The sequence below is a fragment of the Azolla caroliniana genome, unplaced genomic scaffold, assembly GCF_043228905.1.
Source record: "Azolla caroliniana isolate FFs.n. ecotype wild unplaced genomic scaffold, voAzoCaro1.0.p SCAF_7, whole genome shotgun sequence".
Classification (NCBI taxonomy): domain Eukaryota; kingdom Viridiplantae; phylum Streptophyta; class Polypodiopsida; order Salviniales; family Salviniaceae; genus Azolla; species Azolla caroliniana.
Window position 1 is genome coordinate 2,311,645 of NW_028230442.1, and position 72,089 is coordinate 2,383,733.

Sequence of the window (72,089 nt, forward strand, 5' to 3'; positions counted from 1 at the left end):
CTTAATATTTTTTCACTTGTTGGTGCACTTTCTAGACACATGGACCCTTGGCTTGGAAATGTGTACGGATGACAGATGGCTGATGTTGACAGACCACGAAGCATAAATACAATAAACTAAAGCTATATATGCTTGCATAGGTCTTATATATAATTTCTCATTTCCTTTTCAAGTGTAGTAGAAGCTAAACTTTCATTTTTATGTTCATCAGTGCAAATAGTCATCACCTACATACTTAAATGATAACCTATTGTACATAAAATGTCTGGTAAAGAATGGCCAATATGTACATCATATGCATAAGGTATGAGTACATGTGGGAACACATCAACATTTTTTTGGTAATAGAAGCAAACTACGTTCAGAGTCATCATGTGTGTGTGCGTGTAGTTATCACGAGCATGTATGTTGTACATATCGTGCTTTTGTGATGGTGGATAGAATGGATACACTAGACATGACCGACATTTTTTATGTTCACTTTAGATGCACAATGATGCTCCTCTAATCAAGGAATATTACTTCACAAATGACTAACGAGTTAATATCCTTCTATTCATTGATGCCATGGATGCATGTCTGAACGAATAGGCCAAAGACAATAGTGTAAATGAAAGTTACGAACAAGTGGTGACAGGTTGGTTAAGAAAGACGTGAAGGAGTAAGAATGCATGGTCAAGTGACGAGTCGAACAAAGAGAACACTAGATATGTACGTACACAACATGGTGTATATTAAAAGAAGCATAACAATGAATTATGTTGGTTAAGAAAGACGTGAAGGAGTAAGAATGCATGGTCAAGTGACGAGTCGAACAAAGAGAACACTAGATATGTACGTACACAACATGGTGTATATTAAAAGAAGCATAACAATGAATTATGTTGGAGACTACGGTCTAAGATGATGAGTATTCACAAAGGAGTAGGAAGAAAAAAAAGTATTGATATTGAAGGTTTTTTCAATTGCTAGTTATTGTGCTAGGAGAGACAATGAATCAACAACAATTCTCTATGCAGTATATTATGCATTGGGAAAATACGTACCCTCTATATTAAAGATGATGGCAAAGCTACCCATGTTAAATTTGGTAATAGTAAATATTCCATCCCAATTGAAGTAAAAAAAGAGAGGCATATGTATGCATTTATGAGACACGTGCATACATATATACATACTTATCTAGCAGTAAACACATATTTATGTTTGCATAAACTTCCTGTGTGATGTATGCCATGCATTCTTGAATATGTATTCCTAGAGACATGGGTGTATGTCATGTTTATGTATAGCTAGAGACAACATTCATGTATGCTATGTGATAATTTATAGATAGATAAAGGGTCGATAAAAGCATGCCATGGATGTATCATGATGTTTACCCATGCACTTATCATGCATGATAACTTTCACCTTTTTACACATGACACACTTTACCCAATGTTAGAAAGAGTCCCACCGACAATCATGAAATCAAATCGTATTATCGTGTGAGTTCTAATCTGAATGTTGAGACCCTTCTCATTTAGCTTTCTTTAAAAGCTCCCACTTGCTTTTCTTTGTTCTTTTACACATTTATTTAAGCCATGGCGTTGGCTTTGGCTTTTCATACATTTATTTATGGGAGTGATTGTTGAAACAAAAAAAATTAATGGGGTTACTCTAGTAAAGGCCACCTTTTTGTCACTCTGCACATTCTAAGGCTTGTACCTTTATTTTTTATTGTACCATTATCCCCCAAATGTGGACGGTAAGATGTCGTAATTTGTATGATAAGATCATGCACAATGCCTTACTTTGCACTTCTTGCTCTCCACTCCTCCTCCATTAACCCCACAATGCTTCTTACTTTGTTGCCTCCTTGAAGTGGATGCTTCACTCAACAACAAAATGTTTCTAAAGATGTCATCATCTCCTATCGTATGTTACCATCGCTTAAATTGATTTCATCCAAGTTTTGCCCTTTGTTTATGCATAAAATCGTAATGTAGTTGTGTGCTATGTGAGCTTTCTTCCTTGTGATGCATACACACGACAAGACTTTGTCCCACAGTGTGTATTGGTGAATCGTGATTAAACTTTAGCACAAAAACTGATTCCATCCTTGCACAAAGAGAAACTAACTAAATTTAATTTCGAAATTATTTCAGAATCAAGTCCATGCAATTGTGGATACAATGTCACTTCAATGTGCCTAAAAGGAGTACATCATATGTGTATTTGCATATGCATATACACACATTCATGTGTTTATCTTGTGAAGGAAATCTCTCACATTTCCATTGATTTAAAATCCTTGTTAGGTCAATACACGACGCTTTGATTGTAAAATCTATGTGCATTTCGTTTTGTGGTTGCTTCCAAGTAGAAATGTTCCATTGGTATAGAGATTGCAAAACATAATTTGTTAAACCAACTAATAGTTTTTAAAACAAAATTAATAAAAATAAAACAAGCACAACTTATTGTGTACACGTTTCTACACATTCCATAATGTAATACACGTCTTGTATCATGATAAGAATGGACACACAATTCAATATCCTTAAAAGTAACTTAGTAAGGATCATTCCCGAGAATCGGAAAATGATAAAATCCAAATTTCACTTCGTATGCGGGGTTAACAAAATCTCATACATTGCTTGTAAGACTACGATGGTTGTTTGGTTCAATGTCGAAAGGCAAGTTCTAAATAACAATGGGACCAACCTCATATGAAGCCAAAACGTAAATGACTGAAAGATGAGGAAAACTTGTGCGATCTTGTGCATGTATGGAATGGGGCAACTCTTTTTACTTGCTTAGTTACACGTTTTTAACCCTCTATACTATTATTCATGGTAGCATGATAGGGGGTTGGGAACCCAAACTGCGCAAGTTTTGTTTTCTTGTAAACTTACGCCTCACATTTAAGAAGGCGAAACTTGCATTAAATACTGCATGAAAAAAGCTTTGCAAATTACCCATGTGTGCCAATTATAGCTTTATGTCAATTGCCCCAAAGTTTAGGCCGTATTATAAAAAGATTGTTTCTAGTTGTATGAGGGTCAATCATATTATATTAATGTGAAATCTTATGTTATTAGTGCTTTATTGCCATTTTGGTCATGCCTTGCGGTATAATGTATGCACAAATCTTCTTACAAATTTGTTTCTCATTAAGTCGCACACACAACTTGCATGCATGCATTCCACAACATTGCATAACTAAAAGAAAACTATGTTAGCCCTGTATCCCGCTCAAAGATGACTTTTTCTCATTTCCCCTAGTATCCACTTACATTTGGTGTAATACTTCAATAACCATGTTTCCCGAGGTTGGATTGAGTGCTCGATTTTAGAACCTTCTAGAGGGCAACCATCGTACTTCAATGATTTCAATTTCATGCTTAATAATGACATTCTTCATTTTTAATATATTCCATTTTCAAAGGTCGCATGTTTGGGGAAACATACATATGACTTACTATACGAACCATCAGAATAAACCTTAATTAAGTTGTTTGTAGCTTCTTAAAAGGTGTGCCACCACTACTTCATAGCGCAACACTTAAACTTGTGAAATCACTCTCTTATAATGATCAACAACTTTGACATTACTATACACTCTACATTAGAAGCTTTACGATGACGAAACTTAATAAAAAAAACTATAATGATTCATTGTAACTTGCAATTAGAATTGTTCGAGAATGGAAACATGCTTAGAAACCTCATTCATTTTGAATGCATCTCTACTTTCGTTGCAATGAGAAGAATATGATAACAACAACCTCCGCCCTCTATATACATATATATCTCAACCTATTGTCATGTCACTTTAGCAAATTTTTATATTGCTATTGTGACATTGTACTAATGACATTTCCCTTCATGCCCTAATTGTATATTTTTGACCCAAATCCTTGCGCATGTTTGATTGTCATATTGGAACTATCGTTGTCCTCACAACTAGGTTCTATTTTCTCCTTTAAATGCATATATTTATGTTGCCCGCCTATGATGTACTAAACGAAAATGACCTTGAGCATATGTTCGTTGTTACTTTCACAAATTTGAGAAAAAGTATTAAAATAATAACTTGGGGTACTCATACACTTATCGGCCTAGCTCGTCCATGAAATTAATACATATGATATGTTTAACCTTATACATCCTCCATTGTATTCATTTTCAGACTCTAAACAATTTTAAGGTTTTTTGTTGATCTATACCTCCTATCATTCAATCCAACATTCTTTATTCATGTAAGGTTATTGGTTGGAGAAATAGCAAAAGTAATAGGACGAGCAACATCATGGGAGCATGCATGTAAAGTGTTGTATGATTTTTCATCAAGGGTCACAATATTGCCAATAGTTAAAAAATTGTAATGTATGAAATTGGCCTAGCAGTGCTTATGGAATTTGCCTCTTCAAATCTCGTACATCATAATCAAGTATCATAATATATGCTTTTGCTAGGACTTTATTGTGAAGTCCATCTTAAGTATGGTTGTTTTCGATTCATTTAAGAGACAATGATAGGAGGGGCATGTAAACTTTCATTTGAAGGACTTCACATGTTTTCCTTAGGGTTACAAATCATGATAATGTTAATACCTTATTGGCATCTTAATCAAAAGTAGACTTACTAGAAGAACTTATTCTCATATAAACAACCTAAGGACACATCAAAACAGTATATATCTTCTAGTATTCATGCTCATGTCTAACATATCTTCATGTTTTTGGTACATCCTAATCCAACGCCAATAATGTAGACACATTTCGAAAACCTCCTCGTTCATTTGTGTCTATTTAGAAGCATGATGCTAGTTGGATACCATGCTCCATAAAATAAGACTTGGATTATATGTGAAGAGGATGTTGTAGCATCCTCAACTCATTTGGCTATGAAATGAATAGTTCCTCCCTCACAGAGCATAACTACTTTGCAAAATTACGTAATTGCTCTAAGTCTATAATTTCAAGCGTTTTACGTACATTTGATCAAGATCGAGTTCACCAACCTTCAAACTTATGCAAAATCCCAAGCTTCTTAGACCTCCTACTTAATTTTTTTAATGTTAGTAAACCAACTAGTAATATGAGACTTGGGATACAAACACCCTACTTGTGGTCCCCAATCCAAGTGTGTTAGCCAACGTACAATGCTCTTAGCATGTGAAACAAGTTGTTGGATTGCATTTTAAAGGGGTATACATTAATGCCACATTGTAAAGCCATTAATGTGGGAGTAAATTCAAAGTGCTTATCCATAATCATAAAGAGTCCTAGGGATGACCATAACGTCAAACCCATTGTTCAAAGTTTGAACCCATAGTTTTTATGTTGCAAAGAAGAATATTTACTATAAAAGCAATGTCTATGTAATTTGGACTTCATTAAAGCCAAATTCCTAGCTCATTTTAGATGACAAATTTAACTCAAATCTAGACTCTAGACTCTAGACACCCATACAATGCTTGATACTTTATTACCTAGTGTTAGTTATCTTCCCATTTTGTCTGATGTCAAAATTAAGCTCACATTCTTATGGGACACACAAATATACCATATTTCTTCCCCATTCATTTAGTGTCATGCACACACACACGCACGCACACACACCATTTTTTAACTGATTCTTAAGTATGTGATTATGGTGCCATTCTTCCTAGTTGATTTGATGTCATAAATTGACATGTATCCTTTATGGGGATTGCTCATGAATTGACTTGAATCCTTGATGGGGACCACTCACAAATTGACATGGATCCTTCATGGGAGTGCACATATGCTACAAGTTATTGAAGTGACCCCCTTATGTATATGATTGTAAAGCTTATCGTCCAAGTCGATTTGATGCATTGAATTCCCTACGAGGTGGACACAATACCTACTATTTAATTGGGCTACATGTTCGTGACAGTAGTGGCACATGCAATAGTCAAGATTTGAGTTATCTCCTTATGTGCACAACCATAGTTCTGAGTTCGTTTGCTATTGAAATACACATAAGACTTGTTATTGAGCTATCATATCAACTATGATTCTCTTTTTTTATGTTTAAACTTTAGAGTATGCAACTATGGATGACATTGACTTTCAGTGAACAAACGTATCCTTCATTTTCTTTTCTCTCTTGTAAAAGTAGTACATATATATACAACTACTTGGCTATACAAACAACCCCTTGTTGACCCTACTCAATATAAGATCTTATGACAAGGTAAACCCTTTTGGGCAACTCCTCTAAGGACAATGTGCCCAAAGAACTTAGTTGTGTAACTAGGAAAGCAAATTCCTTTTGAAGCTACTTAGCTCGCTCTCTCTCTCCAAAAGAAACCTTTGTTGGGTGGGATCTTACAAAGCTCATCAAGATTTACACCATTTGTGTATGGCAATGTAAATCCTCTAAGGTGTTGTAAGACTTGTTGATACAAAAGCAAAAACTTTAAGGACAAAGTGCTTGCAAAACTCTTTTTTTTTGCAATCTTATGACAATGTAAACACTCTATGATGTTGTAAGATTTAACCAATATAAGCACAAATCTTTCTAGGACAAAGTGTCCATAAAAGCTCAATTGCAAAAACTACCAAATCAAATTTCCTTAAAGCTTACACACACACACACACACACACCTCTCTCTCTCTCTCCCCCCCCCCCCCCCCCTTCCAATAGGCTTCAAATAACAATAGGTTAAAACTTGCCAAATGTTTGATAAATACTTCCAAATGATACATGATGCTATAGGACATTTAATGAACCTATGTGTATTGTCCTCCACTGGAATGGTGCAAAAGAAGCACTTACTCTTTTTTTTTCTTTTTTCTTTTTTTTCCAAAAAAGAATATACTCCATTAGTTAAAATATACATGAACACGATCCCTTTCTCAGGTAGGCCGTGCCAAGATTATCCTAGCCTACATACAAGATCTCACTTATTTATCTTACACTTTTACATATGACTCAAGCCATCCTTTCAGATACATCACCTACCTTCACTATCCCACTTGCCATGTCTTTCACGCCCCTCGTTCAACTAATGGGAGGGGGAAACAACCATCTGGGTACATCATACTTCCATAGTATATCCATTCCATTTGCTGCGGCCATCGGTGTCGTACACCATCTTTTTCGAAAATTCAGCCTCATTAGGTCTGCAACATCATTAGTACCATTAATCCGCTCATATTGAGCTCTTAGTGTAGTTATGAGTGTGTGCCAAATTAGCTTAATCGATTCAGTTGGAGGGCGTTTGTGTGCGGAAAAAATACCCTGGTACACCTTGCTGTCCATATATGCCATATAGTAATGGGGGCAAGCAACATCCAAAGATCTTCAAGTTTTTTATTCTATACACAAGTTGTAGGTACCCCGTTGTCAGGGATCAGCCGAACAATGCCATTCTCCCCTCTGTACTTAGCATTGCATGTGCTATCGTATGTCGCCACATCAACGTCAAGACACATCCAACAAGCATGTCCCCAGTTGAGGGTGAACGAACTAGAGGCATGGCAAAGCAAACGAAGTGCCCTTCCCCATACAACCATTGCATCACGACATTCCCATAAACAATGGGAGATGCTTTCTATCTGTCCACATGCAGTACATCTAGGGTCTACATTGGGGCCTTTACCCCACGTCCCTACCGGCAAGGCTCTATGTGCAATAAGCCATAAACACATCATTATCTTGCGGTCATATTTGTCATGCCATATCATTTTCCAGAATTTATCTAGTCTCCTTTCACTTATGCCCTCCTGCATCCAAAATTTCCTTGCCGCAACCTTGTCATGTTTTTGTTCTAGAAGAATTTGCCTCCCAATCTTCGTGTTATACCTGAAAAATTGAACCAGCTTTTCCCCATCAGTTTGTCCTTGAGTTCTCCAAAAATACCTGGCTGGGTCCCATGATAACTGATCCAAATGCCCTTCTATAGGCCAACACACTGTCGCCGGTGTGATCTCCCTTGGCTTAGGGTCAATAATCATATTCTTGCCAGTTTTTACGATCAGCCTAATCGGCTTTTCTCTTTGAAAGACTGGTTGCTCACCTCTTGCCCTTCCGTGCTCTAGTTTGTAGTAGCATACCTCGTTCGATTCTACTTTCATTCCCTTAATGCCAATTAAACAGTTTTCAGCAACTATAAGACCTGTCCATGCAATTTCAGAGGTTGTTACTTCTTCCTCTTCCAATGTATTCTTGTAGCATGCAATGGCATCTGTAATTCTCTTGAGCATGCCTTTACCCCTGCTTATTCTCCATATTCTAGCCTTTTGAGTGCCCACCTCATTGGATAAAAACCTCTCCCACTCCACTAATGCATTCCCTTGGGCATTGATTAACTCAGCCCATTTGAAACCAGTTTTTTGGCCTATCATCAGCCCATCCACATCTCTAATCAATGGATTCCACACAATTGGCATGTATATCCGCGCATATGCATCATTTCTCCACTTACATATGATCCCCTTTCTGATTTCTTGCCATGCTTTCATAATCCCGATAACACAAAGACTCTGCATACTTCCCCAATATTTGGGCCTCATTTCTGGCACAAAGCCCTAAAATGGGCTGCTAGGCCAACATCCACATTGTCTTGGCAGCCACATCTTCCATCTACGCCGCCATAGAACTTTCCAAGGTGCCTCAAGAGGTTGTAGGCTCCGGACCACTAGTTTGCCTAGCAAGGCCTTCGTTTGCATCACGGGATCTATCAATCCCACCCCCCCTTCACTTTTCCTTTTTATAAGTGTGGTCCAAGCAATCTTTGCAACGGCTTGTTTTTCCTCTGTGCCCCCCCATAAGAAATTTCTAATGATCTTTTTTATCAATTTCATCAACTTGGGCACGATTATCCAGCATGCAGCAGTGTGCCATATAGTGGCCATTAGAATCTGATTTGCAATCACAATCTTTCCCGCAAAGGATAGTTTTCTTGCATTCCACCATATTAGCTTCATTTTTATTTTATCCACTAGTAGATTGTAGTGTTCTGCCCGATCAATGTCCATACCAATTTTGAAGCCCAAGTATCTAGTAGCTTCTCCTTTCCTCAACCATCTAAAATTGGGGTCGGGGACCCAGTTTAACATGGGTTTATTACTGATCCAAATGCCCACAGATTTATTCCAATTTATTTTAGCATTGGATCCCCTACAAAACTCATCAATTGCATTTTGCAATCTGCCCAAGTTGTGTGCATCACCTTTGACATAGGTCATTGTGTCATCAGCATATGCCGTATCAAGCACCATAACTTCAGCATCGGGTAAGGTAAGGCCTTGTATTTGCCAAGATCTATCAGCAATTTGATAATGCAAAGCTTCTGCTGCAATTATGTATAAATACGGGGCTAATGGGCATCCTTGGCGTACCGAACGTAGCATCTTAAAGCTCTTCCCCATACTTCCAGCCATTAACAGTTGGCTAGATGCACCTCTGTAGAAGGCACCCATTCCACGGATCCATTGTTGTTCAAAACCTAGGGCTACCATCACTGCTTCTAGGAAATCCCATGAAATCCTGTCATATGCTTTTTCGAAATCAAGTAGCATTACTGCTAGGTCCACTTCTTGCTCCTCAGCCCATGCTGAGTATTCCCAGAATGTTATCACATTGTCCACAATACTCCGGTTTTCCAAGAAACCAGTTTGCGTTGTATGTATAATGTCCCTAAGTACCATTTTCAATCTCTTACTTACGACTTTGGCCATTATCTTATATGCATTGGTGAGGATCATCAGTGGTCGCCAATTATCAAGCGTTGCTAGGTCTTTACCAGCCTTGGGTATTAAATAAATCATGCCTCTACACATTGTTGTGGGCATTAGTCCTTCTACCATAATGTGTTGCATCCCTGCCAACATGTCATCCTTAATTAGATCCCAATACTGGATGTAAAAGTATAGAGGAAGTCCATCAATTCCTGCACAACTTTGTTTGTTCATATCCCCAATAGCATCCCACAATTCATGCATACCTATAGGGGTATTTAGTTGGTCCATCATTTGAGCCGTAACTTTCCTTGGTATCCTCTTTATTATATTTCTAAAGGCAACCTGATGAATCAGATCCTTATTGCATACATTTAGTAGTTGACCCTAGTCTTAGTCTCTTTAAGGTTAAACCTAATGGGAGCCCACAAATCATGTTGTGATGATACATGAACCCTTCATATGAATACCTTTGCACCAAATGGCAAATCGCAATGCCATCACATTGTAATAATTGCCAACACCTTGCGATCGAATTACATACATTCCACGGACCACACCTTTTCTACTTTAGGAGATAGCCAAGATAATGATGTCATTGCATGATGATACAATATATTTGTAGTGATCTACAATAAGCTTGTACCATCATGTAACCTCCAATCCACCAAGGTGCAACATTTGTTTTCAATAGTAAAGATCCATGTAGCAATGGTAGATGTTGTAATTTCTCTAAAATAAATCCATAATTTGGGGGATTTCATAATCATCGTTTGACATTTTCAAATTTTGACGAGCTTTGAGATTCATTATCAATCACATCTCACAAATGTACAACCCCCAATTGAAATAAACCAATTGAATTGAGATCTCAACTTCTCTTGCCCATGCCAATACAAAACTCGAAAAAAAAACAAGCAATTTATTTTATAATGAATTACAAAATTCTCAATCACTTGATGGTGCCTACTCAAAAAAAGATAATGCATCTTGCCATGACCTAACCAACCGTTGTTCGCATACAAAATGTTGAAACTTTAGAGGAAAACATTCGTTGAATAATGGCCACCACGATGCTTGAACCTTTGTTTTCCCATGCATCAATCCTTCATGTTCAATAATTTATTGCTTCATAAATACCCATGGTTGATTTGGTTGACACATGTCTCATAATCTCCCAGCCATCAAATGCATTTCCAAATCTAATATTATTGCACCACCTAACCATTTGGAAATGACCAAATGGTCCCATGAAATCCATGTAACTCCCATGACTTCTTCCTTTCGCCACAGCATAAACCGAAGAGGTTACAACAATATTTGTAATGCCTTCTTACTCCAAGGAAGTAATGACAAAAAATATAATAACATGTGTATAAAGATACATTGCACCACTTTGAGTTGTACATGAAAGGGCCATAATTGAGACTTCCAATACATAAATTTGTCCTTCAATTTACAACCAATCAGTTGAACCTTTGCAACATCAACACCCAATGAATACCCTAAATGCCGATAAATTTATCCTCATGTAATCACCGGCCCTCGCCATCCGAAACATTCCAAAAGACAAATACAAGAGTTCTTATGCAAAAGACCCCATCTCTCTCTCTCTCTCTCTCTCCCACACACACACACAACATTGAAGATGTAATCTCTTGTTTGGCTTATAGGCCATTTTGGCCTCTTAAAGACGTTAATCTCTCTACTTGGTGGTTAATCTCTCTCTCCCACACACACACACACACACACAACAATAGAGGGGATCATCTTGCAACATAGAGGAACCACCCTCTAAGATGGTGTAAGACAAGCCATGACATAGAGAGAACTCATGTGCCATCTCATTACTTTTCGTATTCAAATTAGAGTGGTAATACGATCCCTATCTCATAGATTGTAATATGTCTTCCATGGATGTTCAAAATAAAGATGGTAGTATATATATGCACAATAATAGCAGGGATAATATCACAAAGTTAATGAACCACCCTCTAAGATGGTGTATGACAAGCCGTGAAATAGAGAGAACTCCCTGGACATCTCTTAGATCCCTCGCCCTCCCCTCATTATGTTTTCGTATTCAGATTAGAGTGCTAATACGATCCAAGGTAAACGAACCACCCTCCAAGATGGTGCAAGGCAAGCCATGACATAGAGAGAACTCCTTTGACATCTCTATCCCTCGCTCTCCTCTCATTACTTTTTGTATTCAAATTAGACTTGTAAGCGTTGTTTTCTTGTATTAATCTATCTATACACCAGATTGAACTTGCCCCCCCCTTCATTAGTGTTCGTATTTAGATTAGAGTGGTAAAGCATCATTTTTCGTATTAATCTATACTCAAGCTTGCGATCTCATTGACTAACACTATAACTTATCCGGCTCTGCCACCGCAGAATGTGGGAATTGAACTCACAACCTACCTATTAGTCTCCGCGAGACAGCCTTACTAGCTGATCCTGCCTAGACTAATTTAGAGGGAATATTCCTGAATAATCCCCAGCGACTAATGGAGTTTAGACCGTGGCATCAGATCAGGGGAGAGATTTTGAACGAATCTTCGTTTTTAACTCAATTGGGTCGTTGAGGAGAAGAAAGCAAGCATCATCTGTTGATACACTTGCTTCTTTGATCAAGAGTGGGGAGAAAAATATTAGGGTTCTGCAATGAGCACCAGAAGGACTCGAACCAGTTACTTGAAGAACCTGCAGAAGGATGGAGATGCCTCTCTGTTATGTTCTGCTTGGATTCATGGGCCAAACTCTAGAAAAGAGGAAAAGGGTCATATCATTCTCGGAAAATCTATCATTAAATCTGGCGATAATCATGGTTGCTTGGAGATCTCTGGTTATGATCTCAAAGAAGACCTTTTATCTGAGCCAGTAAGTGGATTTATCCTTATAATACACCTCCTTTGTCTCATGTTGGTTGAAAATATGCCGTATATGGTTGAGATTTGTCTTATATTTTTGATGCATTTTCTTGTATGGTTGAGATTGTCTTATAAACTTGATTGTTGGCGAAATTGAAAATCTATGTATTATCTTAAATCGTTGAATTTTTTAAATATAAATACACTTGCATCTAAGCATTAAAGAATTTGTAAATAAAAATATGCTTTGCGTTATTGTCATTATATTACAAAAGCATTGATGAATGACCAATCTCATGGTTGAAGTTTGGATTGGGTTTAGGGTCTATAATTCTATTTTCTTTTGAGTATTCTGATGCATCAACAATATGCCTGTTTCTGGATGACCTGTCTCAGGCCAAAAGTGAACTTGTGCCTTTGCCATTTTATCTATATTGTTTTTATATGTTCGAAATTTGAATTTCATTGATTGACGTATACAGGAACTAATGCACGTGTGTATTGAAGAAGTCTCTTAAGTGTGTCTTGGTAACAAGGTTTTCAAAGATCTGTGTGATACTTCATTAAAATTTGGTGATATGTATTAACAACCTGAGTAATATGGAACATTCACTTCAACTTACTTTTTGTGGATTGTATGAGTGATGTTAATACAAATAGAAACATTTTCTTCGTTATGAAATTCTGAAAATATCCATGCCTCATATTTTGTTATGCAGCATAATGAACATGAATGTTTGAGAAGTTTGTAATTGTAACAGGGTTTTGGTAAAGCTTGGTATGTGTTAACAATTTGCTAACATAGACTGAAAGAGAGATGATGTGAGGGTGTGGTCAGTTGCTCCAAAACACCAAGGGAGTGGGCTGCTGTGTGAGGGGAGAAAAAATAGAGAAAACCGTGCAGAAAAATGGAAAGGAAACCTTAGCCGCTAAAATCCCTATCTCATTATGAGAGGTTTGGGCCAATTATTATTGATAAGTAACTTAAGGTCATGTTGGCATGTTCACACATGGCTAATGACCAAACGTTATAAAAATAATGTAAATGCCTATAACCCCTGAAATTCGGGCCAAAGATACAGTAAAAGTATGTCTAGAAAACTCTCGAAGAAAAGCATTGCTATATCCGGATGGTCTGGAGTCACGAACATTGAGTACAAAAACTTGGAACAAGTATCCTAAACTACTCCATGCCTTAATAGCATCATGTCTTTGTGTGATAAATAGTTATTTCATTGCTACTGCTTGAAGATAAGTTCACTTTCAGTTTTGCTCTTAGTGCAACCCTGCAAGGCTGCTTGACCTTGCATATTTCCAAATAGATCTTGTTGAATCCATAACTGTACGCCATATGGAACTATGGAGTAACTAGTAAACTGGTAAACTCCAACATACTTTTAGTGCCATCTTCTAAAAATATGATGGCTAGCCAAGGGAAGAGAAGAATTTCCATAAGTGCAAGCCAGAGTTTCCAAATTCATTACAATGATGTTGCAAGACATAACCTTGTTATTGCATTTCATTATCAAACACGTCATCTCTTTCTCTCACACTCACTCATGCTTGTGAAACCATCTCAAGAATCATCACCATTTGTAAATCCACTGAATGCATTACTGTCATTATCATAGATCCTTAGGAAACCAAAAATGTCTATGTTTGCTTCAGTATGGATAACCCAAAGTCGCGCTTAATTATAATCTTAATTTGTAGTATACACTAATTTTCACCTTCGGTAGACACTATATTTTTCTTTCTAAGCAGGCTCTAGCATATGAACTATGTGAAGCCCATGCTCACTTTCTGCAAAAAACTTCAAGGCACCTTAGGGTTTCCTAAGCCTTACAATTAAAAAAATAAAGCAGAATTCATATTCTTGTTTCACAAGGTATAGGCATACATGCGCATTTGTATGCATTTCATCCACGCTTAAACATTACATGTTACGTTCTATAAGTTTGAATGGAATGTGTTTGAACACCCCGAAACACTATGGAGACCCCTTCTTTTTTTATATTGGCTAATAAGCATCTGTGTGAGTTTAAATTGACCTTTTGTTTTCATTACTTGTTCATCTAAAGTTTGTTTAATAAAAAACAAATATTGCAGGTTGACAACAAGGAAGAGGAAGAATTGCCACAATCCATAGCAGTGCATCCTGGAGGGGATGGTGTCATATGCTCATTTTTAAAGTCCTTCAAGTAAATCCAGGATGATGCGCAATTGTATATCCAATGCATATGCACACTCATATACTCAAAATATCTATGTACCAAGGTTTTCATAGATCATTGTGTCTGCAGGTTTTATGAGTTAGAGAAAGGAGAACATATGGAGTTAAAAGAGTCTAAAGGACGCCTTTTACCCCTAGAAGGAATTGGGCCACAATCGAGCCTTTTGTTTTCGGCTGATGGGTCTAGACTTGCAGCAGGATCAAAGGTAAGATTAGTAAATTTTAAAATATATAGGTATGATTTACTGTTCATGGTTCAAGACTTCATATCCGCAGCTCATTCTTTCCATAGGATGGACATATACGAGTCTTTGAATGGCCAACTTTGAACATCCTATTTGATCAGCCTGATGGTTGCAAGTTCCTGAGTAGCCTTGATATTAGGTGTGTCAGTAGCTTTTGAATGCAAATGTCTGGTCATTATTATATATTAGAATTTATCTAATTTGCAATTATTATGGCAGTCTAGATGGGGCATTTCTAGCATCAGTACCAGAGGGTGGAAATTTCTGTCGTGTTTGGGAAATAGAGACATCAACAGTCTTAACAACAATAACAAACAGCAATAAGGTTTGTTAATGGAATTAAAGCATGTATTACAAAACCAGCAGCTCAATTGGTTGCCAAGACTTTCTAAAGAACCTTCTCTTTTCTAATCAGCACTCTATATAAGTAGGCTAGTTTGAATCACCTTATGTGCTGTGTGTAATCTCTTGTTTCATATCAGGGCGAGGTATTTGGCTCTTGTCGGTTTTCAAGAGATGGAACTAAACCATTTTTGTTCATAACAGTAAACAAAGGTGCGAAAACGGAAGCGATAAAACAAGAGAAGTTGTTAGAATCATACATATTTTTAACAAAGGAATTTCATGTCTGTAAATATAGGTGGAAAGGGTTTTATTGGAGTGTGGGAAATCCAATCATGGAATAAGATTGGCAAGAAGATGTTCTCAAAGGATATTGTCACCTCGTTTGCCATTAGTCATGATGGGAAATGGCTGGGACTGTATGTGTTAGGGTTTCAAATTCGTCATATACAGTTAAGGTTGCTATTGGTCATATATTTGAGTTATGATATTGATAAAATAAATGTGATGCAGTGGAAGTGCCTCCGGGGATACATATCTTATTGAAGTGAAACGAATGCAAATGATTGAACTTCTGAAAGATGCACATTTATCAGCAGTAACGAGTTTGGAATTCTCTCCAAATAGCAGGTAGGGTTTTGTATATATTGTAACAAGTTACATATATTCTGTTTTTGTTCTTGTTTTTCTTGACTTAATGAGGTCTCCGCCGGCATTTGTGGTATAACTATGGATGGGCAGGGGAGGCAGTTGAACTCCCAAACTATTAGCTTTTGTTGTTGTGGCATTACCTTTCTATTTTAAACAAGAGAAATTGTTTGGTTCTCCATTGGCAGAGCATTTTTATCAGTATCTTCCGCTGATTCAACTGCTAGAGTAACCAAACTGAATGCAATCAAGCCGTGGAAAGGTGTGGTGGATGATAAAAACTTTTGGAGAGAGTTAGTTGATTTATTTGACTGTTAACTGTTTTCTGCTTCCTTCACATTGGCAGAGTGGCAGCTGTACGCTGTGTTGATAGGAATTATCCTGCTTTCAGCAGTTCTCTTTTATATATTTTTTGAGCTATCTGATTCCTTCTGGAATTTTCCATTGGGGCGAAATCAACCCGGAAGACTGTTTCACAAAACGATATATGAAAGCCGACAGGATTTTGATGGAGAAGAATTATAAGACTCTAGATATATAGTTAGGCTTCAATGTTTCAGCATTTATGCATACATAATTTTATCTGAGTAAACAAGCTCACAATCCGTCATTAAGATTCATGTTGAATAAAGTTCTCAGGTGGTGGTACATGATAATGTTTGGAGGGGAAAAAACAGGCAAAAAGGTCTAAATTTTTGTGTGACATTCGCCTATCATGATGTATTAATAACTCTTAGATATTTTATTGCATTGGTTTCTAACTCTCTGATTGAAGGTATTAATAGCAATCGGCAATGGTTTGGTTAAGTTTGGTTCGGTTCAAGAGTTTCAATCTCAAATCGAATCATTTAAACCAAAACTATTCAAACTGAACCATTACAAAAAATCCAAGCTCAAACCAAACAATTTAGTGATTATCAAATTGTTGAACCATTAAAATTGCAGTTTCCCCGTTCGATTTTGGATTTTCAAGTTGGGTCAAATTTTGAAAATTTAAAGATTTTTCCTAAATTGTCAAAATTAGGCTTAAAAATAAAAAGGTTAAAGATAATATTAAAGAAAATAGCTAAGTGTCAACCCTAAACCATCAAACCGTTTAAATTGGAAGTTGTTAAGTGAAACAAACAAAATCGTTTACAGCCCTAAATTGAATTGAACTCTTTAAAGTGTTGTCATTATGTTGTGGTTGAATTGAACCATTGTCAATTGCTAGGTATTAAGAACATCAAATGTTTAAATTTCTCAATTATGTCATTCTAGAGAAGGTAAGCAACCATAAGTAATGCAATTGTCATGAAGTATATAGTTTTATATAACCTAAATGAGATGAAAAAATCTCCTAGATTGTATTTGCAAGGGGTTGGCATGAATCACTAAAGCAACCCCCACTATTGAAGTTGTCATGAGGTGAATTTGAGGAATTGAGTTCTTGAGTTGCACAATTCATGGTGTAGAGCTTAATATTAAGGGTGGGTAATAAACTCCAAAGCTCATTATTGTATCTCCAACTTTAGTGAATGGAAAGTTCTTAACTTTAACAAATACTTGGAAAGGAATTAATCTACATTTCAATACGCTGCATTTTACAATATCATTGCTTGTTCTTTATTGTGCACATGAATGCACCTTTATGATTTCCAAATCCTTCCTTTTTTTAATTTCCAATTTGCTTCAAACTGAATCATTTTTTAAAACTCCAATTTGCTTCCAAGTCATTCATTTTTAATCTCAGATTTGCGTGCAAATCCTCAATTTGTTTCGTCTATTACACTTTCACCCATGCATGTGAACTGCTTTGTTGTATAAGGTGAACAACTATTACAAGTTTGGAACAAATACTAAAGATGACTAGCACTACCTTGTTGTATGACAAAAAGTATTCCTACATCAGAACAAATACAAAAGATAATGATTCAAAGGAGATGGAAATTGCATACTAGTATTTACGGTATGGTAGATATTGTAGCTACATTGATATGTCGCACTTTGGTTTAACAAAACTCATTATGATACTTATATGAGACAAGACATATATAAGTATCATAATGAGTTTTGTTAAACCAAAGTGCGACATATCAATGTAGCTACAATATCTACCATACCGTAAATACTAGTATGCAATTTCCATCTCCTTTGAATCATTATCTTTTGTATTTGTTCTGATGTAGGAATACTTTTTGTCATACAACAAGGTAGTGCTAGTCATCTTAGAATGATAGAGATAAGTATCCCCATAATATAGCTATATCTAGGTGCAATATACAAAGACCAAATATTTGAGGCAAATTCATCTAAAAAGCCACTCCTCTTTATGGTCATTATCCCGCAAATCATATTCTCCAAAACTGCCAATGGCTTTGTGGAAATGCAGAGCACAAGAATAGAACAGCTACTATTCCCACTTGATGTACACCCTTAGTGTGATGCACAAAGCCATTAGCACATGCCAATGGCATTGTGGAAATGCAGAGCACAAGAATAGAACAGCTTCTATTCCCAATTGCTGTACACCCGTAGTGTGAATATGTCATCGTGGACGGAGAGCCAGGCGAAGTAATACGTTCATTGCTGATCTAAATCCCCTAGAATAGTTTTTACACGATCTCTTCAAAATTACAAGATAAATCAATTTCAATTCTACATGATAGCCAACACCCAACCATTATTGATCAAGAAATGACTTGAATCTTTTACACGGCCAGATGCCAGACACAAGATTACATGAATGGCAAAAATTTCAGTGAGTTTTCTGAAACCTTGGGAATCCCCAAAAAATAATATTTTCCTCTTGGGAAGGAAGTCCTAATATTCCTAAATTGGTACGAATCTATCTTTTGCAGTTTTGACTGCTATCTCAACATGAGTATCAAAGCATCTACCACAACAAGTATCTACAGGACTATTACCTCTATCACCAAGATGACTACACGATAAACATTCAGATTCAGAGAGGCATAAAGAAAGCAATATATGTACTGCACCTCTTGCAATCTGCTTAAACTGCTCTTTGCCTGGAAACAAAAACAAAAGATCACAAACATCAACAAATAGCGATAAAAAGATGGAGGTTAAATATACATCACAAGTTTACAAAGCATACCAAGTCCCTCTGCAATATAGAATGGCCAAATCTGTTTTTTAACCAACTCCGTGAGGTGAACTTTCATGCCCTCGTTAGAAGTAGATGCAGCATTACATTGACTATTTCTGTCAGCTGATGTCACAACATGGATTTTTGCATTGCTTGAGATTTTCTTACTCATATCTGGACTTTCTATATCACTTCTTTCTAAACATTTATCCATCGTGTGAGGTTCAAATTTCATACGACTGTGTGGAAGGTCCTCATGTCGACAATCTCTAGATTTCATCATTGTTGCAGGCAACGCAACATTCCTTGTGCTTGTATTAACCATATCCTTTTGATCATTTTTCCTCAACCCTGCAGCTACGCTTGAGCTAGCTCCACTGCTTTTTTCATTTGAAAATTTGTCCTTGATGTCACTGACATTTTGGATCATATCCTTTTTATTCTTCTTCGGAGCATTTTCAAATGTCCTTGATCTCAAACTTGCAACAGTACTTGAGCTTGCTTCACCACATTTTTCATTTGAATTTTGGTTACTGACACCACTGACATTTGGGTCCAAATCCTTTTTATCTCTCTTCATGGAAATATCAAGGGTCCTTAACCTTGACCTTGCAATTATGTTCGAGCTAGAATCATCATTTTTTCTATCAAAATTCTCGTTCCTAATGTTAACACTTTGGTTTGTAAGGACAGGAGCTCTTAAAGGACTTGGATAATGCAATGTCCCATCGCTCAGTTTCTTATTCGAAGACACTTCAGATGAATCTGAAACCCCTATGTTCAATTGGCTGCGTGCATGGCTCATCATCTGCCACGCTTGTTCAACTTCTCTTTCCCCTTTTGGTGAAACCATTCCAAGTTTACTTCTGTTACCTTCAATAACAGAAGTTTTTCCCGAAACTACTGATCTAGAAGAATCTATTGATTGCCTGCCTATAGCATGGAATTGCAAATTACCTGTCTGTATTTGGCCCCAATTTGTGCGCATGATTTGAATCCGTTCTTGCAATCCACATTGTCGACGAACAGTCCTTGTTGACCCATTCATAGGACTTGATAATGGAATCTCCGAATCATTGACACCCCTTTGTTGATCTGATAGTCTCCTTGATACTCCTCGTATCGATGCTCTCCTCCTTGACCTTGCTCTTCTCCTTGGTACCACATTTGAAAAACGTGGTCTAGAGATGGGTATTTGAGCTCTAAATCGCCTTGGATGTCGATTTCCAGACTGTGGTGATGCGACAATGGATCTTAATATGGTATCTTCATCTTGATCACTTTCACCATCTTTATGCTCTGTGTCTGAGGTTTGAACTAGTTCATCCTCTTCATTGTCATTATCAGAGTTTTCTGCTGCTACTGATCCTTGGCATGCCCTACAAAACCAATCGCCACGTGGTATGGATGTTCCAAGTCCTACACAGAATGTGTGTGCAGCTGCATCACATTGATCGCATAACAAGAGCAGCCTTTCATCACCAGAACCATGGCATTCCATACAAACAACATCTTCATAAGATTCTTGCATAGGAATATATTGTTCATCTGGAGGGATATAGGCCTGAAAAGAGAAATAACTGTTACAGCATAGTACTTACAATATATCAACCATCCTGTTTGCTTGAGAAATCAGTTGCCTATTTATATAACCAGTCAATAAGATGGTTTACATATATATAAAATAAACTCATTATTTTCAAAATAAAAAATGAATAATCATATAAACATACCTGGTTTCTCGTTGGTATTCGAACTGTTCTCTTTCGTTTTCTAGCAATGCCAGGTTTAACAATAGTAACAAATCTTTGCTTGCACATTGGGCATCGAGATTCCACCTTAGCCCACTCCATAATACACCCAAAACAGAAGAAATGATCACAACAATCAAGTTTACCTCTTTCAACAAATGCACTAGTTTCCTCAGTCAAACAGATCCCACAAACACGTGCAATTTCAACCTCATCTACTACACGTTCTTGAACCACGTCTGCATTTTCTTCTTCTTCAAGTACCTTCTGCTTCCCTTTCCTCGTCATATAATTGAAAGAATCATCTGCTTTCAAGTTCTCAGGCATATTTGATGGGCTGATCCAAAATTTCCCTTTCCTCTTTGCGTCCTCAGAAGCTCCAGATACATCCCTTCCTGCCATATTAGAGGGTCCAATATCGTTTTCTCGCGGCAAAGTGGCAGAATCTTCTTCAAAACTCTTCTGCTTCCCTTTCCCTTTTGAATCATATAAAACTCCCAATGCATGATTTTCTTCACAATCAATGTTCGACATGCTGATATCATATGTTTGTTGCATATTAGCAGCGTCTTCTTTGAATATCTTATTCTTCCCTTTCTTCTGCACATCATCTGAAGTTCGAGGTGCATCATTTCCTTTATATTCTAGGGTCAATGTGCCCATACCATTTCCAGATGCATCATTTTCTTCCATGTTTGATGATCTGATACCATTTTTTAATACACCATTTCCTTCACATTTCATGATGGATGTAATTATACCATTTCTTGCTACATTGTTTTCTTCCATGTTGGACATGCTGACTCCATTTCTGGTTGCATTATTTTCTGGAGCAATTTGTCTGCTGATATCAATTCGGGATGCATCATTTTCTTCCATGTTTGATGGTTTGATACCATTTCCAAATGCATCATTTTCTTTTGCTTTTGATATGCAGATACCATTTCTGCATGCATCATTATCTTCATATTCCATGTCCGGTGAGCTGACGCCATTTCCAGATACATTGTTTTCTTCTACATTTGGTGTGCTTATACCATTTTCTGAATGCAATACAGTGGAATGAGCAGAATCCATACATGATCTGACTCTGCTACAGGTATAGCTTTTCAATGTGCTTATAGCTTTTCTAGATGCATTGCTGTATTCCATATTCAATGCACCAATTTCATTTCCTTGTAACAAAAGAATGGAAGAAAATCTGTCTGTAGAAGATTTAACTCTCTGAAATCCATCTTCAACCCGAGACCTAGGCTCCAAACAAACAACCACATTCTTCTCTTGATAAAAGCCCTCATTTTGCATAAGATCCGCATCCCCGCCTTCAAAGAAAATCTCAATTTGCACAGGCTTTCCGCAATCAACATCAACAATTCCTTCATCAGGATCAATCGTGGAGATACGGCGAGGCAGTGGTTCCTTGAAATATCTCAGAGGAGATTTTCCAGGAACCCGTCCTCTTGCTTCGGAAGTTGAAACCTCAGCTTTTCCTTTACTATTCTCTTCCTCTTTTTCCTCCTCCTCCTCCTCCTCCTCCTCCTCATCATCATCATCATCATCATCATCATCTTCTTCTTCTTCTTCTTCTTCATCATCATCATCATCATCTTGATCTTCTTCTTCTTCTTCTTCTTCTTCTTCTTCATCATCATCATCATCATCATCATCTTGATCTTCTTTTTCTTCTTCTTTGTTCGCTGCATCGCCACTGTAGGCATAAGGAGCATGTTTCATCCTATTCCGACCAGAAGAGGAGGAGATGCCCTTGGTCAATTTCCGATTCCTCATCACACAGATCTCTCTCTCTCTCTCTCTCTCTCTCTGTTTTGGAACACCACATTCACTAAACAATGAGCAGGGTAAAGCTCTGCCCCTGTTCTGCCTCTCTCAAACACAAGCGCGCGCGCGCACACACACATATACAGTATAAAGAGGCCAAATAAATCTTCCAAGTAACTAGGGATCGGCAATTGCTCGGCTCAAGCCTAAACCGTTTAGCTAAAACGGTTTTAAACGCTTTAGCGGCTCGGCTTGGTTTAGGCTTGAGCCTACCTAAACGGTTTGAGCTCGGCTCCGCTGGGCTTCAGCCTTGCCAAACCGGTTAAGCCGTTTAATCCATTTATATGATTTAAGAATTAGGGTTTAGAAATTTAGAAAGTTAGAAGTTAGCATAGTTGTTAAAAAACGCGTATTTTACGTTTTAGAATACTTTGAAGTATTCTACGCTTTAGAATTGCCATTTTTTAAAATTTGACGTATTCTACGTATTTAACAAGTATTTATCATTTCAAAAAATATTTTCGTTTTTTTGAAAAAAAAACTTTAAAATTTAAGAAGTATTTAACGTATTCTACACGTATTCTAAGTATTCTACATGTATTCTAAACGTATTCTAAGTATTATACATGTATTCTAAATGTATTCTAAGTATTCTAAACGTATTCTAAGTATTATACATGTATTCTGAGTATTCTACACGTATTCTAAGTATTTAACGTATTTAACGCACTTTATCTATAAAATACATATTCTAAGTATTTTAAAAAAAGAAGTTAGAATACTTGTAGAATACTTAGAATATGTATTGTAGCGTATTTTATGCTAAGTATTTTACAACAATGGAAGTTAGAACTTAGAACTTGAAAGTTGACAAAGAGACTGACAGGAAGCCATAGGCAACATACTGTTGAGTGACGAGAGAGGGAGAGAGAGCTTGCATAGTGGACAATCAGGGGACCTCCTTGTTGTTCAGTGCTATATTCAGTGCTATATACATTCTTTGGAGAAGGATTGGATCACCGAGAGTGATAAGTCGCCATAGCCTCGGGCCTCGTGGTTCGGGTGGTGGGAGGCAGGGGATTCATGGATGTTAGCCAACCAATCATAACTACAGTCTACAAAGAGGGAGTTGTGGAGGTGGGACTTGGAGTTGAGTTTGACTCATTAGTGGGAAGGCCGAGGGGGGTGGGAGTTATGAGGAGGAGAAGAAGTACTAGTGGTAGTGGTGTTTTTTGGGTATCTTCAACTTTTTTGTCCCAAATCACTTCACAAACCGGTTCCTAAACCGGATTAGGGATTGGTTCAAGTTTGAGAACCCCAAAACCCTTTAGGCTTAACCAAACCAAACCGTTGCCGATTCCTACAAGTACCTAATAACACACACTCTATGGTCATTCATGGTTGAATGGGTGTACCTCTCTGCCTCTAACACACGTGACTCTCTAAAACCCCCTAAGTCATGCTTTGCCTCGGCTCTACCTTCTTGTAATGTTTGCTTATCCTGGTAGTGGTCATGCCAATCAATCCACTTGACTTCTTCATATAAGTTTAATGATGACCAAACATACAAACAACATGGAAAATCATCATTCGCTTGTATCGTTTGAGCCAAATCGCATCCAACCAGCCCTGAATCTTCTAGTACATAACATTATCTTTCATTCTACTTGATATCCAAGTCAAAATTGGGAAAATGTGAGGCATCACCACCATATATGATAACCTATGTGGTGAGAAACATTACCTAATTTCAATCTCTCGCCTTGCAATCTAAAAATCAAACAAATGTCTTTAGTGTATCATTTAAGCAAAGTTGTCTAAATGCTTTCCCCACATTTTACCAAGTTATGAATCTTATCGAGAATCGAGTTATTAGAAGTGACATAGATGGAATGATTCTTCCACCCACAAATTAGAAACCAAATTTGAGAGCACATGCCTTGTTGGATTCTCAAATAATACCTCTCTAACACTTGGTAACACTTCTCTATGACATTCAAGAATGGGGTGATTGCATTATGAAGTCTGAGTTGAAAATGTCCAAAAGCACTTGTGAATTTTCACTCGTCAAATAGTAATGCAATATGTGCTTCTACATCCTGAGAGTAGATCACATTCCATTTAGATCATAGGAATGGATAGTGTGATTTGATTACGTGCATAAGGTCAAAAAAACCCCTGAGATCAACTTCCTAAGATGGCATGGGAATCCCACCAAAAGACACACAAAAGCCAAATGCTGAGATATAAAGAAATATATAATGGGATGGATGGAATATGTTTAAACAAATAGTTATTACAAATGTAAGACGAGTTTAATATTGAATGAGCGAGATGAGCAATAGATAATAGAATGCGAGAAAGACAAAAAGGAGAAGCAAGAACAACGAAGAGGAATATGAGACTAGATAGAATCCAATGTACCCAATAACTTCTTGAGGGGTCGTGAACACCCTGCCCTTTACATACATGATACAACCATGTATGCAAAAGGTAGGCCATGAATGTGTACCACCTTGCACCTCTCCCTATGCAAGGCATGCCACCTACAAGTCTTTGCATTCACTTCACCTTGTGACCACTCCTTTAACATTAAACTTCTGACTAACCATACAATATGCAAACAAATACAAACTATTATATTTTCATATGTAGCACATGTTGGTCATGACAATAGTTTGGAAAATGAGATGCATCATGTTTGCTTCATGAAACATCAATATATTCCTCCACGAATAGGCTTTTTGGGAATGTCAATGTATGACAACTTGGGAAGGTATGGAAACTCAAGTTTCAGACATAATTCAATAAAATTCTCGAACATCTAGAGTCATTTCTCAACTGCACACCAAGTAAAAACCTATATACCACATTTGACCTCTCTTTTATTCCTTTGCTCATCATCCCTCTACTTCCCTTGTTCAAACATAATCCTCACATTAAATTCACATTTCCTTGCTCTCCTTCAAACATAATCCTCCTATCTAACATTAATGCCACACCAAACTGCTTATGGTTCAATTAGTTTTTAGATGTTGAAGGCATTACAAAACATTCCATAAATTAACTTAAACATGTTGGAATATGTCCTAAATCTACAAAGATGACCAAGAACTGGTATTGGGTGTTGCAACGTACATAAAAGAATATATATGCAAGAAGTTATATATGAGGGCTGAAGAGCGTGATCAAACAGTTTTAAGCAAATGCATGGGGGCATTAACTCTACAAAGACAAACGATTGAAAATATAGCCGTTCCAGCTATTTACCTCATATTATTCGTAGTCTGTGGATAGGAAAACCCAGACGAGTGTTATTATAATAAAACTCATCCTTCTCTAAGATTTGAACGTGAAGTCTCAATATTATTCACTGGATTATATATATGCTACAACAAAATTACATCCCACTTGGCTGACAATATTTTAAAATTTAATGATTTCCACTCTCCCATGAAACATCAATTGAACTTTTCAAGAAGATTGACATCAGTTGATCTTCCGAAATGTCTCATGGAAATGTCGCCATTCAAGCCCGTTGGGTGTACCCTCCTGTTGAAAAATGATGGAAGGTTATCGTATAAAAGAACTAGAAAGGATTCCTATATGTGGAATATATATAGGATTGAGAAAACCTATGGAAAATACAGACAATCATGTACTGTTATTTAGTTAAGGTATCGCAGCTACATACCTTGCCACTCATAATGGCACTTGCAAAGTAGCCTTTTTTGTCTCCTCCTATGGCACAATAATATCTCTATTAGTTTGTAGTGCTAGGTTTTAGACCTCCAACTTAATTTTTCTTGTGTTTCTCTAGTATCATCGCTCACCATGATATTATTACAATGGTAGCTTTTCTCCAAGTTATTGAATCAAATAAAATTGTGGTGGTGTTACCTGCTTTTCTCTCCCAAGGTTGCCAAGTCACAAGATAGACACCATCTGCAAGTTTTTTATGCTTTATGACATCAAACCAAAACTGGACGTTTGAATCTGGCATGGACCCATACTTTTCCCTTAATCCATGTATTGATTCAACTAAACTCAACTCTACACCCCAAGGATATACTACTTTTGCATCATCACCCTGTAGAAAACATGAAGTTCTTCGTAAGACCTACTGCATAAAATGTCAAGTAGCACAACACGCAGATACTCGCACATTTATAACAATTAGAACAATAATTCATTATATACTCTGCAAGGGATCAATTTCGAGTTTTGGTAACGTTGTCTGGCAGAGAGAAAAAGATCATTAGTTCAACACCTACATCCAGCGAGTAAGAAAGCTTGGCTTACCACAAGGGTGCAGCCCTAACACAGATAAGAAGACGATTTGGGTCCTGCCCAGCATTCACTTTTGGCATCTTGCAAAGAAAATAAAGATGGTACTCTTAAAGAATTATTGCACAGATATCAGCACACTTACAATAACTCCCTTAAGCCGTTGAAAAGATTCTTCTGTATTTGGAACTTGCCCTCGCAGCCATTTCACCATGAATGCATTGAACTCAACCACTTCCTTATAGAGCGGACCAGCAGATGGTCCACAATGCATTTTGTTGGAAAGAATTGGTACATAGTTCTCATCGATTCTATCGAATGGAGACAAATGTGGACCAAACCCAAAATGCTTTAAACCTTCAATAATGGCTCCACTACATCTCTGACTAGCATGAATAAAATTGACTGTTTGATGGGATTCATACCAATCGAGAAGCTCGGCCTGTGCATTGGATACCTAAACTCTCAAAACATTATATACTGAAAATATGTTAGAATAAAGTAAAATACTCTCTGATCATGATGGTAGAAAAACATTACCTAAACATGCCAAGATCAAGAGGGTTCTGTGTGCTTACAATGACACCATAAACATCATCAACATGGAAGAGGTCGATGTCGTTACCGGAATCACCACAAACAAGAACTCTTCTGTTTACATCACAATTAGAGCCTAACTTTCGTAGGACATATGCCAGAGCTTGGCCTTTTCCCGCCTTATAAGGGAGCACATCCAAGTCTATTCCACTACTATAGAGAAGTCTAACTTTGAGCTGTGCATCATTGAACCATTCATAATATGAAGTTGTTAAAGAGGAAACATAATTTTTTGTGGGTAGTTTATCAGAATGTAAACATTGTGGGTGTTAATATATACCCCTCTCTGCGCAAGGTTCGACGATAGTTTCTCACAGATTTCTGGCTGGTCATCCTTATCCACTTTAAAACTCACTTTATGAGGTCCTTGATCTGCCTCTTCCTGCTCTCAGAACAAGGAAGTCTGAATTATGTTACCAATGCTTAAAAGACATGGTTGCAAATTCAGATGAAATGTTACAACAGCATTGTTGGAGTTTACTATGATCCTGTTTACCAGCCTATAGTTCATCTAGTGGCCTAAATATAGTCAATGAAGGGGAGTGCCTAGAGACGCTAGGGAGACTATTTTCTTGCACATGTTCTGCTATAAAGATCTCTGCTTGAACCTTGTTGGTTTTTAAAGCTATATGAAAAATTTTATAGAAGAAAAATCATTTCATTATGCACGGATTCACAACAGAAATCTACATATTACATATACATTCATATTGTAAAATTTTGAATCAGATATGTTTAAAAGGTTTTCATTATTTATAATTTAACTCCCATTTTCAGCAAATGTTGACAGGTTTGGGGGTAATTATTTCACCAAGGATGATTACTACACATAAGTGCAAGAACTATCCTAACTTTAGCACATACTTGAAATCTAAAGCCTGGAATTTTCAAAGCATCCTCCAAAACCATATAAATGTCATATAAGAAAACTAATACAACAAACCAATTTTGCAAGATATTTTCACCAAGTGACAATTTGCTTTTGAGTTGGGCTAATGATGATTAATGAGGTTTTAATTACTTCACTAACAATGATTACACCAGAAGTAAAGTTACTACTTCCAGCTTTGATTGCATACTTGAAACTGAAGGTGTGGGATTTTGCGAGCTTCCTCCACGACAATATCTCGATCCCAACCATCCTCCATCTCCTTTACCCATTCCTTGTCGACCTCCAGTGAAGAGCCCCACCTGATTTCGGTGCCCACAGATAAGATAAGCACTTCGGGAGTCAAGAGAGGGGCATCCTTCAAGAGTTCCGAGTATCTCTCCATGGTTCTACCCGTGGAGTACACCAAACTCGAGTTATGAGCATACTCTGCTGCCCACAAAGAGTTGAAATTGAGTAGTGCAGAATGAGAGGGGTCACCATTGTCCACCTTTCGAAAAGTTCAAGCTTCAGATTGATCAGATTTAGGAAAGAAGCAATCCAGGAACATAGACCAAATCAGCAAGGAATGCATTATTACCAAGGTGCAGTCAAGATCGGAGACCAGCATGAACTTCCCACTATGGGAATCAGAGAAGGAGGAATCATGCCTTGGACTCTCATGATGTGATGGCTGGTTGAGATCACCGCTCGCTAACGATGCAGACATGCTTGTGACTGGTGGGCGATGAAGAGAAGGCCTGGACTTTGGGAATCCCTGTGCTTGAGGTGAATGATGCAGAGGATTTAACAGTGTGCAGCAATGGAAGAGCCTGTGAGAAGAGGAAGATGGGTGCTGTTGGGAAGAGCAGAGGAAGGGCTGGAGATGAATCATAATTCTGAAACCAAGAAGAAAAGGGGGGTTCTCTCTCTCTCAGTGTAAGCAGAGCAGGGGACAGAGAGAATATGTTTGGGGAATTTATGGAACTAGGCCTCTAGTTCTACATATTTACAAAGAAGTAGCTTCAGATAGGCATCTCAAATCACACATAATCACATACTTCTCTCTTCCTCTTTCCATATTAGGGCAACAATCTCTCTCTCTCTCTCTCTCTCTCTCTCTCTCTCTCTCTCTCTCTCTCTCTCTCTCCTTTAGTTGAGTAACTAACTTCCAATTCTCTTGTTGTCTTTCTAATGACACCACCTTTTTCTCACTTCTCGCCATGCCGACAATCCTATTCGCTCATGTCGCAATCTCGCTCATTGATCTGCACCCATGCATGGCAATGCTGCATTCTCCTCTTCTCTAGCAGATGCTACTGCTCCCAAGGGGAGGGGCTCTGTGTGAAGTAGATTCATTACGCGTGCATGTAAACATTCGTTCAATCGCTTCAGAACAAAAATGGGTAATCTCTAGCACGCCCTCGGCATGAAAACACATTCTTGTGTGTGGTCTGCCACGTACTTACGCATAGATGATATGTTTAAAACTTGTCTTCGACGAACCTAATAACGAATCAATGAACGAGAGTGTTTGTGGCTTGGAGGTGTTATGGACGGTCAAAAAGGATTTTGAGCTCCCTTGTCGAATTGCATTTATGTTATTCTACAATCACAATGGTTGAGACACAATTCAATGTATAGTCCCAAATGTCGTCTATATTTGGAGTTTCACCCAAACGTCAATTGCTTGGTCTGAGTGAGTGCTATACTCATCAAGAGGATCACACTTAGCATACCTCAACATGTGAAGAAAAATACAGATTTGGGCTAAGCAATGTCACTCATTTAAAATGTATAGGCTCCTTGGCACATTGGAGGGAATTACTAAAGCCTATAAAATATGAAGGGAATTACTAAAGCCTATAAAATAACATAGCAAAGGCATGAATCATTGATGTGGGGGTACAAATATAAACTAAAGGTAAGAAGCAAGCAAAGCAAATGCCTACTAGGATGTTGCATTTCGCAATCAATCGCTAGGATGCATATTCTACAGCATACCCAAGCAAGCTAGATGTTAATTTGTCCAACACAATCATGCCCATTTAGACACTCTACACCGATGTTAGAAACCAACTAACTATGACTAGCTAGCTACTTACACAACAAACAATGTAAGCAAGGTCACAAGCCAAAAGGAAACAACATACTACTCCATTACTGTCACGATTTTCGTAAAGCAATTCTACATGAGCGAATGTTTCCTGTCCTTGGTGAGGATAATGAATTCATGCTCAATTGATTTAAAATGTTTTGGATGGCCTCACAAGATTTTGGCTACCACCAACATTGTGAACAAGTAAAGCTTCAACAAGAGTCATAATCAACACATTCCTAGGATACTAGATATAATAGCTTCAAAAAAAAACACAAATTCAAAAAAACACCTCATAATTTAAGACATCTAAAAAATGACGACCAATGCATTATCAGCAATCGCAAGCTAATCAATAATAATGGGGTCAAAAAAGAACTCTCATCATTACAATGGGGTTTAAACCCATCAATCAAAAACAATTCTTCTAGTGACATACAAAAACATCATGTAGGCAGATGGATCTCAGTATTTACAATCACTCAAGTCTCAACCTCGCACCCATGACTTTACTAGATAAGACATTGACAATACAATATCGATTAGTCTTTAACCTCCATTATCGCAAACCCAAAAAACCATTGACCCCCTATTTTCAACACCTTGACTTTGCCAAGTGACCAGAAGACCTTATTTTTTATTGCACACCAACAAGCTTAAGTTGGGGGGCAGATGAAAAGCTTATCGTCGAGTTCTGCTTCCTTGGGTTTGGCTCTTAATACTCAACTAAAAGTGTCGGGGATTGGGGCTCACAAGATGGTACTAGTTGGGCATGCCTAGACTTTTGATCAAAAGATCGTGTGACTTGTAGCGACAACTGACCTTAGTCACAAGAACCATTAACCGTAGTAGCCATTTTTACCTTTCGTCAACACATCTAAGGTCCTTAAGCACGTCGCGAAGAGAGGGTCTTCTGTCAGGTTGCTCATCCACACATTTCATAGCAATCGTGAGCAAAACCATGGCTGACTGGAGGGAGCTCGGGTCCTTGGAGATGGATGGGCGTATCCTGGTGTCGAGCATGGCCACCCGTCCGCCTTCAGTGTGAACTTGTCCGCGCGCCCATTTCACGATGTCCACACACTCCCCATACTCAGACCCAATGGGTTTCCTACCGGTCAGAAGCTCTAGAAGCACCACTCCATAGCTATACACATCACTCTTCTCATTCACTTTCAGTGTATAGGCATACTCTGCAGAACAAACAAATAGGGCAGAAAGATGAATATATATCTATATATAGATAGATAGATATGTGTATATATATATGTACATAGATAGATATACATACATATGAGATAAGACCATGATTATTGAACCTTAAACCTTGCCATTGATCAACGTAGATTGAGATAAGACTATAGTTTTCTGAGCCTTAAACCCTAGCAATGATCAATGTACATTGAGATAAGAACGTTTAGAATAAAGAGATAAGACCAAAGAAGCCATGACTACTGAACCCTAAACCCTACAAGATTAGGTGAATGGAGCCATCTCTAGAGAAGTTCTAAGACCTTAAACCCTAACACTATATTGACAATCGATAAAGCAATCGGTGTATATGTAGTGAAGTGAACCCGTGAACCCTAAAAAAAGAAGGGCAATATATGAAGCTAAAGTTAAACATGTCCATGTCTACCCTAAAAAGGAGCAGTACATTGAGATAAGGTAAAGCAAGCCATGGCTAGTGACAACCCTAAACACTAAAGAGAAATATATCGAGATTATCTCCAGCAATCCAAATCTGGTGAGCTTCATCCCGAAACCCGTAAATAGCAAATAGATTGAGACCATGTTATCCACAAGCCATTAACATTTGCTCTTAAATTCGAACCCTAAATCATAGATATTTATTCTAAACCCTAAATCTAAAAGCGGCAAGATATGGACTAAATCGTATGGAACAAACACTAGATAGTGAGTTCATGAACCCTAAATTTATAAAACAGGAAGATGTGGACAAGATCATATGAAACAAGCACTGCATAGTGAGTTCATAAACCCTAAACCTAGAAAAGAGCAATAAATTTATGAGATCATATCCAGCGACCAATGGCCAGTAAGCCTGAGAGACTTAGTCCCTAAACCTAAAATAGAACAAGAAATTGATGATGATTATGCCAAGGAAACAATTGCTAAATAAGTCTATAACCATAAACCCTGAATCCTAAACCCTAAATAATCTTATTAAACAACCTTAACCCTAGTTTGTAAACCTTTACCTGGCGCTAGATAGCCATATGAACCGGCAATCACAGACATGGAATCATCTGCTCCAAGCATAGGCTTAGCCAATCCGAAATCGGCTATCTTTGACTCCCATCTCGAATCAAGCAATATATTGTTAGGCTTCACGTCTCTATGTAAGATAGGAGGAAAGCAATCATGATGAAGATAAGCTAAACCCTCAGCTGCACTCAAGGCAATCTTAACCCTAGCCTGCCATGACTCTAACACCATCTCTTTCATCTTCATCTTCACCTTCCTCTCCATGTCCATGTCCATCTCTGATTTTACAATATGGCATTGCGGATGATCAGTTCGACCATGCAATAGCTCTCCCAAGCTCCCATTAGGCATATAATCATACAAGAGCAGGTTTGCATGAGCATTCGAACACCAGCCCAGAAGCTTCACAATGTGCCGGTGGCTCACATTGGCTAAGGTCTGGACCTCTGCAGAGAAGCCATGATCATGTAGAAGCCGTTCTCGGGAAGAAATGCTAGCCGATGCGTCTATGGTCGAAGCAGCCGGGAGCCGTTTTATGGCTAGTATCCGGCCGCCAGGCATCACTCCTTTGTACACAGTCCCAGTCCCTCCTTGCCCTATTATGTTCTCATCCTGTATACTGGACAGAACATGGTCGATCTTGAAGTCTAAGGTCTCGAATTTCACTAGCTTCCATCCTGATGAGGCCCGCCTCTTCTTCTTCTTGCAGCAGCACGAATCGATGCCTGATTGCTTTAGATTAAACCATGTCGAATGCAGAGCTCCTCGGAAAGAGCTCGAGCTCCTGATACCATATAGAAACCCGACAGACATCAGCATAGATGCTAGCATGAAGACAAGTAGAGGGATTCCGACAACCTTTACATTGGCCATTGCATTCATGCTTAATGCCTGTGAATCACCGAATGATGAATTGCCCATTGGCACATTGCCGATACAAGGTCTCGACACCAAATCCCCACACAAGAGGGGGTTCCCACGCAACAAGTTTCCGGTAAACCTAGACCCACCTTCCACGGAGGAAGTGATCACACCTGAGAAGTTGTTGAAGGATAGATCGATCACCGATAGTTGTGACATTTCCTGAATCGGGGCTGGGATCTCACCGCTAAGTGCATTCCCTGAAACATTCAGTACCGAGAGATGTATGCATTGCACGATGGCATCCGGCAGTGCACCCGTGATCAGGTTCCTGCTTAGGTCCACGGTAGACAAATGTTCAGATAGAAGCCCAATTTGAGCTGGGATCGTTCCATTGATCCTGTTGTTGGATAGATCAAGCTTCTCTAAGCCTCTCATGTTGCCCAGGGACTGAGGTAATGGGCCGATGAGATGGTTATTCGCGAGATTGATGATGCTCACAACAGACACATTATGTGAGAAATCAGGGAGAGCTAATCCCTGGAGATTGTTGGAGGATAGCTCTAATATGTCCAACCTCGGAAAGAAGAAGAATTCGGTAGGAATCGAACCAGAGAGCTCATTGTTGCCAAGGCGGATCCTGGTGAGCGATTCACAAAACCCTAGAGTGGAAGGAATCTCGCCGGATATTCGATTCTCCAGCAGAAGCAACCATTCCAGATTCTTTCCATGGCAAAGGTGTGGGGGTATAGGACCAGATAATGCATTGTAAGAGAGATCAAGCTGCCTTAAGCGGGGATTCACATGCCCGAGTCGTGCCGGAATCTGTCCGGATAGGTTGTTATTGAATAGCTTGAGCACCTCTAGCTTGGGGAGGTTTCCTATGCAATCCGGGATCGATCCATGGATATGATTGTAAAGTAATCCAAGTAATTCAAGCTCAATAAGGTCACAAAGCTCGATCGGAATCGTTCCAGACAGATAATTGTTCGATAAATCGAGCGATTTGAGATTGGACATCCGTCCAAGGCTTGGGGGGATCGATCCGGTAAAACTATTGTTTTGCAGAAACAGAGTGTTGAGCTTAGATAGATAGCCTAATGAAGGAGGGATCATACCAGTCAATCCTGATTCAGAGAGATCCAGAACTTCCAGATTGTATATCGATCCGAGTTCCATTGGGATGGACCCATCAAACACATTGTAGTATCCAAGAAACAGAGCCTTGAGACTATGGAGATTTCCTAATTCAGGCGGGATATGTCCGGACAAATTGTTTCCTGCCATCATCAAATACTCCAAATTCTCCATATTCCCATACTGTGGATGGATTGGACCCGAGAAGAAATTCCCGCCTAAATTTAAATGTCTTAGGTTCAAACACAGAGTTAGCTCTATTGGTAGGCTGCCATCAAAATTGTTGTTAAACGCGTCAAATACCTCTAAGTTCATCAGATTTGATATGTTTCCTGGCAATGCTCCCATGAAATAATTGTTTGATACGTTGAGGAATTTCAAGCTTTTGAAGCGGGTGACTTGCTGTGGGAGAATACTTGAGATTTTGTTGTCTGCAATAGAGAAACTTTTCAGGTTAGGAAAAGCAGAGTGATTTGATGATGAAGCTTCCATGGAGTCTTGGAACTGCAGAGTTCCAGACAGGTTCATGCTTGAAAGGTCAATGGAAGTTATTGAGAGAAAGACTGCATTGCTCTTGTGACTATTGATACTATGGAAGTTGTCATCACTATGATGTACTGCGGAGCAAGAAACTCCGGTCCAAGAACAAGGATTAATGGCGGAGCTTTGGTTCATCTGCTCAGTGGACGATGATGACCAATCGTTGAGACGGTGGAGATCGTCTCTCAGATATTGCTTCATGGAGAGAAGAGCTAATGCTTCTCGGTGAAGAGATGGAGGTGGTAATGGCGGTGAGGATGATAGTGGAGAGACAGATGAGGAGAAACAGAGGAATGAGAAAAATAGGGTTAGGGTTAGAGAAGAGGTGGAAGGAGAAGAAGCCATGAAAGCTGCAGAGAGTGAGAGAGAGAGAGAGAGAGAGAGAGAGAGAGAGAGAGAGAGATGATGAACAGCCAGAAATGAGTGTATCTTCTACATGATGATGCTCTGTTTCTCATGAGAGAGAGAGAGAGAGAGAGAGCATTTAAGAGAATGGGTAATAATTATGATAGGCTAATTATCTTCATTATGAGGTAATTAAGAGATTAGAAAAGGGTGATTATGATGATGATCATGATGAGAGCAGCATTTCCTATCAGTCTAGATCCTTGGGCTTCTTTCAAAGAAATATGTACATAATACATCTGCAGTAAATTCATGGAAGCAAATGAATAAGGAGAAAGACACAGAGATAATGATACATATATGTATATATATATATTATAGGTTGTGTGTTCAAATCTGAGTGGAGGCACAGAATTCATGGAACCTTCCTCTATCAATTTCATCTCTCTATATCTTCTAATGTCTGCAGTGTGGGATGTACATATATCTCTACCTCTCTATATCTCTCTCTATCTATCTATCTATCTATCTATGGAGTAGGTCCTTCTATCTATGGTTATAACTTATAAGCCTATATCTATGTACCTTGTGCATGTGTACAGTACATAAGTATATGATGTATTTATGTACACCACACACACACACACATTCACTTACTCACACACACCAAGATTGATGAAAACATTGACTTCATTTAAAGGCTGCTAGAGGTTGTAGGGATACACCAAATCGAGTCTTTTTAGTCCGGAGTCTCTTCTCGTCCAAAGTGTCGGACACACCAAATGCGGTCTTCTCGTCGTCTCGACACACTTTCCAGATACACCAAATTGAGCATTTTAGTCGGGAGTGTCTTCTAGTCTGAAGTGTCAGACACACCACATGCGGTCTTCTTGTTGTCTCAGCGCACTTTCGTGTGCGCGCTTGTGTGCAGAAACAAGAGTGCCTTAGATTAGAGCTCTTCTCAACATCTTTTGTGTTTGTCCTTACTATGGTGATTGTGCTTTTGATTCAGGCAAAATATAGCCAAACCTTTTTTATCGTAAGAGAAGAATCTCAATAACAAGAAATCAGATTTCCATAACAAGAGAGTTGTACCAAGATTTCAAAGATGTGGGAAAATCCTTGACCCCGTAGACACAAGAATACCAATAAGCAAAAAGAAGTGACCCCATATGTGGCGATTCTAACTCCAAAAGCACGAATATCGTTGACCACAAACATTGTACTTGTGGAAGTTATCATGATTCACATCACTATCTTGCAATCCATATCAACTTTTTATATTAATGAAATTTGTCCCTACCAAAGTCGGATGTGGGATGCAAACTGGAATTACATGCACTCATATGTCAAATTTGGAGCACTGATGGGAACTCCAAAATGATAGGATTAAGATGAGCCTAAAGTAAGAGATGAAGAGGACCCACTCACATGGATCTCTCTTAAGGATTCTAGCAAATTGCAAAGTCATTCTCTTATTTATTGCAACTAAAAACCTATTGCCGTGCCTTATAAGATACAACTCAAGGATGGGCTTATAGATAATCAATGTCAATCTCGTTTTTTTTTTTGCATTACATCTTGGATATGCTCGATATAATGTGGTACACATGAAGCAAGGAGAAAATGTCGCAATGGACCTTGTTACAACAATTGCAATATGTGTTCATTACTTTAAGAAGTAGTTTGGCTTACAATTGTTTATGACTAAAGAGGCGAATAGAGCATGCAATGAGTTTTATGATGTGGTTGGATATATTGTGCACTTGTCGTTTAATCATGATCTGGATGTGAATATCATGGAGGATGAGATGGACACAATTTTAAGACATCTTCAAAGTCTTTGTTTCGAGAGTATTGACTAGGGGTTTACTGTTGGGATTAACTTTAAAGAGACATGGACTAACAATAGGGGATTGTTTCTTTGCATTGTTTGAGTGGAAGATAGTACTCGTCATTTCAAACAATGTGTACTTGCCAGTCAAATTTGGGATTACATTTCTCAGATTTGGGCAAGCTTTTGTCACATTGTTATTTGATATCAAGAATCAAGATTGTGGACCTTTGTACAATTCACATAACTCAACCCAATATCAAAGATGGATATCATTTTCCACATTTTGAGATATCAAGGATTACATCATAATTGGGATATGCACAATGCTTTTGATTTGATGGTAGGCAAGGAGTTAGAGTATATTTACGAAAGTTGAAGGCAATATTTATTCAACCAAGCTAAAATTCTTTCCTTGGTGGATTGTTTGCCATGCATATTGACAATTCAACATGTTCCACTACCCATGTAACGATGATACCACTCCACTATGGTATCGTTATAGTATCATAGTAGTGTTTTTCATGCACAATGATATGATTGCGTGTTTCCAATTAAGAGGATATAAAGCTCAAATTTCACTTATGTAAGCGAATGGTGTCTCTTGCAAGTTCGTACTTCCCGTCAATATGATCTTATGTTTAAAACAACTATTATTGATGCGAAACAATTACTTAAGTATTAGATATAGTATAATGAATATTGTTTAGAGAAAATTTTGAAGGGTCTTTGCAATATGTTGTCTCAACCACCCAAAGAAGGTGATACACTTTGTCTCTTTGTTATCTCTTCCCCTTTCCTAAAGTTCATTCTTGTGGAAAACATTTTCCTCCATGGACATTTAGAGGTAGAAATAAATAATAGTATCTCCACTGAGTTCCAATAGATTATGTCACCACTTTGAGTATTACCTTTATAGTACCTTCGTAACAACCCAAGGCTTTGAATAAATAGACTCTTGGCTATAATTCCCTTTGATTTGGTTGGGACCAATATGCCCTTCAATAGTTCTTAGAATTTTATGCATGGTATTGGCATGTTGGCACAACATTCCCTTCACATGGAAAGAAACCTTTCTAGGGAAGCCAATCATATCCTTTGGTGTCATTGAGATACATAGATTGAAAAATTTATTGAGTCCTAGTTCCATGTGATGATATGTTATACACCATATTTTATGCACGAGTCACTTGAACATAACAAATATGGTGAATATGGGAGAATGTTGACCTCAAAGATTGGTTGAATGTTATCGTCGGGGATGCAAGTGATGAATGAAATTCCTTAACTTGCATTGGAATATATGATCCAAATGTTTAAACTAACAAACTATCCAAATTGAGATATGCCGAAAGTTCCTAACTAAAAGTAATGTACTCATGGAACGAAATGGTTTAATCTTTTGAAGCCCTAAATGAACCATTACCAACTCTCTACTAAATGTATAATATGCATTCACACATAAATCCATTAATTGTTGTCTCAAGTGCCTTTTTTTCATACAAACTTGTTACAACTTTTACAATTCTACACGATAAAACTTACTACATCTTATTGTCACCATTACTCCTCATTTACTTGCCATTTATTACCTCAAAGTACTCAAATTTCCTGTAAGTATTTACTTATTGGTATTCGTTACATTGATTATATGTAAGTCCAAACTGTATAGGCATTCCAATCAAAGAAACATGCCTTGCACATTTATTTTTGTGTTATCTAAATCGGCCATGAATCAATTTGGTGGAGTGTTTGTTTCAACAAAGCAAAAAGATGACGGATACTAAAACTTAATGTGAAAGCATTGGAGTTGATACATAATATAGGAAACTTTAAACATCTCCAATTAATTGATCTCGCAATTTATTGTGAATAAATCAAATTGGATATTGCCTTGTTAAAATACTTAAATTACTCCATCTATACGTGATGGTGTGTAGCAAAGATCTTGCGTTAGAACCTTATTTATGGTTATGACCTTTTTCCCGAGTTAAGTAATAAAGAATACCAATTGATCAATTTCCCAAGTTAAGTTCATTGACAATGGACTTGGTATTGCATTGATTGCTGAACATGTTTGTGTTTTTAGTTTTGCGGTTTCATTTTATGCACAAAAATTGTCATATTTACGATTGGCGATAGGTAATTTGGTAAGCTGATCACTTGAGCATCGTTAATACACAACCAATAAGGGACATTGCTGGTGAATTTACCCTTCTCTTCAGTGGACTAACCAAATAACATTATGAGAGATTAAACACATAATATTGTAAGACTTAACAACAAGGGTGTTTTAACCACTCTATATAATTGGGAGTGTCTAGAACCCTTGCAACCATCAAGCGTTTAATCATGTAAGCCAACCGTTGGAACCCAATGGGACATGAATAGTTGACAATCATTCCACTAATTTAGAAGGGATGGATCTATGATGTGCAAGTGGCTCTTTAGGTAAAATTAGCCACCAATGAAAAAATGAGGATTTTGTTATAACATGAGTTAGTGTGTAAAGAGCATGGGAAGTTGTATTTACAATTTACAAACCATTTCACACCTTCCTAGGGCACATAGACGCACTGTTGAATTTTTTTCATCTTTTTAGAAGTTATGCTGCTAATACAGTTAACAATACAAGGTCTCCATTCCCCAAGGTGGAACAAACATTTGAATCAATGTTCGAGGCGGGGCTTGACTCTCTCAAAGGTGGCATATGACCAAAACCTGCACCCATCACATGAGTCCTTGAAAACTACAAATTGCCTTTTCGTTACATGATAGAAAGTCTGGAATTCGAAAACTTACCAATGTTGTGATAGTTGGCACATGAGAATATGTACATCAATCAATCATAACCACTCACAACCTTTCAAATAAAATATAGAGTGCAATAACATATGAGGATCATCCTCACATTGTGGAAAGAGCACAACCTACCAAATGCCAAGGGTCCGGATAATCTGTTGGAGATTCCGACATAATATGAACATAGACGCGCACAAAACTTACACAACACACAAGATAGAGATAGTGGGACACACTACGTTCTCTCGACATTGAACATGCCGTGTAAATGCACCAAGGATAACATCTAGTCACGATCCAAGTAAATGACCTAGATTTTATTCACGAGATCCACAAGGGTGTCATAGAAATGAATGGACCAAAGTGCGTGTGCACATCTATCCAAAGAATGCAGTTGTAGCTGTAGTATGTACATAGAGAGACATGAGAGAGGAAATTACGAGCCATCACAACCTATTTAACGTGAACATGGGTAGAAGATATAACATCCTCGAGGAAACTGATGGGTGGCACATGATGTCTAGGGGGATGTAAAATACATATGCAAGACAGCCAAAGACGAGGCATTGTCGAGATTTACTAACAATTTGGAACATAGAGTTGATATGTCGAGTTCTACAACCAAATTGGCACATGGAATCAATATGTCAAGATCTCTACTAACAATTGAATCGGCACATGGAATCGATATGTCCGACTCTACTACCAATTTGGCACATGGAATCGATGTGCCGAGATCTACTAACAATTGGCACATAGATGATAGAGTCGATATGTCCAAATCTACTACCAAATTGGCACATGGAATCGATATGTTGTGATCTCTACTACCAAATCGGCACATGGAATCGATATGTCGAGATCTCTACTACCAAATCGGCACATGGAATCGATATGTTGAGATTCTCTGCTAACAATGGGCACATAGAGTTGATATGTCTACTAACAATCGGCACATGGAATTGATATGTCAAGATCTCAACTGACAATGGGCACATAGAGTTGATATGTCTACTAACAATCGGCGCATGGAATCGATATGGCGGTGCTCATATTCGGACCCCGTGAATGGCACACGATCAATTTCTAAGCACATAGCATAGCTAGTATAGCTATTTAACTAAAAAAACCACACCACTTCATAGCCTTTCCACATAACCAAATGTAGAGACACCTCCAAAACCCCACCCATATAACATTACTTGCAAAGAAAGCCAAAAATAGCCATTGATCCTCATCATCATCACATTTTTGAGAAAGTACAAGGCTGCAGACCTCTCTCTCTTCATGTTGGGACAGATTTTTATTTAAATGGAGAAATGAGAGCAAAAAGAAAGCTTCATTAAGGGCTATGATTTTTTGGATCACACACAGAAAAATTCAAAAAGCAGGGCTTGGCTAGCTAGATTGATTGGATTATGTTCTACACAGAAAGACTGATTTTGGTGGGTAAAGTAAGGATTACTTACAGATTTACTAGATGCAAATTAGAGGATAATTGGAAGACATTTAGAGGATGGTTCGATTGCCCATATAGAAGAGCTAATATTAGCGGAAAATTAAGGATACTTATAGAATAATTAGAGTATCATTACCGGGTAGTTAGAGGAGGCGATTAGAGGGTAGGAAGTAGGTAGTGAAATGCAACAAGTAGAGGGCTATTAGTGGGTAATTAGACGGTGGTTAAAGCAATAATAAGAGGGTAATCAGAAGCCATTCAGAGGATAATTAAAGGGCAATCAGAAGATACTCAGAGGATAATTAGAGGGTAATCAGAGGATTTTTCGAGAGAAATCGGAAGGAAACAGGTGCATTTAGGGAAACCAGACGGTAATTAGAGTAAAGTGAAAAGGTGGTTAGAGGGTGATTAGAGAGCATACTAGAGACTAATTAGAGGATGGTTAGAGGAGAATTGGAGGACTATCAGAAGAATGCAGGCAATTAGAGGGTACGCTGAAGATTGTTTAGAGGATAAATAGTGACCAATTAGATGCTGGTCATGGAGGCTAATTAGGGGGGTGAGTACAGTGTACATTATAGGATAATTACAGGGTTAATTAGAGGATAGTTCAGGGTCAAAATTTAGAGGAGACATCCAGGTTAGAAAGGTAGTTAAGAGGATAATTACAGGGTAAATTAGAGGATACTGAAGAGCAAAATTTGGGGGAGACATCAGGGGTTAGAGGGTAGTTAGAGGAAAATTACAGGGAAAATTAAAGGATACTTCAGGGCAGGATTTGGAGGAGACGCGAGGGATTAGAGGGTAGTTAAGAGGATAATTAAGGGGTAAGCTGGGGGCAAAATTAAGCATCTAATGAAGCGATGGATGCCAAGAGCTAATAACACAGGAATGGTACCAAACCATGGAGAGGATAAGGAAGAGGAAAAAGACAACACCCCATGGAGGTTGATCTGTGGAGAAATCCATGAAAGAAGGCGAAGAGAAGCCATAATTACCTGCATATATGTCTTCTTTGATTACTTCTGCTTCTGCTTCTTCTTCCTGTGAATGATTAGAGAGGACTGTGATGGCAAGGAGGAGGGCGATGATGGGCAGGAACACGAGATAAAATGTAGTGAAGAGAGTAGTAGAGAAATACCAAGGTATGGCTATGGCGCCCACAACAATACATAAGAAGAACAGGGGACCATGTGGCTCTGGCCCATCAGAATTGGCAGAAACCTCCTCCATTAATCCTGAGCAAACCCTAATTTTGTTCAGAACACTTAAAAAGGCTCTCTGATTCAACCTTAGCAAACCCTAATTGTTCAGAACACTTAAAAAGGCTCTCTGATTCAACCTTAGCAATCCCTAATTGTTCAGAACACTTCAAAAGGCTCTCTGATTCAAGAGCTTGAGGCCCTAACAAACCAACAACCCTAAACCCTAATTGTTCAGAACACTTAAAAAGGCTCTCTAATTGAAGAGCTTGAGGCCTTAACAAATCAACAACCCTAAACCCCACACCCCCCCTAAAACTTAAAAACCCTAAAACTTAAAAACCCTGCAACTAAGAGCCACAAAAGACCTAGTACATATGGGAAGCTCTTCACCCTATTTTACATGTCAAAATAAAAGGTTTCACATTGTGAAGAGTTAGTTAGTTATATGTAGTTAACACTTTGGTTGGGGTTGGGGTTGGGGTTTAGGTTAGGGTTGGAACTAAGGGGGTTAAATTGATGGGTAGGCCCAAACCCTAGGTTCAATGGATGCCATGGCATTACCATGTGAATGGATTCTCTCCCTCCTCACCTTTTCACACTGCCACACTCAAAAAACCGTAGCTTCGAGGCTCCAACACTGTTTCATCGATCCATAGAGACTACTACATTTGAATGATAGATAACATGTGTCGTCGATACATAGACATACTTTGTCTTCACTCTGCAATCATAGGTGTTTGTCGATTTGAAGACACTACCTATGAATGATAAATAACATGTGTCATCGATCCGTAGACACACTATGCATGTGAACGATAACATGTGTAGTCCCGTGGACTCAACTTGTTATCGCCCCCATTGACCCCCTCACCTTGGTTTCCTAGACTCGAGACCACTTCATTGAACTGCAAGACGATAACACACGCCCCCTTGTCTCCCTCCCCTTGAGCTTCTAGCATTTCGCCAAACCCTTGGGTATCACATGTTATAGGTAACACATGTGTCACTTATGTTAAGCTCAAACACGCAAAGAAACAAAGATTATTTTTAGCTCTAAAGTTTGAAATCTGAACTTGTGTGAACATTAAATAATTAAGGGTTATCAATGGATATGCTATTGTGCTTGGAAATCTTCATAATGTTTTGTATACATATGTATATTGGCATTTCACACACTTATAAAAGAAAGATACCGTTTTTTGGCGCCTCTATGTTTCTATTGATTTTGTTTGGTTAGTTTTTGGTCTTGTGTGATATGAGAGCACTAACCTAGATACTTGAAACTTCTTACATGTTCTGAGTGCTAGATTTGGTGAACACCAAAACCTAAAGTTGTCATAGAAGAATAGGTTATGGTTGAACGGAAGACTTGGATAACAAGCATTGTGAGGAGACGATGATCATCATGCAATATGTGAGTGGAATGTGAAAATAATGTTGTGTATTGGAGTGAGTAATGCAAACGTTGTCGTTTGTCCGATTTCGACTCTATGGGATGCACAAACAACATGAAATTGACATTGGTGTGTCTTCTCTTCATTTGAGATTTGTTGAAGGTGTGTACAATGGATAATATCATTGACTCACTCACAAAATCTTAATCCACGGTTCGCTTTTAAAAATTACCAACAACTTTTGTGGATCATAGATTCAAGTATGCAACATCATAAAAGCAAAGAATTAGAGCTAGAAGGTGTAATTATGATACACAACAATGTAAATGTGTTATGTTTGTGTCCGTGAGAAATAATCAAGATGAGATGAGAGGGATATATACACAATCACAAGAGATTGTATTGACAAGGATGGATCGACAATAAAATGAAACTGGCCAAAAAGAAAACACTCTCTCTAGGACAAGCAACATTAGAGGTAGTGGGATAAAGAATATTCTCCCATTATGTGCATGCCAATTACATACTCTCCCATTGGATATGACTTACTAGTTACATATTCATCCATATGACATTTTTGTTACAATATTCCATGTTAGCTACAATTTTAATTCTTATGACCACTAAGTATGTGTTCATACGTTATCATGTTGAGCTTGTTTTTCAAACCTTATTCTCAATGAATCAATAGGGCAGAAACCAAATTACAAGCTAGGATCGCTTTGAACTGGTATGTACCAAAAGGTCCTTGGTGAAGATATCAACCATATGTGCATATTCTTTTGTTATGCGCGAACCTTATGTCAATCGATGGTACCATCATAGTTTTGCTTGACCTTCTACTCACATCATGTAACATGAGTATGTCTGTTGGCATTCATAGGTGTTAGGGTCAACAAGATTGGTGTAGTCAAGGTTCTAGGATATGGTGTAGTGAAGCAACATCATCCCTTCTAAAAATAGAGCTAGGAGTGGGTGGGGAAAAAGGTCATGAACGGTGGGCGATTCATTGTCCTCTTGTGGAGTATATCATGAAGAGGGGCAACTTGTCGCTTGCCATCAATGTCATGGCAACAAAGCGTGTCTATAGTCTAAGAGTAGAACATTTGCTTTGTGGCTAAAGAAGTCTTTAACATTTTCTCTTAGCTTGCTCCAAAATTGATTTTGGTGTTTGTGGTGTTTCGAGGAGCATGGTCATAACCAATGTCGACTCAACATAGATGGACACTATTTGGCCCAATGGATGTGGTATTTTTGGAGGTGCTCATGGCGACATCTTGTTATCAATGTAGAGAGGTCATGAGGTCTTTGATCATGATGTTACTCCTTTCTTGGGGAACACCTTCGATTACTCCTCCTGAGTAATCGGGTTAGGGAATCGTGGTTGTGTAAGGGACTAAGGTAGGGCCGAGTAGGGGCCGAAACGTTACACCCTTCATGTTTGGACACTCCGAGAATCGGCTACAACCGATTCATACTCATGACTTACAGAATAGATAACACAATTGGAAATGGAATTGAAAATGAGACTAGATGGATCCAAAAAGTATACGTAATTGATTATTGAATAGATAATACAATGGTAGTACAAACCGATTAAAATCGGTATCGCTCACTCTCTCAATACAGATTTAGATTTCTAGGCTCAATCACTCTGGCTCGAATTAGATATATCTTCTGTATCCCCTTTTGCCCCCTGTTTTCGCCACTTCACGATTTATACAGCTTTCTCCTTCATCAGCGCGTTCCAACTACTCTCTCCTGTTTCGCGGCCTATGTTTACGGCTGCTTGTATTTCGGTTACTTTTCCCCGCGGCTACTAGTGCATAACTTATTTTATCTTTTCACACTTGACCTACTCATCCCCTTTCACACTTTACTTTTACAATCCTTTGAATCACACCTTTGTCTTATTGTCCAACGGTTAACACTTGGCTCGCCCGTGGGACAGTGCCTTCCACGTCGAACCCAAAAAAATCAACCAAAGAAATCGACATCGAAAAATTGAAATTATTGCCATCCGAAATGAAAGAATTGAAAAAATAGTCTATGATACTATTATTCTTCCAAAATTGCCTAAATGCCCTCCTCCGGTTTCGGCTCGTCTGGGTGGAGCTCGGTCGATAGACCTAGTTGTTGGTCTGCAACCGCCGGCATAGCTTCTGGAGCCACTTCCTCCTGCTTTGGCTCCGTGTTTTGTTCGACCACAGGTTCGATCTCCTAGTCCGGGCGCGTCACATCTTCTACTTTCGGCTCTTGTGTTGCACTTTCGAACAACACTTCTGCTGATGCTTGTGCCGAGGCTAATTCTTCCTTCACGGCCTAGAGGCACTTGCGTTCGTACCTATCCGCTTCAATGGTGAGGAGGAGTTTATCATCGTTGAATTCCTCAAGGAGGGTTCTGATTGATGTGGTATGCACATCTGAGCCAAAATGTGGAACTCCTAAGTGAGGTCCTCTCAGAGCACCTGAATACTATTCTCATCCATTTTATAGAATCCACGACCCTCCTTTTTTCGGTTCTCTTCATCTGTTCAGAATATTTGTAACTCGGTTGTTTGAGTCGACCACTCTTTCCAACCTCGAGCGAGTGCCTCTTCGACCTTTTGGTTCAACTTCTATCGATGTTTTGCAATCAATGACTTCACCCGCTCTTCGCCCATTTCATACTTGACACATAGAGTGTTCATTGCCGCTTTAGTAGTCTCAGCGTTGAGTTCGAGCTGAGCTGTCCGGAGTTGGTATGAGGTGCTTAGTTTGGCAACCTTCGCCTCCATTAGCTCCGCGTGTTGTTCGTACTGTCGGAGGATCTGATTCTTCTTCTCTTCTAGCTCTTGTTGGTGGAGAGAGAGAGAGAGAGAGAGAGAGAGAGAGAGAGAGAGAGAGAGAGAGAGAGAGAGAGGGTGATAGTATTAAGACACACAGAGAGAGAATTGAAAAGGAAAGTATTATATTACACTATAAGATGGATTACAAAGAGTAGGCAACAAGGAGCTCTAGAATGGCGTTGAACCAATTTGGTTTTGGGATGATTAATACATCCCTATTTATAAGTCCCTATAGAGTATTCTAGAAGATTCTAGAATATAGAATACTCTAGAATATTCTAGGAAATTTTGGAATGTAGAGTAATCTAGAATATTTTTATGATATTAGATTAAATATATTCTAAATACATATAAACATATTATTACAATGGTTAAGGATTTGACATGTGTATAATAAGGTTGTGGGTTTAAATCCTTTGAAGGCATCATGTGAGTGTCACCATGACAATTGGTACCGTTCCCGGTCTGCACCTTGTGGAGGTACTCAAACAATGTATATTTTTATTCCTCCAATTCTCGCATCATTTGATGTTGCTTGCTAAAATGTTGCGCGGGTCGTCTTGTCCAATTCCCGGTAAGCTTCGACCAAGGCCGTGTTAAGCTCAGGAAGCTTACCGGGAGCTTACCGGAAGTTTCAAGGCATCATGTGAGTGTCACCATGACAGTTGGTACCATTCCCGGTCTATACCTCGTGGAGGTACTCAAACAATGTATATTTTTATTCCTCCAATTCCCGCATCATTTGATGTTGCTTGCTAAAATGTTGCGCGGGTCATCTTGTCCAATTCCCGGTAAGCTTCGACCAAGGCCGTGTTAAGCTCAGGAAGCTCGATGAGGAGGCAACGACTCTTGGTTTGCCATTTCCGGCCGATTTTCTACAACGCCTGCTCGTCGTCCGACTCGATTTCTCTTGTGAGAGCTCGCTGGACCATCCGTTTCTCGGCATATTCTTCGGTTGTTTGTATTTTGGTTACTTTTCCCCTCGACTACTAGTGCTCGTCTTCTTTTATCTTTGCACACTTGACCTACATCTCCCCATTCACACTTTACTTTTATGATCCTTTTCACACCTTTGTCTTATTGTCCCACAGTTAATACGTCATATCCCTTGCTTTCTTGGCTTGGCAAGTGTATAAAGTGGGGTACAGTTGGGCTTCTTGTTGCATAGGCGCTTGTAATTGGTCCTTGACATCAATGATGCATGTAATGTGTTTGGTTACCACTCGGCCCATTCAAAAGACAATTGCTTTCTAGGCATTTTGCCATCATTCTTGTAAGTCCATATTGTCACTCGCAAACTTTTGAAGCCTCTAACCTTAGACACTTGTGATGCCAACTCAACTTCTAGATTAGTCAAGGTAGTGGTGAGGTTTACAAGGGCTTCATTGTCGTTGTTTCTCATGGCGACTCATTTTGATTGAATGTTCCAAATGGTCACCTAGGCCTTGGCTAGCTCTGCTTTCAATCATTGTACCGAGTCAATGGTAAGGATTGTGAGCTACTCAACTCGCATTAGTCGCGAGAGATATTAGTCGTACTCATGCAATTGGTGTAACATATCACATTGTGCAAGGGAGCTACTACGTACCATTTGCTGCATTCAGTGATGTACTTGAACATATAGAGAGTCATTGAGTTAGCTCAATGTTGTCGTTGTCTTCTAGAGGAAAAATATCTCCCTAGTCATTAGGGACAAACATTAACTAAAGTTGCAAGTCACTCTGATTGTGGTGTTGATGGAAGACAATCTTCTTTTTTTACCTTGCTTGCCTTTGTTGAGGAGGGGATAAGCCTTGTGTGAGGGGGGGGGGGGCAACATTCAGATGTTCAAGATACACAATAGCTACTATAAAGGAGGTTGTTTGACTCGTTGGACCATCAAGTTTAGTGGGCGCCTCAAGGTGGGATGTTGTGTCAAGTTCAACTCTTCTTTTCGTCAAGAGGTTTCTCCCATCTAGTGCATTGGAACCCCAATGAATTAATGCTAGTGATGGTTATAATCATGGCAGTGAGTGGCATTTCTTAGTAGGAGTTTAGATTTGAGATGGTTATTGTGTTTGATCATGCTAAACTCTATGTATGGAATCAATGTGTTGTGTGGCCTAATGTGTTCGAGCATGGTCACAAGGAAGGTGCTTTTGCAAGCCATCCTCCACCTCCTCGAGGATGGCATCATTACTTGGTAGCAATGCCATTTCGATCTTTGAATAGTCCACTTTATACTTTTTTGATGAATTCTTGTTTTATAGACTGAATGCCACTAGCAGGCTTGGTGACAATAATGACACTTGTTCACACAAAGGTAGCATGTGAGGAACCATGAAAAAGATAGTTATTGTTGTGGTTTCTCATGGTGCTCGACCAATTGAGTGTGTAATGGGTGTGAACCTAGTAGGTGAAGCATTGGTTAAGTTGTTACCCTTGGGCCTTTTCACACCTAACTACGTTATTGAGTCTCTCTCTCTCTCATCATGTGTGACAGTTATTGATTGGGCACAATGTCCATGTCCTTACCCTTGAAAGTAAGGAAATGAAGTAAATGGTAAATGCTTAATAATTACTTTAAAAGTATCCCCTATTGACTTGTAAATTTTACAAAACTTCAATTAAAGTTGGAATATGTTACGTGAAACTCTTCTGATTGAAATCAACAATAACATTGAGAAGGAAGAGCTAACAAAGATTAAAGAGCAACCATGCCCTGAACCTAGAACCAAACTCTCGAAAGAGAATAAAGGGATATGAGTAGAGTGAAAACATTGTTAAATAAGCTACATAGCAGTGAAGAAAAGAAAGAATTAACTATATAATTACTCAAATACTACATATAACTGGCAAGAGACATTCAACCAAGGTTATTTGTAGAAATAATAAAACATATTAAAAAATGAAAAATTTGTCACTGAATAGACTTGAGCCATGGGGCTAAGGGACATGTGTTGTCTGAAAATTGAACATGAATTTACACAATGTTATCCATCCAACATAGGTGTGAGGACAAATATAAATACTTCAGTTAGAATCCAACTAGGTTAGTAACTAGTTAAAAGAAAGCTCTAAGGAAAGTTAAAGTAGTCAAATTTGATTTGAAAGTTAATCGGTTTGTGAACTCGTGAACATGGTAAAAGGTACTAAGAACAAGTAAATACTTTTATGGTGGGCAAGCAATGATTGTACACAACCCCCTCACTAACCTACATAAAATAAACTCTAGGTTTAGCACTTACAAAGCTGTGATGTCAATGAGCCCTAAGTTAAAAGTTAAAACTATTATCTTAGTTGAAAGGAGAAAAAGACTATAAATTGTCAATCCATTTTACTCTCGAGTCTCCACCCCTTGTCAATCCATTTTCGCCACTACCCACCAATCAACAATAGAAGTGTTTCCCTTTAATACGATTTTTGTTTAGTTTGACATGATGGGGTAATCAAGCGATTTATGGGAATGAGTATATCTCCTTTGTCCCTTTTTTTTTTCCAAAATGTCCCTCGTCATGATATGATTAAAAATGCATAGCTTTAAAATTGAATGTGTGGGTGTAAATGTTGACGGGGTATGTCATGGATGTGTCAAGGATGTCACAATTAATGGTATGTTTGGGAAAAGGCATGGTTTTACGTGGAATGTAAGGGTATAGATGTTCATGAGTATGTACTGTGGATATGTACATGACCTCTCTTGAAGATAGTATGATTGAGACAATGAATAATTGCACACTGAATAGATTAAGTATGGATGGACATACATTTGTAATGGCCGAGGCAGACGTGTCTCGGATTGCCATGGATGGTTATAAGTTTTAGGCATAGCTTATGGGTGACCTGTTTTGTTGGTATGATGCTCATGATCAAGACAATTTGACAATGATCCTTCTAAAATTCTAGCCCGTTTTTCCTATAGTGTGTAGGAGTAATTAGCATATAAAAAAATTTAGAGCCAACAACGAACTCGATTATAAATTTCAAGAAGAGATTATCCTACAAAACCATAGAAACCATTTTGAGAAAGTTCACAATGTTGACTGGAATTTCACGGCGTAGTTCACTATCATGAGTTTAATGGTCATGGATTGAAGGGTTGTGTGTAGCAAAATTTATGATCATGTCCTCCCTACTTGTATTACATTCACATGATCACAAAAACCACTTCCCGCATTTCAAATTAAAGGGAGATCAATGTGAGTACAAGAATTTATCTTATGGCATTAACTAGCTTTTAGGTATTTCTTTACAAGAAGTGAAGATTATTCTTAGTGACCTTTAATTTTTCTATTGGCTGAGCGACCTTCGTTTATTAGCCTTTATCGGGCACAAGGTCCATTTTGTGGTACTTAAAGAAAATGCAATACAAACTTTGCGGTACTAGTTGTTATGAAAATAGGGTCACAAAAAAAAAACTTTTCAAAACAAGGAAGTTGCATGTTCATAGTCTAAATATCACTCACACCCATATTATGGGAGATCAAAGAGACCGGGATTTTTTTACAAATAAAAGACACCATAACTAATAATATCATTGTTTGGTGCCCTACCATAGGCATTTGAACTCGTGAGGCCATTTACTATTTTTCGAAAAAACAGAAAACATAAAAAATGCTCAAAAGAAGTTTGCTCAATTATACTAGAATTGTAATTTAATCATCATGTGAGGAGTCACATAACGAAGTGGTGTCCAATTGAGGTTCGAAATTCAACAAGCAACCCAAGTGTGCCACATTGGATTGAACCAAGCAAGTCCAGTATGTACATAAAAAGTTGTGTCACCTATGCGCATAGGCATCCATAACATGTGAGTGGCTCTCGTATGTTGTTTTGTTTACTTTATACAAGGGTGGAAGTCTGAATCACCAAATATGGATAATCGTGTATCAAACATTGTTACAACTCAACATGGTATTTGATCGATGAAACCAATGAATTGAGTGAAATGAATAAACAACACAAATTTCAGTCTAAGGCCCCACTTATGTTTTAATTAGGTCTTTTATATAATTAATAGGAGTAAACCACAATGTGAGGTAAAAAAACACCAAAACCAAAGTATGTATAAAATAACCCAGTACCCAGTGCTCAAACGAAACATCCATAGCAAATTAGAGGTAACATAACAAGAGGTCCATGAATGTACAAATACATTTACATCACGAGAAGAAGGTATCTACATCACTAATGTACACACAATTAAGTTAGAGATAAGAGTTGTTTTCATAGATGTGGCCTATAGCCCAAAACAATATACATTGGACAAAGAGATAGGGTGCGTGTCTATGCAATATTCGGATACAATTTTATGCGAGAGCTGCTTATTTCCAAGAGCAAAGACAAGCCTAAACCAATTAGGGAATAGGCATTACATGAACATAACCAAGGAACGTAGTTATTGGGATCGAGCACATGAACCAATTAATCACTAATTATGATGTAATATACACCAAACTAAGTGTGAGTGTGCGCATGTCAAAGAGATAGAGATCAAACATTGAAAATATGATACATCAAACACAATATTTAGTCTAACTCAATTGATTTCATTCAAATTCTTGGTTTTTTTGTTCAATTTTATTCACAAATCACAATCAATACATTGCATGCTAAGGCACGACAACATATAAGCATTGCCTTCATAAACACCACATATGAACACCCAATTAACCACTAATTATGACCTAATATACAACAAACTAATAGAGAGAGAGAGAGAGAGTGTGTGTGTGTGTGTGGGTGCGTGTATGTGGTAACTCTCCAACATTGAAAATGTGATCCACAAGATTTATTCAAGCTCAGTTGCTTCCACTCCGTTGTATGGGTTTTTTTGTGCACTTTTATTGACAATCACAAGTCAAGACATTGCATGCTAAGGCACGGCAAACATAAAGGCATAGCCTTCTTAAACACCACATTTGAACCACATTTGAACTCAATAACTCGGATCCACAATAACAAATAGATTGTTCATAGAACTTAACTAACTTTACCATATATACAAGGAAACAAAAACTGTCCAAACATTAACTTGAATGAACACATGATGGTAGTAATGGTGGAGTTGTCCTAACATTAGTGTATAAACACAATTGTATCGCCAAGTTAAAGGCAATTAATTGTGGCGATGATGGGCAGGTAAATTGTAGCAAAGCTTGGACAGGACACAAATGTAGCGAAGGTCGATTGTAGCAAAGCTTGGACACAAATGTAGCGAAGTTCGATTGTAGGAAACATTGGACACAAATGTCGCAAAGGTTGATTGTAGCAAAGCTTGGACACAAATGTAGCGAAGGTCGATTGTAGCAAAGCTTGGACATAATTGTAGCGAAGGTCGATTGTAGCAAACATTGGACACAATTGTAGTGAAGGTTGATTGTAGCAAACATTGGACACAATTGTAACGAGAAGGTCGATTGTAGCAAAGCTTGAACACGATTGTATAGCAAAGCTCGGACACAATTGTATGGTGAAGGTTGTTCGATTCGACTAGAAGGTAGTAATAAGTTCAAGCCTCATGTGCAAAAAATGGCTTAAATTCAAGGCCTCGGGCGCGTACCGTTGGTTGTAAGTTCGAGTCACCGGGCTGTTAAATTTAGGCCATAAGGTTGAGCCACTAGAATGTTAAATTCAAGGTTCCGAGTTCGAGTCCTGGCAATGGCTACAATGGTCAATCACTAAAACCATGCTTTTGGCAGAATGAGAAAAGAAGAAGGAGAAGGAGAAGAAGAAGAAGAAGAAGAAATATGATAGTATGTGTTTTGCTACATAGCCAAGGAGATGAGGAGGAACAGGAACAGGAAGCAAGCCACACCCCATGGAAAGAAGAAGAAGAAGAAGAAGAGCAGAGGGGAATATCTAAGAAGCCATACGATATATACAGAAGAAGAAGAAGAAGAAGAAGAAGAAGAGTATGAATTATAAGCAGAGGATGAAGTGTAAGAATTATAAGTGGGAGTGTTCAAGAATCCATTGGATCTGTAGTGATAATCTTCTAATGATTCCCCTTCTGAATCTGAGAAGAATACCAGTGCAAGGAGGAGGAGCAATGGGAGAAGTAACAATGCAAAGCTGAGCTGGGCTGAATCAGAGAAGTAAGAAGGTATGGCTATTGCAGCCATAACTATCCCTAACAGAAATAAGGGTCCTTGAGGATCTGGCCCATAGTTGTACTGATCCTCCATCTTCACCACACTAAACCCTAGAAACCTCGAAACCCAAAATTACCCTTGCTAAAATGCCCTAATCACTCGGAGCCCTAAAAAGCCCTAATCATTAGAACCCTTAAAAAAACCCAAATCTTTGAAACCCTAGGAAGCCCAAATCTTCGAGACCTTAGAAGTCCAAATCCTTGAGAGACCTTCGGAACCCCAAATCATTGAAACCCTAAAAACCCCAAATCCTTGAGAGACCACCTTAAAAAACCCCAAATCGTTGAGACCCTAAAAATCCTAAATCCTTGAAACCCAAAATCCCTAATCCTTAGAAGCCCTAAAACACCAACATTCTTGAAACCCTAAAAGGCCCAAAACCTTGAAACCCCCAAAACACCCAAATCCTTGAAACCCTAACTGCAACCCTAATGTCTAGAGAACCTTATCCTCCTCTTCCTTCTTTACTTTCTTCTTACTGTTTAAAGCTATGTTCCTCTCCCCCTCCCCAATGAGTTTTGGAGTGTGATAACATATATATATATATATATACATATATAAAATCACCCTCCATTTTCATTCAATATTTCTTTTGTTTTTTGCTCACTTGTATTCTGATGCAATTTGTACTAAATTTTAATTTGATGTGAGTGAGAGCTTTCTCAAAGAGTAAAAGTGATGTCTGCTTTTAAGTTTGCCTATCTACTCCTACCCATGTCACTTAGGAAGTGATAGTTTCTTTGGGACAATGAGAACCAACAAGAGTCACACGATCACATATTGTTTTCGAGTGTGGTCACGAGGGCGTCATGATCGTATATTGTTTTCAAGAGAACCAACCGACTTAGGGTTTCGGTCTCGAATTAGTTATTGGTCGAACAACCCAACACGAATGGCATGACCCAATCTCATTTTGGCCTATGATAGTTTCTTTAGAAGAACCTTGCGAGAGTGATCCAATGGGCTATCGATTTAGTTTGTAATAATTTCGTTGGAATTAACAAGCAAATAATGAACAAGAGTGGGACACTATCATACATCATTTTGGTCTATAATTGTAGCTTTAGAACATGCAAACAATAATGAGTACAATTGTATATCATTTTAATCTCAGCCTACATCCGTAATTGCGGTTTTAGAACATGCAAACAGTAATGTGTACAATTGTATATCGTTTCAGTCTACATTTGGCAATTCCAAAAGTATGCTTGTTTTGCTCAAAGATATGGTTCCTATAATCACTTGACAAAATTCATATTAATACCACCTTAGGTTTACCCAATTATATCTTTGAAAACTATGGACGGTTTTGACGATTAAACTTTCTTACAATAATTTGTTTCACTAATTAGGAGATTTAATTTTTTGTTTCCCTCTAATCATAAAACAAACGTTGCCCTAATTGGTCAATTTAGAATTTGAAATTTCTTATCGCCTTCCAACTAGAAATTGACCATGTCCTAGTAGAAACAAGTTGGCTAAACTGATTGAGAAGTTATGATATCCACCCAATTTACCTCATGAGCAACGTTAGAAGTTGTACTTCACCCTGGAATTTCACGAGACAAGTAGCTTTCAAGCTTGTTATTTTGACTCATAGGGCAAAATTCATGAGGTGGTAGACTCTAGTTCATTAACATTCTTAAAGTTTCATCGAATACTCTTAAAAATGTGAATTTGATTATGATTATTTATGTATCTTATAAAACTAAAAGAGAAAGAGTATATTCTCAATGTATAAGATGAAAGAACAGAAATTGAAATACAAATAATGTGACATTTAAACCCTCGACCGTGAGTGCAATAACAATATGCACGTTCAGGTTCAGACCAAGAGTAAAAGTGATGTCTAACTCTCGAGGGAAAGATTCACATTGTTACGTGTTTACAATTATGAAGTTTGAATGTATAGGCAGGATATCATGTAGTATGTTATGGTTGATATGTTTTCAATTTAATGTTACAACTTACAACTTACAACTTATATACTATATATTGTTATTTTCTTCACCATAAGGTCCATCCATTCAGTCTCTTCAAAAACATGTCTCGTGTCCCCAATGAATGCTTAAAGCTCATGTTTATGTGTCTGTTGAGACTTTCCCGTTTCCTTTGCTTGTCAAGGAACTCTCTAGAATCCTTTCCAATGCACATAGGCTCATGTGTTCCATGAGTTCTCATCCTTCACTAAAGACATTTCTAACACAAGTCCATACTCCTCTGCTCAAATCACCCCCCTTAGCCACACTAGTATATGTCATGATCCATGACATATGAGATTTGTGAACTCTAAGGAGAATCCAAAGTGGGGCATGGCTATTGATTGCCGAGTTAAGTTTGTATAGAACTTGCATAATGATAAGTGGCACAATGTTGAATGATTTGACTTGTTAAAAATCAAAACAAAAAATAGTTGGTTCACGAATCCTTCCTTACTATGCTCATGAAAGTTGGTAGATATAATTTACACTTGAAATGAAAGGACAAAGAATGAGTTACATCAAGAGAAAAGTAATGAAGAACTTAAAGAGAGCGAGAGTCACTCACATTCTTCAATAATTCGATCTATTGAATTCACTCATGTTTATATATTCAATGTTATCCATCTAATAACTTGATATGTGTTTCACACTTTCTCACATTCTACTCTCATACTTGTAGTACTACCCTTCCCAACATGTCCGCATGGAAAGAGATAAAATGGAAACATTGTTCTTGTCACTTGCGCTAGAGCTTCTAGTGCATGTTTACAAGGAATTTTAGTTTTGCCTAAAATGAAGCAATAACCAAGTCTAGTTTGTTTGATATTGAAGGATATCTTTGAACAATACTCATGAAGTTCCTTTGTTAGATATGCATTTCAAGCATTGCTCTTCTTCTTTTCACTCAATGAATCATTGATAATCAATACGTGGTAGGAGAAGATGAAAAAGTTAAGGTTTTTACCATGGCAAATGAGGCTGAAATACACTTCTACAACAAGACAAAAAGTTTTCGGGTAATGGATCCCATTGTCCTTGAAACACATAATTTCAATCTCTTGGACCTAACATTACGCTGCAAGTACAATCATCATATTAATGTTGAGATTAGAACTTTCTTCACATTTTCTTGATCCTTTGGTCTTGTAAAATGACATATTTGCACTTCTATAGTTGCATTGTATATTTATGTTAGTAAGTACATCATATTCCAATTACTAACCTCTTTTTCAGGAGGATTATGGGATCTCTGGCAGTGACTTAAGAGCACGTTGAAAGATGAGCTTTGATCAACTTTAGTTTGGATAGGTGCTTATTAATGTGTTATTGTTCACAATCTCAAGTTGAAAAAAGACTTCCTTTTTAAGTAGCGAGGGTTTGGAGTGATTTTCCTCTTTTCATAGCTATTATGAATTGTCTCACCTTTTTGTCGATAATGTGATGCATATCAATTTTTGCTAAGATGTAGAGTAATTATGGTCGCGTTATCTTGTCTTTTTACATATTCCTAGTTGTATATTACCACCACTTTTTGTCATTTTCGCACATTGCTATCGAGCAATCCAAGATGGTTTATATCTTAGTAGTGTTTGAGGTTCTATCAATGCTTCATGACATGGTAGGTTTGTGAGGACATTCAAGCTCAAGTAATCAAATAGGGCATCTACCACACCTACTAGCTCACCTTTAGTTTGTTTCTTAAATTACAAAGGGGTAGTTTTCGCGGCAAGACAAACACGTTTTTTAAAAGGGAAACTGAAGTACAAAAGATAAATCCTTAGAAATTCCGTGCTTAAGACTAACCATTCACAAGGAGGTCCCAAACAATCATTATACCTAGAGCTAGAAATCAAAATAACTTCATGTGATAGAATAATATTGTGAAATGGTAACACGCAAATGAGGAAAGTTACAAAAGAGGTTTGAGACACTTGGTTTTTATAAGAACAATATTGATACAATTCATTGTGGCATTGTACGCTCGAACATGGAACCAACATGTAGCTAGATGAGGTGATCTTGAAGTGCGTGATATAGTTGATATGAAATCTCAAAGGTTTGCTATGAAGATAGATCATCAATATTGTGTGGATTGGTGTTTGAATGATGGAACACAATTGTCAATGGTGAGTACTAAATTTTAATATGTTGTATCATCATTTTATGGGTGCCACTTTCATGGTTCTCATCCAAAGCACAAAAAGAGTGGAATATAGACAAGTCTAGTGCAGGGTGGTGGAAAATATTGTAGCATTGTGGACATTCTTGATTGTCATTTTGATCCAAGGTGTTCGTTTCGAGAGGAATAATTGGGGACCTTCGTTTAAGTTCAGACCTCAGGAAGAGAGAGTTGACATCAAGCAGATGTTTCTTGGTATTGTTCAATTGCAAGACGATATAAGTTGATCCATTCAATGCCCTATAGCATATCATATTTTGGAAATATTTATCAAAAATATGGCAAGGTTTGTCTTCTTGTTATTTGATGTCTAAACAGTGGACTTTTAGCCAATATCTGCAAAATGGAGGAAATCATGTTCCAAAATTTAAGCTATTGGAGGTTACATTATAATTGTAATATGCACAATACTTTCATGTTTGATGGTAGATGTAGAGTAAATGTATACATGGCAAGTTGTAAGTCATACGTATGTGACAATTGTTTATGCAAGGGCATGTGGGGATTGTTTCATCATGAGTGTATTCAATTTTTAGATACCAATGGGGAATGTCCCTCTCCTTATGTAAATGGAGCAATAAGATTGTACATAATGGTGTTTTTTTACATTCAATTTAATTGTGTGTTTTACAATAAAGAAAAAAAAGAATGTGTTTTTTTTTTTCAAAAATTTTAAATATATTTTCCAAAAATAATGTTTTGCATGCAACTCGGAGATCAAATTCAAACAGAAAACTAAGATTTTAAGGACAAGGTTTTAGGTTATATATAGCTTATCAATACCTCTTCAAGAAGAACTTCACAAAATGTTCTATTGGTTGAGGGTGAGCATATGGAAACATAGGTAATTATAGACTAAATGATTTATTCACCTTGGTGAGTGAATGGTTTGAGAGAAATACAAAAGATACGGAGATAGAGAGAAAGGATTCAGAATTTTGAAAGCCAATTCGAATCGGCATGTAGGGGCATATATTGTAGCTAATCTTGTTCTCTCTCAAATCCAAAATGCTATATTGTGTAGACTAATGGAAGCATCGCTAAGTTGTTCTGTATACATATAAAAAAATAAGGTCAAGCCTTCCATAGGTGAGGGGAACTTAGAATTTGGTTTTGCATGTTTTTGTTATATGTCCAACCTTTTAGATAATCGCAAGAACAAATTGGTATTATAGGATCTTAGGCTAGAATTGACTTTATACAAAGAAACCAACGAACTTGACAGGTTGTGGAATGCTCTATGCAAACTTTATGTCAAGCATATTTCACGTTCTTAATTTGTATTATTGCTACTCGTGTTTACGCTTAATCTTAATCTTAAATTTTATTTTTTAGGAAATGCATATTTTGATGTTTGAGATTGATCTTTATATTATTATTCAACAAATATGCGTGTTGCCACTTTTTATGTTGATCATAATATTATATTTTTTTACCAACGCATGTTGTGTGGAAATGTGAAACCTTGAAAGTGTAATCCCCTCTGAGATGAGTAGGGTGTCACTTGGAAGTCATAGACTAATGTGAAGATGCCATTATATTTCTGTGGAGCCAAGGTATATGGCCAAGCTCTCTCGTCATGCTTCAATCAAAACATTTTTATGTGGTGAAGTAGACCCCAAGGATAGGGGCACAATTCTACATGTCTTTGTGATAAATTGTACACATTTTTACATTTACGACCAGGAAACAAGTTTCTGAGAATCAGTTGTATTTGGGCATCTTGTTGGCATGAACAAATAATATTGTACTTCATTGTGGAGAACGTCTGGTTCATAGATTGTATAAACAAATCCTTAGGTTTGAGCTAACGTCAAGATTCTTTTTTATCGAGGAATATGAGCAACAAGACCCATCCCAAATTTCCATGAATGGAGGGAGTAAGGGCACAAAAAAATGCATAATTTGTCTAATAATTGGTCCCCTCACGTTCATGAACAATGTAATCGATCAAAATTTGTACTCTTTTTTTAGAGTAAAAGATTCTTTCATTGTTCTATTCAATGGTGTCTTAAAATATAAACTTCTACCCCAACTCCGTGTTATGTAGTGACATATTTTTGTGGGTTTGTCATCGATAAAGTGTGTGGTAATTTTGATTACTTTAAATAGAAATTGTGATCTACAAGTTTAAAATCTTGTTGGCTTCAAGTTACCCATTGAAGAGTTTTCTGATATTAAAGCAACATATATTTTGTTTCATCATTTTCAAGTTTCTAGGAATTCCCAATGGTCCCCATTTCGATGGTAGAATGATATTAAAGTATAGAAAATAATCTAGTGAAACTGGATTAAAATTGTAATAGTGCTTTCACCCATTATGTCAACATTCCTGGCTTTGAATCATGTTTTTTAAGAAGAATTTCCTGTACAAACCATTAGAATTCCATATGGGCAAGTAAATTTTTTTTCCATCCAAACTAATTTTGTTGAGCCCAACCGTGATAGCTATTGTTTACTGAAAATACTAACAATGCATAATGAAAATGAAACTTGTTTAATCTGTTTGTTATAGAAGGCTACACATTGGTGAATGTGGTTCTTTGTGTTGAACAATATTTGACACTGTTTGTTGTTTTCTGGACATTGACAACGATTGCCCTACCTTTTTTTATCTAAGGTGTCACACAACGATAGCCAAATATATGTATATGAAAGCAACCTGTAAATAGTAGAGTATCTAAAAATACTTACAGTGCACATATCCTGATTCGTATATGCGATTCACCTAACCAATGGGAAACGATTTTTTCTCTGAAAATAAATAAATAAATATACGTGGGGTTTTGGATATGCAATGCATATTAATACACATGTTGATCATGGATGCCCTAGCCAAATAATAGAACAATGTAATGTTTGACACCACTTAGTTCATCCATTTAATTGGTGTTGATATCCCTTGGATAAAAATGTATATTAGGCTTGAACTTTTGTTGATTGCCTAATGTTGGTAGAATCAATTATGAATCATGTGATATCTTATTTCTTGTCATTGCTATGATGGAAAAGAAATTGTTTTATTGATTGACTTGGCCCTGTTCAAGCCATTTACTCCAGGGATTGCTTTTACATTTACTATAGGGTTTATGTATAGTCTTTACAATCTTTAGTTACAAGATTTCTTGTATAAGAATATTACACCAAGATGCACAACAATATTTCATGCCACGTATCTCAAGGATGGGAGAGCATATATGCATGTAGAGTCTCTCTTCTATTGAGAAGGTGTAAGTCAACAATAAAGGTGCTTTTGCAAATGTGCAATAGTTACTTGAATGTTTTTTGCAAATGGTATATTTATATGCAATGATATTACTAATTTTACACGCAGAAAATATAATGGAAATGGTGTGATTGACAATATATTATTCTTAACGTGTATCTTGGATCACATTGATAATTTTTTGTTTAGATAATGGACTTTTGAATAAGCTTGTAGGACTTTATATATTAATCTTAATTGTATGAGAGGAATTGAGTATTTGAACTTAAAACAATAGTGAAAAATGAACCACTCTTGAGAAGGCTTAGTGTGCAATTGAGAGCATATGTGACAATAGAGAAATTAAACGTTGGGATCGTAGGAAATATTTCTTGACATATTGGCTACACGGTACACCAATGCTTCTCTATGGAGTTGGAAGTATAGGATAGTAGTATTCTTAAGTCTACTTGGAAAGTGTAATGCAAGTATTAAGATTCAAAGGATACATTAGCAACATTTGGGTTCTTCATGGATAGAAGATGTGAATAAATTACTTGGAAAATTGGATGCTTCATGATGTGTTAAATGAGGCATTTTTCCAATGCAAATGTATCAAAACTTGGGAGAGATATGGAATCTCAATGTTCACACGTTATACTATGCATATTGCACCAAACCACAAAACCATAATCTAATTAAAACGGGGAAATCACTGTCATCGATGCATGTTATTGTCCATCCTTTTGTCCTCCATCCTATCCCTTGCTTCAATTTGACCGAGCTCACATTCTCTTCAATTTAAGACTAGGCATTGAACCACAAGCGAAGATACTTGTCAATAATGTACCTAGAAGTGGCACACTCATTACTAATTTCTTTGTATTTCATTATCGATCTCTTCTTCCAAGGGTTTTGATGTCATCCTCACATGGGAGATTGATTCTCAAGGATGGCATATTTTCTTTCAAACATCAAGACTATCAATAGTGAGTAGACAAAATGCTTAGTAATGAGAGAAGTAGTTACATATCATGGGTTCACAAATGATATTAGCAACAATCATGGATCATGATTCATAACAAAGTGTGGAAGCATTTGCTCAAGTTTCTCCAAATCCCTTATAATCTGTCTTTGACTTATCATTTGCAAGTTATCGCTAAACTGAGCATACAAATAAAATGTTATTTATCAATTACTAATGAGATGGTTGGACATTTTGTGAGTTTTATTCACAAGATATACTTTTCTTGCAAAATATACTTTTATTATGCATCAAACAAAGATGAGTAGAAATAATAAGAGATTAAGGAGAATAACGGATTAATGGTCTTAACCACACTGACCACGCAGAAGCAAAGGACATGAGATGAACACAAAATACCACGAGTGTCCAATACCATTGGATATTACCTTATGTTATACCTTAATTATTGAATAATGGATCCAAAGAAGAGAGCTTAGCCTCACCAATAGAGTCTTGACGATATTTACAAATGTTGAATAAGTAAGTAATGAAGGGGGCACGTAGTCCCCTTTATATAACAGTTAACTCAACATCTGTTCCTAAGTGTAGTAAGTCCTTATGGGTTCGTCCCAATTCCTTGGATAACTAGTTTTCTAGCCACTAGCTACAACATAGTTTGTTTAATTGATAGATCTCTCTCTGTTTGTCTCTTTTTTTTTAGTAAGTCGATAACACTACAAGCACTGTGTCTTCGGTTCAAAACCCAATTTCCTCACCTCTCTATTATATACTTCATATATATCTCTATTTCACTAGATGCCATTGTGGAATGTAGGGGTTGAACCCATGACCACCAGGTCTCCATTGGGCAACCTTACCAACTGAGCTACATCCATCTGGGCTCTCTCTCTCTCTCTCTCTCTCTCTCTCTCTCTCTCTCTCTGATTTCACACTTTTTGCTCATATATTTCAATTCTTGATCATTTGGCGATGTTACAAAAATAAAATTAACCCTATGTTTTGGTTGAATCAAATTGTGTGCAGTACCACTTGGGAGGAAAAGTAAATCCTTGATTTTGATTTGTCATTGCAAGAGAGCAATGTTTTCGAAATCAAAAGTATGTTATAAGCATAATGTTGCAAACCAATTGTATAGCTCATGTTATCCAAAGCATAGGCATGCTTTGCTTCTATTTAACATTGCCAAATGATGATCAAGAGTTGAAATGAATGAGTATGAACTATGAAATGAGCGAGCGGGAAATGAGAGAGAGAGAGAGAGAGAGAGAGAGAGAGAGAGAGAGAGAGAGAAACGCAAGAGTGGAGAAGGGAAGAAGAAGCTAATTTGTTTTTATTGCTGCGCTCTCTATCGGTAACGAAATTGAGCACAAAGACAAGCGTTGGAAAGCCCTCGAGTAGAGCTTCACAACGAGATATAGCAAGTTGAATTTGGTGGTTTGTACGAGAAGCAGCGATAGCAATAAGGAATCTTGTGTTGTCGGCATCCACATACTCAAAACTCATTGTGGGTCTTCGATTGCTTTCAAAATCTTCGACCTCTTCAATCGGGTGAGTTCTGATTTTCTCTCTTGTTCATAGAAAATTGTTTTTATCCCGGATCGATATAATGATGGACATAAACATGAATTCCTCACAAATTGTGGGGGATATTGATATGGAAACAATCGATCCAAAAAAGAGTAATGTGATAATTGAATGTAATCGTGAAAGGGAAGACATTGGAAGCTCTAAGAGGTTTAAGGGAATTGAAGAAATTAATGAGAAAAAATTAACATATGCCAAAATAATACATGTAGATGAAGTTGACAAGGATCATTGTAATTGGGATAATTTATGGGGAATTGCCAATACCTTATTGTTGGATATTGTGGAAGAAAATGAAAATGCAGCGAAAGAATGCATTGAAGAGGATGTGCATGATGTGGAAGTTGATGCTAAGGCAATTTTGCAATCATTTGATGTATTCTATGATCGTGTTGTTATATTATTTTTTACCGGCAAACTCCCATATGTTAATTGGATTAAACAATGGTTGAACACAATCGTGTCACCAAATTGTGTTGAAAATATATATGCGGGACCACGAGGGTTTTATGATGTGGTATTTCGTTCACCGGAGCATCGAAGTGCATTGTTGGGTAAAGTTCTTGTGTTTTTTGATAAACGATTGGTGCATGTTATGCAATGTTCCACCGTAGTGGACTATCATGCTTTGTTAAAACAAGAATGTCTTGTTTGGGTTACAGTGGATTGTAAGCATGCTTTTTTATGGCCACTTTACTAGAGTTGATGAGTCAAATGGGTAAAGTGTTGGTATCTCCACATGCAAATGCTACAAATAAGTGCAGATTTTGTGTGTTATGAGATACAAGTCACAAGAGGCCAGGATGGGTGCGTATGAATGCTCCTGGTATGAGAAGTATTTGTTTTAAACTGAAGTGGGAGACATTTGCAGGTCATTGTTTTGGATGTGGTGAATGGGGTCACTTTATGGTGGAATGCCACGATCATTGTCCTTCAACTACAAAGGTTCCTATTGAAGGGAACAATAAGGAAGGAGTTGGGAGAGATGTTGGTGTGTCAGATTTTGTGGATGAAGGAACATCACCTAGAGCAGGTTATAAAGAGGTCTCACTTCAAGGTTTGGGCCCTAAGAATAAGGGAATTGAATCTATGGATATGGAAAAACAAAGTTTAGTGGTTAAAGATAAGGGGAAAAAACCGTTGGATAGAGCTAGTAGTAATGTTGTTCACAAAGATTGGCATGAGGTTAAGGGCAAGTCGAAAGGGAAATCAATGAATATGCAGTGTAGTAGCTTGCCCACTACTTATGTGACTACTTGGCAAGGTAATTCAGGAACTAGGGAGGGCCCTCGAAAAGTTCCTTGGCAACGACAATCTAGGGATAAGGGATTACCCCTTCACCTTCAATTTGATTCATCGGGACGAGTTGTAAATTCATCGAATTCTCGAGGTTTTCGTCAAGAGGGAGGACCTAAAAAACAGATTTCGATAGACAACCCTAAGGATGTGGTGCATGAAAATCCATATGCAGCATTGGAGCATGCTTTGACTAGTTTCATGACATCGGTTGCTCTAAAGGAGCAAGTGCTCCCATAACATTGTTGATTGAATGAAAGTGGTAACATGGAATGTGAGAGGGGCATGTTCTCCTCATAAGAAGTATATACTATGGGAAACTTTGTTAAGTAGAGAATGGGATGTAGTATGTGCAGTTGAGCATAAGTGTCATGAGTTAGCAGGATCCACAATGCGTTTGCGTGGATATTCATCATTTTATGTAGGACATCTTAATAATCATTATTCAGGTGTGGTATTAATCGTGAGGGATAAGTATTATCCTCAAGTGGTGCATAATGATCCTTATGGTTGGTTTTTGGTTCTAGAAATCACTTTTTTTGGCGAGGTTGTGTGGGTGGTTGGGATTTATGCCCCTAACCAAGCCACTCAACGTATTGCATTATGGGGTTCACTCCTTCAAACCCTATCTATTGGACGTCTAGGATTACTTATGGGCGATTTTAACATGTGTGTTGATGCATTTCAATCCACTTATGAACATTCAATCATGGATGATCCTGAGCAACTTGCTTGGGACTCATTGGCTATGGAGGTTCTAAAGTTGGATGTTTGGACATGGTTGCAAGGGAATGATCCAGGTTTTACCTTCCAATCTGCTCAACATAGACAAACATGGAGTTGGTTAGATAGAATGTATGTGATGCATGATGATTCCTTTTTACCGACATCACTTCGTATGAACGTTCTACAAGATGTTGGAACTTCAGATCACTTTCCTATTTGCTTGGAGGTGTGTAATCATGCAATTGACATGTATAAATCTTTACTTGGAAAGTCTCCACTACGCTTTAACTCTTCTCTTTTGCTTTAACCTCACTTTGATTCTCTCATGGGGCAAATTTTGGTAAATTTTTCTCAACAAGTGAATCTTAAAGGAGTTAAATCATGGGATATTACATTACGAAACATTAACATCATTCATCGTATGTATGGAGTAACCAATGCTCAACGAAGAAGAGGTCTTATTCGACAATTCTCACAAGTTCTCTCTAGGTGTAATGCATTATTGATACATACACCATTAGATGAGGAGCTTTTGGATATTCAGAGTCAATTGCATGTTATTATTTCTCAGTTGCAATGCCAAAGTTATCGTTATGTTAATATGCGACAACTCAAGGAAGGACTCATTGATAATCAATGCCAATCTCATTTGTTTTTCCAAGCATTACATCCTACTTATGCTCGATCTAATGTGGTACATGTGAAGCAAGGGGATGAATTGATAGTGGATCCTACAACAATAATTGACATATGTCTTCATTACTTTAAGGAGTTGATTGGTCCACAATTGTTAATGACAGATGAGGTGAGTAGAGCACACCATGAGTTTTATGATGTGGTTGGATGTATTGTGCATGATCTCATTAATCATGAATTGGATGCGGATTTCACTGAGGATGAGGTGGATGTAGCTTTAAGGCATCTTCCTAGTGGTAAGAGCCCTGGTTGGGATGGCTTGACAAATGAAGTTTTTAAGAGATATTCCAACATTTTAAAAGGGACTTTGATGTTTCAATAGTCTTGGGATTCTAGTTGTATGCCTCAAGCTCGGAAGATTGGTCTAATTAAACTAGTTCCAAAGGTGGCATCTCCTGAGTCATTTCATCAATGGAGACCTATTTCTTTGATGGGGGGGTTGTACAAGATATTTACGAAGGTCTTGGCAAATAGATTACAAAAGTATTTGCCAAAGTTGATACACCCCGCCCAATATGGTTTTATTGCAGGTAGAAATATATTGCATAATGTGTTGAATGTTCAAATGGCCATGGATTATGCTCGGAACCCTCATCAAGAATTGATTATGGTGCAATTAGATTTGGAGAAAGCTTATGATCATGTTAATTGGTCTTTTGTTTATGGGTTAATGCATACAATGGGCTTTGGACCTCGTATGTTTCGCCTCATATTTTTATTAGGACAAGATGCAGTGTCTCGAGTAATGCTTAATGGGGGAGTTACATTAGATATTGCCCTCACAAGATCCTTTCGTCAAGGATGCCCTCTTAGCCCATTGTTGTTTGCTATTGTTACTCATCCTTTGTTAGTGATGCTATCAAGACTTGCAATAAATGGTGACATTGTGGGTTTACACCTTCTGTTCGGAGGGCAAATAGTAGCACAAGCTTTGGCGGATGATTCTTTCATGTTTTTACAAGCCTCACGGGAGAATCTTGAGAAGGGGATGCTTGTATGGAATCAGTTTGCATTGGCTTCCAGATTACATATTAATTGGAGGAAGTCTAGTCTCATATCATGCACTAAAAGGGATTTGGAATGTTTAGGATGGCAAGGATCCGTGGTGCAGAAAAGCTCTATTTTTCGACACTTGGGCTATCCATTAGGAATGAATGTTACAAATGGTCAATTGATTGAATGGATGTCTAGTAAGTTGAGGGATAAGTTCATGTATTGGAAGTCACAATCTTGGCCATTTCATGTTCGCTTGAAGGTTGTACAATGTATTATGGAACCCATGATATTATATTACTTGCCATTATTTCCATGGACAAAGAAGGCGTTGAATTCTGTTTCGCAACCTCTTCGATATTTGTTGTGGAAGAAGAGGGATAAGATGGGAATCACATGGATTGCTTGGAATCATCTAGCAACCCCTAAGCGATTAGGGGGGGTTGGAATATTGAATTTATCTATGCATATGATGGCTCGTAGATTTTCATTATTACAAGACATGTGTTCAAACTCACAACCATGGATATCTATTGTTCGATATTTCATTGAGAACAAAGGTTTAACACATGGGAGGACAACGATTAAGGCTTCATGGTGGCAATTACTGAATGGATGTATTTCACTTAGGATTCCGGGTTCTTCATGTGTTCAACACTTAGTTACCTCATGGCAAGAAGCACTCTTGTTATGTGTATGGAAATCATCATCTAGTAGAGAGCATTGTAACTCTTTGCAAAAAGAGTTACTTGTGTCTTCTCGGTTATTATGTTGGCCAGGAAAGGAGAGATTGCGTTCTCAATTTAATCGTTTGTTTTGTTTGGGGGTCAAAGAGGTGGGAGATATAGTTGAGGTTCCATCTCAAAGAATTTTGGAGTTTACTGAAGCACGACAATTATTACGCATCCCGCCTAATTATGGGTTTATTTGGCAACAACTACAGAATATTGCATTGATGCAAGGTCCCTTACCTCTACAAACAGGAGAACAATCGTGGATTGATTGGAGTTTAAGGGGTCAAACACCATTGTTACAAGTGACTACTAATATTTTGTATCATTGTTCCGTTGAGTCTCTTGGATGGTTATCATCTAAGGCTGAAGAAGAATGGAAAATACACAAATCTGATCATGGGTGGTGGCAGATCTTACAACGTAGTTGGCATTCTAAATTGCCACTTGTTGCAAAGGTATTCATTTGGAGAGTTTTGATCGGAGGATTGCCTTTGGGATTAGCTTTAAAGTGTCGTGGACTAGCAACGGGTACTTGCTTCTTTTGCACAGTTCAGATAGAAGATAATACTCATCGATTTATACAATGTCCAATTGCTTGTCAAATTTGGAGTTACATTTCTCAAATTTGGCAAGTTTTATCACGGAGTTATTTGACACCTAGACAATGGGTGTTTGCACAATTTACACAAGCTGACCCAAAATCAAAGATGGAGATTGTTTTCCTATTTCTGAGATATTGGGGATTGCGTCATAATTGGAACATGCACAACGCTTTTGTATTTGATGGTAGACATGGAGTGAAAGCATATCTACGAAAGTTGAAGGGAGTACTAATGTGACAATTTTCTTTATTGGAACAAGTGGAAATTCTTTCCTCGGTGGAGTGTTCGTCTTGTCTATTGGCAATTCAACATGTTCCACTACCCATGTAGTGTAGTGTGGTTAGTGTGTGACCATACTCCATTGTCACACGTATTGTAAGTAGTGTTTTTCAAACACATTTATTAATATAATTATGTGTTTTCACTGAGAGAGAGAGAGAGAGAGAGAGAGAGAGAGAGAGAGAGATTAATTGCCCAGATGGATGTAGCTCAGTTGGTAAGGTTGCCCAATGAAGACTAGGTGGTCATGGGTTCAACCCCTACATTTCACAGTGGCATCTAGTGAAATAGATATATATATATATATAAAGTATATAATAGAGAGGCGAGGAAATCGGGTTTCAAACCCAAGACATAGTGCTTGTAGTGTTATCGACTTACCACTAGGGTAAGCTAATTATGAAAAAGAAGAAAAGAGAGATTAATTAAACAAACTTTTTTGTAGGTGGTAGTTGGAAAACTAGTTATCCAAGAAATTGGGAGGAAGAACACATCCTTAAATTTAACTTCCTTGATTTTGATTGTTATTCCAAGAGAGCAATGTTTTGGAAACGGGAATAAAATAATGATATGAATGTGTAGGCCTAATGTGTCACATAGATGCAATAATGTAAGGCAAGATTCAAACCTTGCACCTAGATAGATTTAGAAGCATTGTATCTACAAATAGAGAAACTATTATTGAGTGTTTGATTTCTCATAGATAATGTTTTTTTTCAATAGAAACATCCTCCATTGGTATTAAAAGTAAAGTGGCCAGAGGCAATATACAAAGTTGTTCAATATTACAAGCAATGTTGTGAAGCCGTACCGAACAACCCTAGCCAATCTTTATAGGTAAAGTAACGAAAAACAATCCTTGTAAAGTATTGGACGAGTAAAGAAAGTACAACCAAGCCATGCCATTCTCTAGATAAGCAAGATGAAGAAGAACGCAATGAGTACTCCTACGACTTGGATCGGACAATCTTCGCCGATGAACTCCTATGACTAGAATCGGAATTCTTTGCCGATGACAGCAACCATTGTTTGTGAATCTCTTAGGAATTCCAAACTATAAAACACCATATTCCAATTGAAGCTCTTCTTCATAAACATTTCATGGATTCTGCTTTCAGTGTAGTTTTTGACCTTGTAACAAAAAGAAGCATTGTGGCAATTTGTGTAATCAATGATAATGTACATAAACACAAATAGTTGAATAACAATTTGATTCCCAATGTTAGAAACAAATGAATCTAACACCTTAGACATCACGTTGTATGAATTGCATCTCATAAAATATTAATTGAAAACCTCCCAATTCATAGTAACAGTGGATGATGTCGAGGGTTTCATAGATAACATTTATGTATAAATACATAGTTAAAACCACTAAGACAAACCCTATGGCCAGTAAACCAAATATCGACGAGTAGCCAGAAGTCTCCAATAGAACAATTTGAGTCTACATCAAGTCCTTGGTGGTCCCGCACATGTTTCACACGTAGGCATGTAACTTCATGACACCGTAAAATTGTAATACCTTGTCCATGTTTACTCTGGGCTGGACTTAGCCCCAAACACAGGGTGTCTGTTCCGGAACACTTCACCAAAGGGGTGGTTAAGGGATGGATGTTATCCGGCTATCCAATTCCGATCCGACTAATTCCGGTTACGTTCCGATTATTAAAACACAACAGATTAATTATGACACGCGTAAGATTGACCCTTGAAGCGCAGAATGGCAAGTACAGAGACACAATAGAATTAAACATAACACTAATCTCATATTACTTCCATTAAAACAATTACATCGATTTCAGACCCTTTTAAAGGCATCCGATAGGAAATACAAAACGGTGTCTTACCGACTATTGACACTATTAATCAGTGTGGATCCGGATTGGTACAACTATCCGTATCCGTCCGTTCCTATAACATTTCCTAACTAATAATTATGCTTCTAATTATAATATTATTCTCCAACTTGTCCTTGTACATATTAACCCTCCCGATCATACTCTAGGCCAACAATCCACAAATTTGTAAACCAATTCACGAGATGTTATCGCGATTTTGTTTGGTATAAATCTGGCTAATTTTGTTAGTTGTGACCGACCTTGTTGTGTTTGAGGCAAGCTAATAATAAAATTCATAGATATATTTTCCAACTTATTATTAGGAATATCTAAGAGATGTAGAAGGCCTACAACTTTATGCTGCTCAACCTTATTCACCTAACATTGCAAACGTTTGATTACATAATTTTTGTTGTCATAGCATAATTTTGGCTAGAAAAAATCGATAGAGATTAGAATGAGTGTTCTATGAATTCCAAGGTGACCAGTTAAGGGTGCAATATTACACTTGAAAAAAATTCTTCTTTACATCTACAACAAACCTTCCATTATGATAGACCAAATAGCTAGAAATGTGAAAGATGGACTTAAAGGGTATGGTGATTTTAGTGATATCTTTACCAAATTAAGCATTCACTTCCATCCCCATTACACTTGATTGTGTAAATCCACTTGGTGGCAATTACTTTTCTACCTTT

The 72,089-nt window shown here is 37.7% G+C and overlaps 4 protein-coding genes and 1 long non-coding RNA gene across 6 annotated transcripts; 2 read left to right on the forward strand and 3 right to left on the reverse strand.

Annotated features, from left to right (window-relative positions):
• The first annotated feature begins 12,155 nt into the window (after positions 1-12,155).
• Positions 12,156-16,796, forward strand: LOC147861502 (SEC12-like protein 1). The gene is made up of 10 exons (XM_087323003.1): positions 12,156-12,590; positions 14,690-14,781; positions 14,884-15,019; positions 15,106-15,197; positions 15,278-15,383; positions 15,541-15,613; positions 15,699-15,819; positions 15,914-16,030; positions 16,237-16,310; positions 16,395-16,796. Exons 1-10 carry the CDS (start codon positions 12,375-12,377, stop codon positions 16,571-16,573), a joined length of 1,206 nt encoding a protein of 401 aa, XP_087179129.1. The 5' UTR covers positions 12,156-12,374; the 3' UTR covers positions 16,574-16,796.
• Positions 16,797-18,593: 1,797 nt separating this feature from the next.
• LOC147861503 (uncharacterized) lies at positions 18,594-22,786 on the reverse strand. The gene is made up of 3 exons (XM_087322230.1): positions 20,873-22,786; positions 19,149-20,703; positions 18,594-19,059 (listed from the first exon to the last, which is right to left on the reverse strand). Exons 1-3 carry the CDS (start codon positions 22,676-22,678, stop codon positions 18,860-18,862), a joined length of 3,561 nt encoding a protein of 1,186 aa, XP_087178356.1. The 5' UTR covers positions 22,679-22,786; the 3' UTR covers positions 18,594-18,859.
• Positions 22,787-25,914: 3,128 nt separating this feature from the next.
• Positions 25,915-29,339, reverse strand: LOC147861504 (sucrose-phosphatase 1-like). 2 transcript variants are annotated; one of them, XM_087322802.1, is made up of 8 exons: positions 29,023-29,339; positions 28,633-28,932; positions 27,834-27,935; positions 27,535-27,729; positions 27,102-27,413; positions 26,570-26,759; positions 26,364-26,407; positions 25,915-26,221 (listed from the first exon to the last, which is right to left on the reverse strand). In XM_087322802.1, exons 1-8 carry the CDS (start codon positions 29,314-29,316, stop codon positions 26,159-26,161), a joined length of 1,500 nt encoding a protein of 499 aa, XP_087178928.1. In that variant the 5' UTR covers positions 29,317-29,339; the 3' UTR covers positions 25,915-26,158. The 2 variants fall into 2 exon arrangements, with proteins under 2 accessions (XP_087178928.1, XP_087178927.1); XM_087322801.1 differs by having other exon boundaries at positions 26,364-26,410.
• Positions 29,340-30,850: 1,511 nt separating this feature from the next.
• Positions 30,851-35,657, reverse strand: LOC147861505 (uncharacterized). The gene is made up of 2 exons (XM_087322691.1): positions 32,742-35,657; positions 30,851-31,712 (listed from the first exon to the last, which is right to left on the reverse strand). Exons 1-2 carry the CDS (start codon positions 35,629-35,631, stop codon positions 31,378-31,380), a joined length of 3,225 nt encoding a protein of 1,074 aa, XP_087178817.1. The 5' UTR covers positions 35,632-35,657; the 3' UTR covers positions 30,851-31,377.
• Positions 35,658-53,166: 17,509 nt separating this feature from the next.
• Positions 53,167-53,473, forward strand: LOC147861506 (uncharacterized). Its single transcript, XR_015529996.1, has 2 exons — positions 53,167-53,273; positions 53,317-53,473. It is a non-coding gene; the product is annotated as an uncharacterized LOC147861506 (long non-coding RNA).
• Positions 53,474-72,089: the final 18,616 nt, after the last annotated feature.

Excerpts from the sequence above, each read along its gene's own strand:
- LOC147861504 (XM_087322801.1), bottom strand. The coding sequence starts at position 29,316 with ATGATTCATCTCCAGCCCTTCCTCTGCTCTTCCCAACAGCACCCATCT. Across the intron at positions 28,933-29,022 it reads CCGATCTTGACTGCACCTTG|GTGGACAATGGTGACCCCTC; the intron begins GTAATAATGCAT and ends ACTTTTCGAAAG. Across the intron at positions 26,760-27,101 it reads AACGGCTTAAGGGAGTTATT|GGTGATGATGCAAAAGTAGT; the intron begins GTAAGTGTGCTG and ends TGTTTTCTACAG.
- LOC147861503 (XM_087322230.1), bottom strand. The coding sequence starts at position 22,678 with ATGAGGAATCGGAAATTGACCAAGGGCATCTCCTCCTCTTCTGGTCGG. Across the intron at positions 20,704-20,872 it reads GAATACCAACGAGAAACCAG|GCCTATATCCCTCCAGATGA; the intron begins GTATGTTTATAT and ends TTCTCTTTTCAG. Across the intron at positions 19,060-19,148 it reads CTATATTGCAGAGGGACTTG|GCAAAGAGCAGTTTAAGCAG; the intron begins GTATGCTTTGTA and ends TTTTGTTTCCAG.
- LOC147861502 (XM_087323003.1), top strand. The coding sequence starts at position 12,375 with ATGAGCACCAGAAGGACTCGAACCAGTTACTTGAAGAACCTGCAGAAG. Across the intron at positions 15,020-15,105 it reads GACTTGCAGCAGGATCAAAG|GATGGACATATACGAGTCTT; the intron begins GTAAGATTAGTA and ends TTCTTTCCATAG. Across the intron at positions 15,614-15,698 it reads GTTCATAACAGTAAACAAAG|GTGGAAAGGGTTTTATTGGA; the intron begins GTGCGAAAACGG and ends CTGTAAATATAG.
- LOC147861505 (XM_087322691.1), bottom strand. The coding sequence starts at position 35,631 with ATGGCTTCTTCTCCTTCCACCTCTTCTCTAACCCTAACCCTATTTTTC. Across the intron at positions 31,713-32,741 it reads ATATGGCTATCTAGCGCCAG|AGTATGCCTATACACTGAAA; the intron begins GTAAAGGTTTAC and ends TTTGTTCTGCAG.